The 69,794-nt window shown below is 57.5% G+C and overlaps 1 protein-coding gene across 6 annotated transcripts; it reads right to left on the bottom strand.

Moving 5' to 3' along the window:
• Positions 1-36,497: 36,497 nt before the first annotated feature.
• MINAR1 (membrane integral NOTCH2 associated receptor 1) lies at positions 36,498-63,181 on the bottom strand. Of its 6 annotated transcripts, none has more exons than XM_032341903.1 (6): positions 61,894-62,296; positions 47,711-47,968; positions 46,322-46,503; positions 42,271-44,630; positions 40,700-40,954; positions 36,498-36,979 (listed from the first exon to the last, which is right to left on the bottom strand). In XM_032341903.1, the coding sequence occupies exons 4-6, from the start codon at positions 44,581-44,583 to the stop codon at positions 36,782-36,784; spliced, it is 2,766 nt and encodes a 921-aa protein (XP_032197794.1). In that variant the 5' UTR covers positions 44,584-44,630; positions 46,322-46,503; positions 47,711-47,968; positions 61,894-62,296; the 3' UTR covers positions 36,498-36,781. The 6 variants fall into 6 exon arrangements, 5 of the variants coding, with proteins under 5 accessions (XP_032197794.1, XP_032197793.1, XP_032197795.1 ...); XR_004285527.1 differs by lacking the exon at positions 46,322-46,503 and adding an exon at positions 40,281-40,347 and having other exon boundaries at positions 36,879-36,979; XM_032341902.1 differs by lacking the exon at positions 46,322-46,503.
• Between the last annotated feature and the right edge of the window lie 6,613 nt (positions 63,182-69,794).

The raw sequence follows: 69,794 nt of genomic DNA, 5'->3' as shown, positions 1-69,794 counted from the left end.
CGGACCCGCTGTGGGCTGAAGGCTGGGGCGGGCAGGGCGAGAGTGCGGCGGGTGAGACCGTATCGCAGCCCTGGGTACACCCCGCTTAGCCTTCCGTGGACTGTCTCCCCGGGGCCAGTTACCCACGCTTTCCTGAGTTTCCTCTGGCTCCTCAATAATGTGGAGGGAGGGGTGGCAAGAGAAACCTTAGAGGGTCTCTGCAAAGAGTAAGTGAAATGCTGTGTAGAGCAGGTCTTTGCTCGATGTCTTCAGCGCGGCGTCCGTGAGGACACGACTTCCTCTTCCTCCCTCGTCCCGCTCCCTGTCTTCAGCCAGAGAAGGTCTGCAGAGCTCTCCCAGAAACACCGCTGACCACACACCTAATTCTACATTTATTTGAGAGAGAGACAGAGACAGAGATAGTGAGAGCATGACGGGGGAGACGAGGGAGAAGCCAGCTCCCCGCGGAGCAGGATCCCGGTGTGGGGCTCGGTTCCGGGACCCTGGGATCATGACCTGAGCTGAGAACAAGAGTCAGACCCTCAACCGACTGAGCCACAGGACGCCCCAATATCAGCCTCAGTGACAAGTTCCTTTACAGCGTGTCCCCGTCCCCAGGGTGCTGCACGCCCGTGTCGCTCTCCGCGCATCTCCCAGCACCCCGGCCACCTGTCCGGCCTCCGTCAGCCACGGGAGGCTGGCGCCGGGGTCCGCGGACGGCACATCTTCAGATGTCCTCGCGACTCCCCAGGAACTTCCCCCGTGCCAGCTTGTCCCCAGCCGCCTCCTGCTGGTCTCTGCCCCCTGCCGGCGCCAGAGCGGCTCAGCCCGCCCAAGGACGCTGGGAGAGACGGGAGCAGTCCGGGCATGGCAGTGAGGTCAGCCACTCTGTCCACACGCGCAGTCGGGCAGCCAGGCCTTGGGCACTCCCCGTCCCCTCCCCCGTCACGCCGCTGAGCAAGTGTTCCTGGCGGTGACGTCACTGTGAGCCCAGGGCTCCCATGACTTCTCACCCCACAGACAGGCTCAGGGTCTGTGTCCCCCGGGCCTTGCTCAGAGGCCCCCATCCTCCTACGGGGGGAGACCTGTGTTGGGACTCAGCTATGTCCCCTAACACGCTTGTTAGGGGTCCGAACCCTCCAAGACCGCAGAAGGCGATGCACCTGGAGATTGGGCTTCTCCAAGGGGATGGAGGTAACATGCAGTCCCAACGTGGCCTGGGAATGAGAGGAGGAGGCTGGGACACGCAGGGAGGGACTCACCACCGCACCCACGGGGACGTGCAGGGAGGGACTCACGGCCGCACCCGGGGGGAAAGGCCACGTGGGGACACAGGCAGACGGCAGCTGTCGGCAAGCCAGGGCGAGGCCTCAGGAGACACCCCACCTGCCTGTTTTCTGCCTCCAGGACTACGAGGAAACAAATCTGTGTCGGTGTCGTCTTACGTCAGCCCCGGTGCTCACCCCCTGCCCATGTTTCTCAAACCGGCCCTGGCCCTGTGCCCGCCCTCAGCACCCCGGGAGAGGACGCTGCCCTACCCCGCCCTGGGACCCACACTTAACTAGGCCTCACTGTGGCCCTGGCCGGCCCCACAGGGACAGGGGTACGCCCCCCACCCCCACGAGCCCCGTTCTCCATTCCTGCAACTGGAAAACGTCCTGACACTCAGAATCAGGGACTCCCTGTCTGGTCTGCCTGGATCTCTCCCCAAGGCCTGCTCTCTGACGTGTAAGTGCTCCTGGACCCAGGGGTGGCCTCGGGGCGGCTGCCTGGGGGAAAATTGGATGCACTGGACAGGGGGGCCGGCTCCCCACAGACGTGTCCTCTAGGACCCTCAGGGTTCCAGGTTGAAATCCTCCTGCCCCACATGATGGTTTTGGAGCTGGAGCCTTACGAAGGTCGTGAGTGGGGAGCCCTCATGAGTGCCACTGCACCCACAAGGAAAAGGCCCCCAGGGGACGGTGCCGGTCCCCTCACCCTGGGCTCCGGCTTCCAGAATGGGAGAAGTGAAGTCCTGCTGCCAGCGAGCCGGTGTGAGGCGTCTGTTGCAGCGTCCGGAAGGACAGGCTCGCATTTGTCCCGCGGCAGCCATCGGGCGCTGTCTGTGCCAGCGCGAGGCTGGACGTCTGTGCCCCATGGCCCGGCCAGGCCCTCCCACTGGGCCCTTCAGGACTCTGCCCACCCTCCGCTCCGGGCTTGGCTTCTGCTTACGTCCCAAACAGGGGTTTCCCTGGTTGCTAGAAACAGAAGCCTGGAGCCAGCTTACGCTGAAGGGCGGGGGGCTGGTGTGTGAAGAATGTAGGGGAACGGGGTGTACGCTCGGGGGCCGGGGTGCTCGGGGGCCGCTGAGTGGACACGGGCTCGGCTTTTCCTCGGCAGGTGCGGAGGGGACGGGAGGCCAGCGCCCTGCGCGTCCAGACGTGGGGGTAAAAGGGAAACATGTGTTTCAGCAGACCGAGACTTGGACACGAACAAGTAGACTTTCATTTACTTCCAAAATGGCCCATAATTTCTGTCTCTGATCTCCGAGCCCCGCTCCGGCCGATGTCCTCGTCCTGATGCTTCAGAACTCACAGCCCCTCCTGGGACCAGCGCATCCAGAGCCTCTTTCATCAGCCCCTCCGGCCCTTCTCTCTCTCTCTGTGGATCCCAGCACCGTGGAAGGCTTTTCTGGCCACGGCTGTCCACCTGTGGCAGGAACAGGTTGTGTGGCCCACGTTTTTGATCAGGTCGGCCGGTACCTGTGGCCTCAGGCACTGATGTTGGGGTGCGTGGCCTCCTGCCCGGCACCTGGTCAGGGGGTACCTGGAGGGACAGCGGTGCCTTCCCTCGGCCTCACCAGCCGTGTGCACCTGCTTCAGCACCTCCTACGCCCAGAGAAGACCTTCCCCCTTCCAGGGGACTGGATCTTGACGCTTCTACTCTAAAGGTAGGAAAATGTGGGGACACCGGAGACAGAGAGTTGGCAAATAGTCTCTCTGCCCTTCAGTGGCTGTTTGCCCCAGCTCAGCCCTTGGTTGGGGGGCACGCCCCGCCCGGCGTAGACGCCCGGCCTGGGAGTCTCCTGGACAGAGGGGCGGAGACAGCGGAGTCATCCAAAAATCCAGATTCTGGGCTGCGGCCTAGCTGGGGACTACTTCAAAGCTTCGGCGAGGGACGGGCTCTTGCCGGTGACAGAGCGTCGCGGCTGCAGAAATGACGGGTCCCCCGGGCGCTTCCTACAGACTCTCCCACCATGAGAGGCAGTTCTCAGGCTGGCTTGGTTTTTCAGAAGTCGCTCAAACCATGAAAGTCCAGATGAGTCTCTGTGCAGAGGGGACGCGTGAGCAGCGGAAGCGTGCTCTGGGGACAGAGACTTCTCATAGGAAGTATCTTCTTCCAGTCACCGCAGTGACCTTTTTTTTTTTTTTTTTTGATCTTTATGTTCCTTTACTGGAGCAAGATTCCTGACCGGTATACAGTAATGTATTACTAAACATGACCTGTGCAGAAATGACATACTATCCACCTAGACCGGTTTTCATTACACTTTGCCTATCGATGGAATAGTTCCATTTATAAAGTTTTATACATCAAAAAGCTTTGAATTTGACCAGGCTGTCCATTAATTCATCTCTGAAAAAGTTAAGTGGCATTTAATTTTAGCTACTATAATTTGCAGCATTAAAAGGCTTATGCATTAGGTAGCTTCCCCAAATGGTATTCTATGCACAACGGCATTTAGCAGACCCGGATTCACACAGACAGGCCTCGCTTGAGAGCTATATGCTAAATAGCTAGTACTTTGAGACAAAAGTACTCCTGAGTTTCTTACCACCAATACGGACTTCTTACTCTGAGAGTCTGTCTTCTCGGCCACACTTCATAGTACCAACGAAGACGCGCCAGTAACTGCCCTGCGTGTAACTTGGCATTAGAGCAGTGACCTTTTGAGAAGGCAGAGAGCTCGGCGGAGCTCTCGTCATGATCTCCGTTCACGCCCCCCCCCCCCCCCCCGGTTTTCCCTGGAGAGAAAGCAAATGCATTTAAAAGACTGAGGCGTCTTGGTTTCTAGAAAATTCTAAAGCAGATGCATACTGGAGGGGTCACAAAGAGGTGTTCCTGTGAGTGCTGGTGGGATTCTGGTGCACACGGGAGACGGTGACCAAGGGCCTCTCCAGGCAAGCCTTCCAGGAGGATCCCCCGCTCCCCGGCCACAGGCTCCCCTCTGCTAACTTCGGGGCTGTCCCTCAGGGCCCTGGGAGCTTCTGGAGTCATTTTCCGTGACTTCAAGTTCGCACAGAATATGTGTATGGGTGCTTGGCCCTCCCTTCCCTGCCCAGGTGTATGGCACTCCTGTGCCTTAAGGCCCTGACCACATGGGACTCCCCCCAAATGTTTTCCGTTTCAGAAATAATGAATAATGAAGGGATCACATCCGTGGCTTTTGTGATGAGCCACAGACTTGGATGGAAATTCTCCATGAGCCCCCACCCGTCCGTCAGAATCTCCTGGCAAGGTGAAGGGCTTCCCTTTGACCCTCGGAAACCCCCCACCTCCCACCCCAAGCTGGTTTCTGCCGCACGTGGGGGGAGGTGGGAGTGGAGTGCAGGGCGTGGTCCCTCGTGTGTGTGCGCATCCTGTGACGTCGTGACCTTGAAGTTAGAATCCCCAAGTGCCTGGGTGGCTCAGTCAGTTGGGCATCTGACTCCTGGTTTCGGCTCAGCTCATGACCTCCGCATCGGGCTCCACGCTCGGTGTGGGGTCAGGCTGTACGCTCTGCTCGGTGTGGGGTCTGTGTGAGCGTCTCTCTCTCCCTCTGCCCCTCTTCACCCTCTAAAAAAAGAATGAAAGAGAAAGTCATGCTGGTGATGTCTGCACCCAGAGGGTGACCCCTGGCTCCCCACTCCCCGCGAGCCCGCACACGACCTGAGCCAACGACCTGGGGGATGGTGGGAGGGCAGGAGTTAAGAGGCTCTGCTCCTTCACTTTCAGAACGGATGAACCATGAGGCAAGCTTAGCCTCCAGCATCCCCCCCCCCCAACGAGGACCCGGTTTTCCTCCCGACATGCGCATTCCCTGCGTCCCTCTGTGAGAAGCACCTGCGTGGTTTCTCCTGGGGATGGGCCGACCAGCGCCTCCCATGTCACCTGAGACTGTCCAAGTTCTGTAAAGTCCCACGTCCCTGTAGCTCGTCCCTCCCTCGGTCCAGGTCCCCTGGGCCAGTGCTTGCTCCGTCACAACAGGCACACCCGTCTCCGTCTCCGTGTCTTGGAGTCCGAGTCTCTGCTCCCGGTGGTAAATGCTTCCCAGCAATCCAGCACCGTCAGCCCAGGCGCGGTGCGGAGAGGAGGTCACGAGAGGCCTGGGAGGGAACAGCACACGGACACCCGAGGTGGCGCATCCAGGGGCCGGACGCCGGCGCTTTCTGGCCCGCGGGGAGAAACGTGAAGGTGGAAACCACGGGAGGAAAGGACAGTACGGCCAAAGGCAAGAAATGAGGCAGGGAGAGCTTCAGGGTGCCCAAGTGTCAGTAAATTGAGGCATTTGCTCAGGAGGCTGGAGACGGAAGGAACAGGGCATCCAGCGATGAGAAATCCAGCCATGAACGCTTGTTGGATGGATGGCCAGACAGACAACGTGACCAGGCTGTGAGACCCTCAGACAGGCTGGTGTAGGAAGGGTCTGCAGCCTCAGCCCTGGGCCAGAGGGGACGCAGACGGCTGGGTCTCAGAGGCCAACGCTGAGCTCCACGGAGGCCCAAAGGTTTCCACGCCAACGACGGCTGGCTTTCACAGTGTCGCTCAAGCCAAGTCTAGTTGATTCGCTGCTGCGGTAAAGAAGCAGGCAGCGTGCCGGGGTCGGGCGTGGGTCTGGGCGGGGCTGACCGGCGTGGCTCTGCGCAGGGTTCTGGAGGCTTAAATGGAGGGTCTTTCCACCTAGAAGCCTGGCGGGACAGAGAGCTTGGGACTATGGACACCGTGAGGGCAAGCGAGTCTTGACAAGTAAACAGCCGTCTGGAAAGAGGGTTGTTTTGTCTGTTTGGCGAGACCAGGTCTAGAGGAGGAGCCAGTTTCTTGTTGCTCCAGTGAATGAGTTTGTAGGCAGTTCCTGAAAAACCCAACAAAGGCATTTGCAACGTTCTCTCCCCGGCTAAGAATTTTCTGAAATAATAAAATTGTGCCAATCTCATTAGTTTCTGATCCTGTGAAATTGTGTGGCTGGGGGGGAAGCTCTTCCTCAAACTCTCCCCCACCCCCACCGTTGAGCATGGGGACTCCCCGGGACCAGCACTGGTGACCTCAGGCGTCGCCCTGGTGCTCCTCTCACGTGAACTTGGCCCCAAGACAGTGACAAGTGGGGAACAGAAGCAAGGACGACATGTGCTTACCTGAAAACTAATTCAGGAACAGGAAGAAGCCTTGGCCCAGAGAACAAGCCCTCCGGACCAGGCTGTCCAGCGCCGGTAAGGGGATCGTGGCCGTCAAATGCCGCAGCTCACCAGGGGAGAGCGGAGACCGCGCGGGCCCGAGGCGAGGTCCCAGTCCTTGCTATGCGACCCCTCGGCCCTGCTGTGTGGTGGGGATGGCCACGGCAGGGCAGGGCCAAGGACTAAAACAGAGAATATGGGCTTGGGGCTCGCTACCCTCCCGGCCTGGGGGGAGGGTACTCTCCGGTCAAATGTCTGGCTGGTGGTCTCTCTCCTCTATCACGTCACACGGGGACGCTGGGGGTGTTCGCCCAGCGAGGAGGGGTTCTGGCCAGCGTGGGCTGCCCCCCTTCCCACCCTGTGGACGCAGACCAGGGGCAGGGGGCGAGAAGATGTGGTCTAGCTGAGCACCCTGCCCCAGGATGGGCTCCAGAGCGTACGGAATTCCAAGGGCACGAGGAATGTAATGGAAGGTGCCTCGGGGAGAGGCAGCCGGGCAGGTGAGCAGCACAGCAGCGTGGACGGCGTCCGAGGAGGGGAGGCGTGCAGGGGAGAGGCGTGCAGGGGAGGCTGGGAGGATCAGCAGGTCAGTCCCATGAACTCCTGGGTCAGGTGAGGTGGGGGCTGGGCAGGAGGGGGCCGGGGGCAGCCCCATGGTCCCGAAGCCCGTCTCCCAGGCTCCGAAGACGGCGATGCAGCCGCCCCAGTGGGACCCAGAGCCGCGGGCCTGGCCCGGGGAGTCAGCTGCGGCCACGGCTGCTTTTCCACCCACGCCCCCACCGCCGCTGGGCCGAGAGCGCCCCCGGGATCCCAACATATGGCTGCTTATTACCCATAATGTCCCCGCTGTTGTGAATTTTCTCCTTTTCATCTTTTTTATGAGTATTTTAATGGGAAGGTAGGGGGAGGGTGCATCAGGCTGAAGCCGGAGACGGTGATTTGAAGGAGTTTCCTTCCCGGTGCTGAGTCATCATGGGGGCAGGGCCTTCCAGCGTCTACAAGGGAGGGAGATGGGGGGGGGGCTCCTGGCTTGTGGACCGGGACACCGAGTTGGAGGGGCGAGCGCTGGTGGGGGGCAGGTGGAGGTCACAGAGTCAAGGCTGTCCCGCTCAGGGTGCTCCTGCAGTAGGAGCGGGAGCCGACCCTGAGACCCACGTGCCCCGAATGACTCAGAGCCCAGATGTATGGCCCGGCTGGCCTCGAGGGCGCTGACTGGCTTGGGGCACAGGAGGACCCCACGGAACGCTCCGGGGCCCCAAATTCTCAGCTCCGTGTGACCCACACAGAGCACTTCGAGGCTGACTCTCGGGTCCCCGAAGGTGGAGGGTTTCCCCCACCGAGCAACTCTGCGGCACCAGCCGGCCGGCCTACAGTGTCACCCACCTCTGTCCTCCAATGGGGGACAGCGTCACATCCCGCAGCACAAGGGCCCGGTCTCACCAGGCTGTCCCCGCGTCCCACACAGTCACGACCCCAGGCTGTCCTGGCTGCTTCCGACCCAGCTAGAGATCGGAGGCCCCCACGACCCCCTTCTCCGGTTCCACTGGTTCACTGGAGCGGCTCCTGGAGCTGGTGAGCAGCCAGATGGGAGAGGCGTGGGGCGGGGCCTGGGAGGGGTGCAGAGCGCTCATGCCCTCCCCGGAGGCACCCCCCTGGTGCCCCTCCGTGTTAACCAGCCTGGAACCTCCCTGAACCCTGTGCCGTCGGGATCTTCATGGAGGCTCCACCACGTAGGCTTGGCCCGTCCTCGGAGTGACCCTCTTCTAGCCCGCAGTCCTCTCCCTGGAGAACGGGAGCGGGGGGGGGGGGGTGCTGAAAGTCCCAAACTTCTGAGCACAGCAGGGTCTTTCCCGCAATCAGACCCCACCTAGGAGCTCCCCAGAGTCACCTCGTTAGAACAAAGGACACTCGTGTCACCCAGGAAATGACAAGAGATCTAGGAGTGTCGGGAGCCAAGGTCAAGACCAAGTGTTAGATACAGGGGAGCTCCTAATGCCCTTCCTCCTTGGGAATTTACGGGTTTTAGGAGCTCTGTGCTGGGAACAGGGACGCAGACCAAATAGATATTTCATATTATAAATCACAACCTCACAACCAGAAAATGTTTACCTTTGATTAATATTTTATTGAACACGTCCACACGCCTGTCTGCCAAGGCTTTTGTTCACATAGTTGGTCTCCTTGGCCATTCTGCCATAAAAGTTACATTTTGTAAACATATCAATTATTTTAAAACCTGCTATCGCATAAATATTAAAGGACTGCGTAATAAAGAATTCAGCCCCTGGAAAGCAACCAGTAATTGCTTGCCTTCTTGTTTGCTTTCTACTCCGGATCCGGATGCATAAATAAAATGTACATACTTGTAAGCAGAGCGTGGGAACAATACTATATGCCTTCTGTTTCTTTCTTTCCCTGGGCCCTTAACATAAGCTTCTCCCACACTGTAATACTGCATTCCGAGGACGACATCCTCTCACACTGAAATGATCTTGCATGATTGAGGTAAAAAATTATCCTTTTGTGGCCGTGCGTCTTCATTCATGATTTTAACAAACTCTGGAATGCCAGCTCTGTGTTGTGCCCCGTAGAGACTGCGTTGGGGACACAGTGATAAATAAGACAGACCCTGGCCCTCAAAATTCTCCAGGAGGAATTAGCTGGGGTGAGCATCCGTATTTTGCCTTATTTTGTTGTATTTCTCGAGGAGAAATCCCGGGGAGGGATTGCTGGGTCAGAGAAGCCAAGCGTTTTAATGGCTGTGAGGGCCTCACGTCAAGTTGCTTCCCCGTCTGTAGTCCCTCGGGCATTCCGCAAACGCGCCTGCTTCGCTGGCACCCGGCCGAGATCGGGTATCATCGTGAAGAAGTGTCCTCCAATTTAATAGGTGTAAAATGACAGAGAACCGCGTTAGCTTACATGCGGCCCCCAGGTCCCGGGAATGGAATATTTCTGCCTCGACACTTGGTCTACATGGCAGAGCTCCTTCCCCCTCCTTTGTGGAGTTAAAAGACGTCCTTCCCCTCGTGCCTTCCTTAGAAAATAGTGTGTGACCTAGTGAGGCTTTTACAGCCTCTGAAACCGTTTCCTTACAGAGGAATCCTTCTGCTTCCCTAAAAAGCACCTGTGCCCCAAACACTAGCTCCTTCTCACCCTGCCACAAGGTGGGAGCCATTCTGAGCAGAAGCTTCTTTTACCAACACCCGCCACTCCGAGACCCACCTTTGAGGAGTGGCTCCTGCACACCTGAGTCCAGACCACCGGGGACCCACCGGGCTGCAGAGTCTGCCGCAGAGGCAACCGTCCCCCTCCCCCGGCCCCGCCCCCGCCCCGTGGGCTGCGGCACTTCCCGCGGTCGCAGAACCTCGCCCACCCCGTCAAGCTGAGCCAATCCGATCTCCCGCTCCTTGGATGGATGGTCCAATGGGCAGGCGAGCGGTTCAAGGCCGGCCAATCACAGTCGTGCTCTGAGATTTTCTCCAGCCCAGCTGGGAGGAAGGCAGCCCCAGTCTCCTGCGTCCTGGAGCACAGAAACGTTTGCCCCAACGGCCGCGCCCGCCTGCGGCTGCCCCTTCCCCCTTCGCCCGCTCCAGCCCCAGTAGCGGAGCGAGCCGGCTGGGGGCCCAGAGACGGCGAGGAGGGCGCTGCTGCCGCCCCGCACCCCGCCCCTGCACCCCGCACCCGCAACCCGCACCCCGCCCCGCACCCTCCCTGCATTTCAGCCACAGGGTCTCAACCAGCCGCAACAGACGCCACTCTGTGTCTGTCCGCGCGTCCTCGTTACGGTACTTCGTCTGCGGTGAGACCTGCTGTCGCTCAAGTCACGCAGACGTTCCGCGCGGCTGGTGGGGTCCGCGGATCCCGGACGGGGGAGACACCCCGGAGCCCCGAGGACTCGCGTCGAGGGTCAGACTCGCGTGATGCCGTCGTTGGGCACGAGTTCCGGGGCTGCTACGAGCCAGACGGATCCCGGGCCCTGGAAGCCGACGCTTCACGCGCCCGTCCGAGCCGCCGAGGGTCCGAGCGGCTCTCAGGTCCGTGCAGCGCGGAAGCGGGGCCGCCACGGGACGCCGCCCCCACTCCGTCGCTCTCCGGCTGCCCCGGCCAGGAGGAGGCCGCCCGGGAGCGCTGAGGCGGGGCGCGAACCGCTGTTGCGCTGAAACCGGCCTCTGGAGAGCGGCGATGCGAGCCGAGAGGGGCAGCCAGGTGGGCCGCGCGCCCGGCGGGACACCAACGGGGATCAGCTTTCGTGTCCGCGGGGCTCGTCTCGGGAGGAGCGCGTGGAGCCGGCGCGTGTTTGTGGCAGAGGCCGCGGGTCTTCCGGACCGACGCACCGTTGCCGGAGCCTCCATCTCCTTGCTCTGCTGAGTCTTCTGTACCGCCCTCCCGCGTGCCCCCGAGGGAGAATAACCACGGCCAGGCGGGGACGGCTTCCTTCCGCCTGCAGGCTGTGGGAGCAGGTGCCTGGCCACCCCCAGGGCCCTTTCGCAGCAGCGGCCGCAGCCCCGCCCACGCCCGGCTGTGCACCTGCTCCCGGCCTCGCTCCGGCAGCGCCCCGGCGCCCAGGCCTCCGGGTAGAACAAGCGAGCAAGGGGACCAAAACACTCTTCCCATCAGCCGCCCTTGAGCCCGGGCGCCGCTCCCTTCTCTGCGGCTGGGCCTTCTCCTGCTCTGAAGGTCAGGCTCTGCCGGCCGGGGCATGTGAAATGGGTCTGGGAGGTAAGGAAGGGCATGAGAATAAGAGGGGGTGCGTGGACGCCCGCGAGGATCCAGCGAGCCAGGGGCAGGGACCGGAGGATCTCGTGCTGACCTGGGACCTTTGGTTTCCTCACAGGAGGCTCTCTGCCCGCCTCCTTGTTGGTCCCCAGTGAGATGCTTGAAGTGAGCGGCTCCTGCGCTGTTCTGGAGGACGACAGAGAAGCGTTTGGGGACACCCCATCCAATCTCACAGCAGGGGTAGTTAAGAAGGTGGCATACCTGCCTGTGACCCCCCCCCCCCCGGGCCACAAAGAAAGGAAAGATGGTCCATGCTTGTATTTGTGTAGGAACCCAATTGTTCATTCATTTCTCTTTGTTTTATTCTGTGTTTTCTAAACTGTCCTCTTTTCCGTTTAGCGTCTCTGACAAGGCCCCTTAACGTGTTCGTCTCAAAGCCCAAAGACGCCTTCCCCGCGATGGGCCGTGGGGCCAACTCCCGACACCTCAGCTCCCACAGCCTTTCTGACTCCTAACCGATGACTGACCCTGCAGCCCTGCACCCCTGTTCCAGTGGGGGCACCTTTCGCAAACACACAAGCACGAAACACCCCAGAAATTCTGACTCAGATTAACCTTAACGTAGGAGATCGGGGAGGGAGAGCCGTCCTCTAGCTGGAGCCCGGGCCCAGCACACGGCAGAGAAATGCAGGGGGGAGTCTGGGCCTCCGTCCTGCCTCTTCTTTCAGCCGGCGTGGGGTGGGGGGGACTCTCACGGCAGCAGGTGTCAGCCTCAAAATAACGTTTTGAGATTCTATAACTTAATGGAATTTACCGTTTCCCAGATGAGTTACTAAGTCTCACGGTTTCATAATCTGCCTTTGGTCCGGACAGTTTTATTTACCTGTGTCGTTCTGGGAAACAGGAATGGGCCTCGCGGTCCAGATGCCAAAGCCAAGATGGGTGGAGAGGACGCGCTGAACACAGGCTCGTTCGTTCGTCAGTAACGACCGAGAGTTTCTTCCTGAGGAAATCGCGTGGATCCGAGGCCCAATCTGTTGTTCTGAAAGCCGGCAAGGCAGGAAGTCTGCTGGGAGCCCGGACGGACACCAGCGCAACAGAGAAAGCCTTTGTCCTTGGGGCCAGCAGGGTGCAAAGGCACTAGGGGTGTCTGGCCGAGGTGGGTCAGTCTGGTAGAGGCCGGAGTCGGTGGGTCTTCGTCCCAGGTGTCCTGGAAGCGGAGGTCGCTCGCTGTGCCAATGAGAAAGACACGTGCAAAGTCAGTCAAGACTAACAAGTGTGGGTGATGGTGATCTGCTGAGCTCCATCCGGAGTGTCTGCAGATGGGGACCCGGGGCGCCCCCGCGAGGCTGGCACCTCGTCTCCCCTTATTGCGTCTGCGCATGGAGGACCCGTGAGTTCCTTCTCTTGGTGGGCCTGCGCAGCAGCCGGCGGTTTGCAGCCCCCCCTACCCGCCCACTCGCCTGCCGTTCTCCCGGAGGCTTGTGTCCTCCCAAGGAAGGAGAGCAGGAATCCGACAGGAACTGGGCACTTACCAGATGCAGGGACTGGGATGGGCACGGGTGCGTCGTGGGTGAGCCCAGCCCCTGCCCCCGGGGAGCTCCTTGTCCAGTGCGGGAGACAGTCCAGTTCAACTCAGTGTGGCGAGTGGCCGGGGCAGCCGACGGGGACTGGCATAGGACCTCGCAGGGGGCGGCGGGCGCTGGGCTTCGGGGGCAAGGAGACTTTCCTAAAGAGGAGGTCATGTGAACTGGGCTCTGAAGGTCAGGTGGAATCTGGGGGTGGGCAGAGGAGCCCGGGAAAGGGACCAGCATTTGCAGAGCCCCGGAATGAGGGAAGATGCGTGTGCGCAGGGCTTGGACGTGGCTCCTGTGGCCGGAGCAGGACAGACAAGGAGAGAAGGGGGAGATGAGGCCGGAGACGTGGGCAAGAGCCAGCCTGGGCAGGGACATGAGACCAGGTCGCGATGGGGAAGGGCTGGAGGGGGAGAGGCTGGGCTATAAACCACGGGGTCCGTGGGCATGGGACCCGGGTCCGCGGTGGTGGCTGCTGGCATGCTGGGCGTGGCGTTACCCGTGGGGATGTAAACATGAGTAAATAAACAAATAAAAGCATCCGGGTCCGGGGCAGGGGTGCAGGGTGGAGCCCTCCCTCGGGGGACGGAGCGTTCTTCATCGGAATGAGGAAGGGGGAGGCTGCGGTTGAGTGGGGAGAGACGGGGTGTTCAGGCAGCCCGCGGTGCCTGACGGGTGGCTCCTTTCTGCGGAAGCAAAGTTATAAATCACTTCTTATGCATTAGGCACGCTCAGAGAGAAATGTTGCACTCCTGTGAGCCCTGATTTTAAAACTGACAGGGAGCATTCCAGCTACACGTGTAGCCGCGCTAGTTTTGAGAAAGAACCAGGAGGGAGACGACTCGGCTCTCCAGGCCCCAAAACGTATCCCAAGTCTGCGGTCACACGGGGTGGGGCTCGCGCTCCGCTAGAGAAACAGACTCACGGCACAAAAACGGGCTCGTGCTCACATGGGTCCTCGAGCGCCAAGTAAGTCGGCTCCTGACTCGGGCTGCCGGCCTTCTAGAAGAGAGAGAGAATCGTGCCCACACCGGGACGTCTGGAAGGACAGGAGCAAACACGGAGGGACAACGCAGTCCCCACGCACGCAGATCCGAGAGCGCGCACAGCAGGGTGAGGAGGGACGGGGAGCTCTTGACGGTGAGAAGTGAGCAGAGGACATCACCCCCAAAAAGAAACGCTGGGCCCAGCCCCCCAGCACTGAGAACAGACGTCCCAGCTCACGGCGTCGGCTGAACCAAAGGGACGCCCACGGCTGAGGGACAGGGTCAGCCCTACAGAGAAGGAGCGATGCCTACGCCCCCAAGGGATGTGGCAGTGAAGGGGAAAGAGGGAGTCGGGGTGGACCCACCAAAGACCCTGCAGGAAGGGAAGAAAAACCACCTCGGCACCTCCACATCACAGATTACAGCTGCGTTTCCCTGAACGGACGGAAGAAAGTTCTGTTGAACCAGGGCCCTCGTCACTGAACGTCTAGCATACGCAGAAACCAAACCAACTCTAGACCCAGCTACGATAAAAAGGAAAATTAAAAATGTGAATCATAACCGTTTAGCCGATGACCGTTCTTCTCACAAAGCCGGGAAGTCGGGTCGAAGGGCAGCGTGACACGGTTTAGACGACGTCTGACCTCCTCGAACTAGCTTTTGGAGTCATTAAAAAACACGCAGAAATAGGAACTCAAAGATGAAAAAGAGAAACGTCAGAAAGAGGAGGAGAGAGAAGCAAAGAAGTGAAGGCAAGAGAGAGAGAGGGAACCACAAGGCAAAACCATCTCAGAATAAAACATAAATCATAAGATGGCTAAGGGGAAAAAGTCGAATTAAGTCTTAATCAGCGGCATGAAGACAAGACAGAAAAGTCGCCGTCAGAATGAAACGGAGTTAAAGCGGGACGTGAAAGTGGGGAGGAGAGAAAGTGGCCGACACGGGGTCCGCTGGGTCCCAGAAGAAGGAAAACAACAGAACCGTGTTCGTACTCAAGTCTGCAGTTCAGGGTCTCGGGGAGAGCTCACGCCGGCACATGGGAAGGCACCATCGCGTGCTCTGGAAATTTTACCTGGAACGGTCACGTCCAAGGCCCGCGTCAGTAAGACAGGCTTTAACGACAAATATCCCCGCGATCTCCGCGTGCGGAGCGTTCATGGCGTAACAAGACAGGCAGGCAAGACCCTTCTCAAGAAGAGCCCACAAAGGAAGGCAAGAGGGGGGATGCGTTTCCGGGAAACCCAAGGAAAGGGCAGGGCAGGGGACCGTGTGCGCATACGTGCTGTCTGCCAGCTCTCTCCGCTGTCAGGAGCCGGGAATGAGGACCTCCCACAACAGCCCAGATCGTGGTTTGCAAATGTCCTTCCCACGACACGGAACGAGGCCCGTGGAGGGTTGACTGATTCAAGGGCGGGAAGAAGAATGTGCGAGATGAGCCAGAAACATCTTGTGCGGGGAAGTAACGCTGCGCGCAAGGGAATAACTGCTCGGAGTGGTGGGGCTCGTCACAAGGACGAAGGGACCAGCTTGAAGGGGACCCCCGCGGGCCAACGCTTGCGGTAATGTGAGCACCAGACTTTGACCACAAGAGACGTGGGATCCGCAGCCTCCGAAGATAAGAGGCTCCTAATCCCTGCCCGTTGTGAACGTCACTTGAGATGGCTCAGGGGACCCGGCGGGTGCCATCGAGGTGACGATCTTGAGACGGAGAGATTCTCCAGGGTCATCCAGGGAGCCCTAAAGGAACCACGAGTGTCCTTACCAGCGCGAGGCAGAGAGAGACGAGAACACGGGGCAGAACGGGACCGTGAGTGGGGGCCGCCCCGCCAGCTTTGAAGGTGGAGGGCAGGACAGAAGCCAGGGCATGCTACGAAGGGGGGCTCCGGAAGCTGGATCCGGGAGGGAGGGGTCTCCCCGGGCTCCAGAGGGGGCGTGGCCCGGCCGGGACCTGGACTTGGGCTCCGTGGAAGCGCTTCTGCACTTCTGACTCCAGTAGGAGGGTAAATGTGGTTTTTAGAAGCCACCAAGTACCAAGTTCATGGTGATTGCTCCAGACGCCCGAGGGAGCTGATGGAGTCCAAAGCGGGCGCAAGTCACAGTGACACAGGAATCCAGGAGTGCGTCCTTGTAGGTGGAGGGGGCGCAGGAGAGGGCGGGGTGCGAGCGCGTGGGCGAGTCCGTGGAGGGAGGGGCTCGACCTTGCAGGAGAAGGCCGGCTGGTGAGTGCGGGGAGTCACCGCTCTGTAGCCGTCGTGGTGAGGACGGGTCCAGGCAAGAATCGGGGACGAATCGCTGTGTCTGGGGGACATTCCAATGAAGGTCAGGGGAAACGGCGACGGGCTGACCGTCACACTCGGGGCCGGCAGTCACGATCGCCGTTACGGAAACAGCTGGTGTTCACCGTGGGCCTCCAGGTAGGAGACCCTGAGAGAAACAGACGCCGCATTTGCAGCAAGACTTGCATCTGGGTGGGAGAAAACATCGGACAAAATGCAGTTGAGGGAATAACCGGCGAGTGCGGAGAACGGACTCGTGGCCCAGAATTATCCGTGTCGTGGCAGAAGGAAGGCTGTGGAACGGACAGTTCTAGATCGGCCGGGACCAAGGCCAGTGAGTCAACGCTGCGTCGAGAAAGGGCGTCCGCTGCCTCCATTCTGACCTCAGATTTCGCAGCTGGGTTCTTCTTTCCAGCGGGGCCTTGGCTCAGGCCGGAGACCCTGATGGCTGAGCATCCCACGGTGGGAACAGAAACCGCCCCCTCGAGCAGCCAGGACGGCCCTGGGCCCTTGAGACCCCATGGCTGACCCCGGGACAGTGACGGACCTGACCTTCACCGCCCACCTGCCCACGTCCTCCTCCTGTAGGCCTGGAGCTGTTTTCCACCCTTGGGGGACGGTCTTTGAGGCGCTGGTCCGCAGGCTTCCTGGGGCCTGACTCTGTGAAACGAACGCCTGTCCTGTCTCACCCCCGCCGCCTCCCTGCCTTTGATGCTGCCAGCGGCGCGTGGCTGACCTGGTCCGTCGGGGAGCCCCGGAGCCAGGGGCTCGTGCACCCCAATGCCCCATGCCCTGGAGGGAAAGATTGACGTTAAGAACAGTACTGGGACAAGGAAATGACTGGAACATGGACGGTGGGTTTGGTAAAGTGATATCCTCGGCGTGAAAGGTTTTGATTTCAACATCAGCACTCGGTTACATAAAAGAATAACTTTATTCTTGGGCACCTGGGGGGCTCAGTGGGTTAAGCCTCTGCCTTTGGCTCATGATCTCAGGGTCCTGGGATCGAGCCCTACATCGGGCTCTCTGCTCAGCGGGGAGCCTGCTTCCCCACCCGCCTCCCTCTCTGCCTACTTGTGATCTCTCTGTGTCAAATAAATAAAGAAAATCTTTAAAAAAAAGAATACCCATATTCTTAGGAAACACACACTAAAATGTTAAGGGGCAAATGGATACAATGTCTGCCCCTGGGAGAATATGTTTGCAACAAATAGTAGGGGAAAAAATTAGCATTCCTAAAAATAATTGAAAAAAAATTAAAAACCTCCACAAAGAACACAATGTAAAAATGATCATATAATAAGAAATAACAGAAAACATACATGGAAAGGTGCTGAGTCTCTCATCACTAATGCCATGTAATTTAAAACAAGGAGGTTCCAGAAGAGTTTGGGAACATAAAGGGTTGGCACTAAACCCACAAATCGTGGGGGTGCCTCACAGGGCAGCCGCTCCCGGGGCAGCGCACCCCCACGGGCGAAGACGGTCTCTGCCGTGATCACGCTCAGAGCGGAACGTGGGTAGTGACGATGTGTCGGGATAGGGACGGAGACCGGTCCCTTCCTCCAGCGGGACTCAAGGAGTGGGATGGAACGTCACGTGCAGTCAACAAGTCCGTCCCGGCAGCGGTCCTGCTACCCAGCGCGGCGTCAAGGGTGGGCGAGGACGCTGGTGGTCCCAAGTGGACGTCCGCCTCCCTCGGGGCCGTGTTTCCTGTCTCAGAAGGGGAAACGTATTACTGTGTTGCTTGTGTAATTAAGGATTTCATAGGTAATTAAACATTAATTCCAAAATGCAGGCAGCAGTCTTTACCTCCCCAAGATCATTTATAAATCAGTGTCCCTTGTGTCTGTGATTAAAGCAGTGACCACGTGCTGAATGACGGCTCCCTCCTGCCATTCTGGCTTCTGTTTTCCCCTCTCCCCCGGCCCCTCAGGACGCACCATGTAAATCTGTAATGTGGCGACCTGGAAATCAGACCGAGGCGAGGACAAAGGCAAGCGCGTCTGGATCCCAGCAGCGGGGGGTATCTGCCTCCCCCCGTCCCGGTGCATGTGGGAACGTCTTCCGTCTCCGGGCTGCGGGGACTGGGGGGCGGCGGGGAGGGTGTGGCGCTGGGTCTAGGCAGTTGCACATTTTAGCAGCTCTGTTCTTCGGGGACGATGTAAAATCATGGTATTTCCCTCCCCAAGCCCGACGGCTTAGAAAATATAGGTCTTGCGCGACCTCAGGGTCTCAGGGACGAGTGTCCAGCCTCGTGCGATTCCCGGCGGACTCCAAGTCTCCCCAGAGATCCTCTTGACAACCACAGGCTCTCATGTTAGAGACCGGTTTGTTGTTGCTGTTGGTTGGCCTGTTTGTTTTGGTAGAGAAACCGCGGTCCAGAGGAGGGAGGTGACTTCTCTGGGCCACGGGGTTGAGGGCCAACCCCGGCGCTGACCGTCCCTCCAACATCACAGTGAGCCCATGTGTTTCTCACGGGCTCTCCTTGGGCAAACCGGAGTGAGCGCAGCAGGGGAACGTCCCGGTCTTCTGTGGGTTTACCTGCCCACATGGGCGCTGACGGGAGCCCAGCCCCAGGACGCTGTCTGCCTTGGAGCCGGGGTCCGGGAGAGGGTCTGCACCTCCAGTACTGACGAGGGGCGACGGGGTGAGCCGTTGCAGGGGGCGCGGGGGCTTCTGGAACACTGCGAGGGTAGAGCATCATCTCCATCGTCAGGTGTGAAAGTAGACTTTGTGAGGGTCTGGTCATGGGTTACACGCCCGGTTTCCCCCAGTGGTGAGGGAGCCGGTTCTCTGCCTCCCCAAGGGGCAGAGGAGCCCTGGGGGGAAGGAACCAGTATTCCCAACTCCCCGGGGCTACTTCTGAATCTGGTCGAAGCCTGACCTGGTTCACCTCGCCATATTACACGCCCATGCGGTTCGACAGCCCGTCCAGGAGGCAAGCTGCCCGGCGCCGCGTGGGGAATGCACCAGCGAGGCGGGGGCCGTGGCCACATGTGGGGAGCAAGTGTGGGGGCGGGTCTGGGGATGCCCACAGGGAGCGACGGTGCAGTGTGGGGTCCGGGAGCGGACGGGCCAGCCTCCGACATCTGTGCACACGGTCTGACAATCAGTCACGAGGACCCCTGGTTTTCCCACCCGCAGGACCATGGTGACGCCAGTGGCGGCCAGTCCCCTGTCGGTTGCAGGGAAGTGAGGGGGGTGAGGAGACGACCACCAGCCACCCTGCGGGGCTCCTGTCGCCGTCGGGGGGGACAACCTACTCAAAGGACCTAGTGTTTCAGGTTTTCCTTCTGTGGTTAGAACCAGTTACGGTGTGCAATCCAGCGGGGACCCAGGCTAGAAGCCCTGTTTCTCTCCACAGACATTTGGGTCGCCAGCTGTGTCATTGGCTTTGTTGTGTGGCCTTGGGCCCAGTCCTGCCCCTCTCCGAGCGTCCTGGGAGAAAATGGGGGTCAGAGGTCGATCCCACTGTGACCGCTTAGAGAGACACGGGTCACAGTGACAGAGGCGGGCGTGGACGCCCCCGGCCGGGATCAGAGCTCCTGGGGCCACGTCAGGCGAGCAGGACACGCCCTTTGTATCAGCCGCTGGCGAGCGTGCAGGGAAGCAACAAGGGTGGGAAGCCAAGGGCGCGTGTCAGGGTTCTTCGGAGGAACGGAGCCTGCAGGATCCATACGTTTACGCCGTATGCACCGTGCGGGCGACCGTGGGGGCGGAGAGTTCTAAGGGACGAGCTCCGGGGCCCACGCCCCTGGGTGCACAGCCCGCTGTGCAAAGACCCGAGAGCGGCAGCCTCTGGAGTCGGAAGGCGGAGACCGTGTCCCGTCCGGCAGGAGGACAGAGCCTTGACTCAGTCTGCCGGATTGCATGTTCGTCCCCTCCAAAACCCCTTCCCGGACGCACCCAGGGCCCGGCTGGTGGCACGTACAATCCACCCCTGCGGGAACCAGAAGCCGACTTCCCGAGGGACAGCTGGGGACGTCTCCTTTGTCAGCTACAGGGCTTTTCTGGGGGACGGTTCCGTGCACCCTGTCGGGCCACGGAGTCTAAGTCGGCATAAGAGAGGACGTTCCGGCACTCAGGGAGGTCTGTTCCCGCAGACAGCGGCAGGAACACCAATGCTGGGGGCAGGCACGGGACGGCGTCCGGGGCCTCAGGTATCTTCCAAGCACGGGGGTCTTTGGAAAGGCTTCCAAACGCGGGTGGTGTCGCCACCAGGATCCACACGGGACCGAGCTCATCGGCACCTAGTCCAGGCCAGACTGTCCCCGTCCTTCTTCAGTCCACCCACCACAGCGCTTGTGTGAGGACACTCTCCCTCAATAACCATCAGGGGCTCCCATCACCCAGCAAACAACGCTCAGACTCACTGGGCCAGTCTACAGGGCCTTCCTCCCCCGCTGACCACACCACAGCTTGTCTCCCCACGGCTTTCCCACCAACCTCCCATGCCCCAGGTCTCTGCGTCCTGTCCCTCCTGGAAGGACAAGCTCCCAGTCCTTCAGGAGAGGGCTCTCGGACCCTCCATGAGTCGCCTGGGCCCCGGGTCTGATGCTTACACCAGCACTGGCCACACGACCCCGCTCTGTCTGCATCCTGCATCTGTCACCCCCGTGAATGGGGCGCACGCTTGCTCCTGTGCCCAAGCCGCACTCGGTGCCGGCCAAGGCGACGGTCTCAGATCCCGCTCACGGAGGTGGACGGATCCTGTCTGCCGCCGGCTCCCTTCCGCCTGCAGTCCTTCCTGCTGAAACCCGAACCCCTTCTGAACCGTTTATCTGCCCAGCTGATGTGTGCGAGTGGTTTCCGGGCGCCAAGCCCCCCCCCCCAGGTTTGGGGACAGACCTGGTGAGAGGTACGAGACACAATCTTGGCTTTCAGGAGGTGTGCGCTCCAGCAGGTGATGTAGGAACAGAGCTGATGAGCAGACGCCCCCCCACAGACCCCCCAGCAAGCCGTTGCCCTGGACTGACAGCTCCCAGCCAGCAGGGACGCTCCGGGTGTTTTATCTCCGTCCTTCACTGCCCAGCGGGGGACACGGCGCATTGTCCCGGCGGTGGTCCACACTTGGGCCAACAACGGGTCCACCTCTTCCCACATGTCCGAACCACGGGCATCTCAGACGCACCCAGAACCCCGAGCTGGAAAGAGCATCAGAGCTGGAGAAGCCCCGTCTCCGGGCGTCATTTCAGTTCCCTCGACAGCATTCCTTGTCCCGTGAAGACGAGCACGGGTCCCTGCACACAGAGCTGTCCCGTGGGAGCGAGGGGTGCCGTGTGGTGCGGTTTCAGAGGCGGCAGAGGGGGCGTGAGAGGCCTGGGCTCCGGGGGAGCCTGCGGGGGGAGGCGGTTGTCCAGAGCCGGCACCTGCTGTCCGTGGCTCCTGTTCCTCCTGGCGCAGAGACGCGGACGGGCGGCTCACACCCTCATCCCGGCGAGCACACAGAACTGCTGCCCGTGTAGCGTGGTCAAGCTTCCGCCCAGAGCCGGCTAGTTCCACGCACCAGGCATCCCGGCAAAGCCGATCTTCTGGAAATTCACCGCGACCCTCTCTGCCTCAGAACTGACGCCGTATTAGTGGTGGGGGGGGGGGGGTTTGACAATTCACTCGGGCTCCTTGGCTTTGCCTCGATGAGCAAAAACGTCTTGGATACAAGGCAAGTGTTTAACCTGGTTGAACGAGACACATCTCCATGGGAACTCCAGCTCTGGCCGCTGTGCTGCTGGGGACAGGGAGTGACCGTGCGACACACAGATAGATCATCTCATCGATTTCCTTCAGAGCACGTGCTGGTCTCCATCGCATGGGGCCGTCCACTGTCCCCAGCAGCAGCAGCACTAAATGAACCGGTGTCGTAGGTTCGATTTCTTCAAGCTGTGGCCATCGTCTTGATGCCTCCTGTTTGGGGACGCGTGGGGCTCCGCGGTGAGAGGCTCGGGGGAGCTCGGGAAGGGTCTCTGGGACCACAGAATCTGATGGAAACGCCTGCGGACATGAACGGTCTCAGTCCCCTCCGGAAGGACAAAGAGGATTTGGGGGCGTCAGAGAACTGCCTCGCATATCTGGGAAGGACGTGGATGGATATTTCGGGGACGCAGAAGCTTGATGTGGGAGGTGATTGGGGAGGCTCCTGTCATGGCCTGCTCCCCGCGCGCTCTGTGCAGTGAGACAGCCACAGAGGGGACAAGGCGCGTCCCCCAGGTTGAGGGAGCGGGCGAGGCAGGGCAGGTGGCTCAGAGCTCGGCGAGCATCCTCCCCCACCCGCCCCGGGAGCACAGGGTTTACACACGTGCACACACAGACTGCACACGCGTGCACACAGCAGGCTCCAGCGCCCGGCTCGGGGCCCTCTGCCGACCAGGCCCCGCAAGGCCAGTCATGGGAGTGATGGATGAACTCTGCCCGCTACAGTTCATCCTGGAGGCCGGGACGGACCGTGTGCCTGTGACAAATCGTGCGGCTCCTTTTCTGTCTTTACATGAACACACTTGCCAGCATAAGAGAAGGAGAGAGAAAACCACAGAGAAGCCGGGCGGGTGTCAGGGCAGGCCTCTTACCGACGCGGTGACTTGCTTCTGTGACTTCTCGTTCGGAGTGGGACGCGGGGGCCTCTGCCTGAGGGTGAGGACAGCCCAGGGGCAGGACAGGGACCCCAGGGTTCCGCCCACCCCCACCCCTGTCCAGCGGGGGAGGGGGAGCAGGAGGAAAAGATCAAAGAGGGCCCCAGCAGAGGTCTCTTCCCTTTGACCACGGCCCGCGCGGCACAGTTCCGAACGTCGGCTTCAGAGTCAGAGCGGGATTTAACCAAAATGAGGTCCAAGTTCAAAACCCTGCTAGCTGGGTGACTTCAGCGTCCTTAGTAACATCTCTGGCCTCGGCTTCTGCATCTGTAACGGAGTCGAGAGGAGTGGGAGCCCGGGGAGGAGCCGCTGTGTCCGTCTCTTGCAGGCACGGTCCGGCTTGGGGCCGTGGGGCCCCCCACTAAATGGTGCGTTTTGTCCGCTGCTGTGCCCTCACCCCCAGAACCCCGTCCAGGGCGGAGCAAGCACTTGGTACCAACCGTTTCAGGGAGCAGCCGTGCAAACACAGAGGTCAGCCCGGCGTCCTCACAGCTCGGTCCAGGGGAGGGACAGTTTTGGGCATCGGTGACTTCTCGCTGCCAACTGGACACGATTTCCACATTTGGCTTCCTCACTTGAAACTACAGGGTTAAACCTCGGAGTGGAGCCCGAGCACGAGGAGTTACTATAATAGTTTTGAAATATTATTTTAATAACTGAAAAGGTGACTGTGGAGATGAAACTCGCTTTCGCCACCACACTGAGAAGAAAGAATTAAACTGACACGGAGCAGCGCGGCGGCCTGCGAACCGCGGGTTCCCGAAACCCCGCGCTGTGGTCCCCGTTCCTGGGTCTCTGCGTTCAGGTCAGACCCTCTCTGGGTCACAAATCGCTAGTGGCCAGCACACGTCACACAAGAAGGATGCTCTCCCGGCCGCGGAGACCCGGAAACAAAGCCGTCCTGCGTTAGCTGTGCCTCCCGGACCCGAGAGGGGACCCCACATGCTCCCCCAGCGATCTGCTCTGTGCTTGTTTACACCGCAGGAACCCGTCTACACATAGTCGTACTTCTTCTTCTGGGTCTCTTGCTTCTCTGTGTTGGACGCGAGGAACGCCCTTCCTTGCTGGTCCCTCCCCGTTTGCTCTGCTACAGCCCGACTCTCCGTCAGGCAGAGGCACCGGGGCAACGTGAGGCTCACGTCGGCCCCGGGAAGAGACCCCCCCAATTCTCACGTGGCTCCCTGCAGGGTGAGGGGCCAGGCAGGTCCTTGAGGTGACCAGAGCCCCTCTCCTGAGGGCCCAGCTCAGTGCTCTCCAAGCGGCGTGCGGACGGGGCCCTGGTGCCGTTGGAGGCTGTGCTGATCCCCAGAGCCAGCCGGGATGGGGGCTGGGGGTCTGGGTGGGCACTGTGCTGGGCTGCCCGGGGCCCCTCTCCCACCCTGGACGGCCGACCCCTCCACCTGCCAGCGTCAGCGGCCCCAGCATCAGGGGAGCGGCTCGCACCATTGCCTTCAGCTGAAGCAAGCTCCCCTCCCCCCATGAAGCCAGCTGCCCCGACACTGTTCCAGGCAGAAGCAGGAGCTGGAAGACCCACACTCTTGCTTCCAGGGGCGACAGCAGCTCCAGAGCCCCGGGGGGGACGGTCCGCCTCCGCTGCTCCGGGACGGCTCTACCCTCCAGGCCGCAGACGCACGTGCTCTCGTGTGGGGTCCCCGGCCAACCGGTGTCTGTCCCATCGTCTGCCCCCGCAGAAACTCACCCGAGCCACCTTCTCGGCTCCAGAATCCTAGTCTCACAAATGCAGAGATGGCCAAACAGTCGTGCGAACGCTCGCATTTCGTGGATTTTGTGCTCTGTTCAAGGAAAAGCTTATGACGGTCCTTACATGTGTCATGTCTAAATGTCCTGTTTTACGCTATTTTTCGTTGCTGCGGGAGAACGGGGCAGCTAATCTACAGGAGTTTATCCACCGGCGTTTTTCACTGTGTGGAGCGTCCCAAACCCACATTAATAATGTTTTTCCTCTCGTAGGCGACACGTCCTTTGCACGGCTCCGTATGTGTTCTCGCCTTTAATGCCAGTCTCGGGAAATGCTCCGTCCTTTCCACAAATGCTCCCCGAAGGCCGCGGGGCTCAGCCCTGGGGTGGGCGCCAGAGAAGCAGCGCTCGGTGGTTTCCACGTGGTGTACAAGTAAGTGAGTCAGGACAGGTGCCTGGACACCTGGTAACGTGAATGGCAGGGACCGGTGGTCGTGAGGAGGCTGGGGGACCCCTCCGGCTCGGTGACGTGGGGACAAGGGAGGACATTTCTGCCAAGCGAATGCCCCGAGTGGGGACGGGCGTGAGGTGCTTGGGCAGCACGGGGATCCGGGGCTCGGTGGGAGGTGAGCGCGCCGGGGGGACCACAGACCCTGTTTGGTCCACATGCTGCGGGAGCCAGCGAAGGTGACGCAACCCGGTTTCGACCGGTTGGTTGGATCCCTTCGGCTCCTTACGGAGGATGAGCTCCGGGGCAAGGGGAGGGCAGCAGCGCCCGAGCGAAGGGCGTGGAGTTGGTCGGGCGTGAGGGGCGGCGAGGCACAGGCAGGCGGGTGGGATGTGCGAATGAACCGGGGCCCACAGGCGAACGCGGGGCGGAAGGACTCCCCGATGCGGCTCCGTTCTCGGCTGCAGGGACCGCTGGGGACGCCGCGGGAGCCCCGGGAGGGGCCTGGCGAGAGCATGACCTAGCGGGCCGCCGTGAAGGGTGCGGTGCCGTCACACACCCACGGAGGCGTCAGCGGACATCTGTCTCTCCGCGCTGGAGCTCGGGGGAAGGACCGGCAGCCAGGACGTGAACGGGCCCGTCCGCCCTCGGGTGGCGTTTGAAGCCGGGGCCGCGGGGCCCAGCCCGGGACCCCAGAGCCGGAAGGAGGAGGGGCACGGAAGGGAGGCAGAGACGGGAGCAGGGGCGTGGAGGCCAGTAAGGAGGGGAGAGGCCGGGGGCGGGCCTGAAGGAGCTGCTGCGGGGCCGGTGACACGGACACGGAGCGAGGACCCAGCGGGACGGAAGGCTCCGGCACCTTCGGGGGCAGTGCTGGAATAGTCCCGGGTGAGAGGTGGGGCGGGGGGGCCGAGGCTGCTCCCCACGGCCCCGAACATCCCTCCAGGCAGAAACTGGGGGTGCCCTGCTTGCCGACCTCACCCTCCTGGACGCCCCGCGTCTGACGCCTGGAAACAATTTCGTCTCCTTCCCACTCCGTCCGGTTCTCGACCGGCTGACGGCAGAAGGGCAAGCTTGGGGCTGGTTTCTCCGTCTCGACCGCGGGCTCGTGTCTACGCCCCGCTGACGGGACGGGGTCCTGCTCAGCGAAGTTGACCCCAGCGTGATGCCCGATGGAGAAAAACCCTTTCTGTTCACGTGTGTTTCCTGCCAGGCCCTTCGGGGTCTCATGGTTTTTAACACCGAGCCCTCCAGCCCCCACGCAGACTGACTACGGCAAAGGACATAACAGAGTCTGGTTCCGACTTTCTGCTACTAAATCCCTGGAGGTGTGACATGCCTCCTCTGTACACCGAGACCTTCACACGCCCGCACCTGTGTCTTGACTCTTTCTTCTGTTCAAAGAACACAAAAGTTCTGTGTCGGGAAATCACTCCGAGCTCCCGACACCGACCTGCAGACAGGCCGCCGCAGGAAGACTGTTCCAGAACTCCCGGAACACGGGAGCGGGGAGCCGAGCGCCCAGGCTTACGTCTCCGTTCCGCGTTCACTCCCTGCTCGGCCCCGAGCGAGCACTTGACCCATGGGCTCGGCTTCCTCGATGTGAAATGTGGCCAGCGGCGCTCTCCTATCCCTGCCCCCCAAGCCCCGCACTCCCGCAGGAAGGGGCTGGCCCTGGAGCACGCCCCGCGCGTTTGCGTGTCCATGTGCCGCCCCACGCCGCTCCCTCTGCTCCCACAGCCGTGTCACACCCTCTTCGGGAGGGACTTTCATCATCACTCACAAAGTAGACGCCAGAGCTACCACTCCTTGAGACCATCCCCGTCCCCCGGCTGTCTAGGCACCACCTCGGGCTCCCCCGGCCGCCTGCGCGTGCGTCTCCCAGGGATGTATGTATCCCGTGTCCGGCCCCAGCAGTGGACCCTTATCCCGGGGGGTGGAAGCTGGGCTAATTATCCCCTGATGAGCAGAACCAGCACGGAGCAGGGGCTCCACGGGTCAAGCGGACAGGTGGGCAAGCAGGTGCTGACGCAAGGCAAAGTGAGGGTCCAGCCGGCCACCCATGCCCCTCGTTGGCTCAGTGGCCACATCCTTAGTTCTCTCCTGCTCCCTGATGACAGCATCTTGATGAACCCCTCTCTCTTTGGGACTGTCGACCCCAGCTAGGTGCCTGAAGGTCTCTTCACAGCTCCTCGAACAGCTGTCCCCTTCTTTCCCTAGGGACGTCCCTGCTCCCTCTGTGGGCCCTGAGCTCCTGCTACAGGCTTTGGTGGCCTCAGGACATTGGCATGAGCCCACCAGGCAGGTCCCTCACTGGCCTGCAAACCTGTGGGACGGCAGGGCTGTCCGGTGGTTCTGACCCTGGCTTCCCACCTGTCCAGGGCTGCGCAGCAGGGCCGAGACTCTACGTGTGCCCACCCTCGCCCCTCAGGCTGCAGGAAGGCAACTAACATTCGTTGAGCAATTGTCATGAGCCTGATGCTTTGTATGGGGTTTGCTTTTCACTCTCTCAAACCCTGAAGACCGGGGTGATCGCTTCCGTCTCCAGCAACCCCGAGCAGCTGAAAGTTTCCAGCAGAAATGGAACATGTAGGATTTAGTCGCCGAGCGTGAAGACCCGTCCTTCTTCCGCATCTTCCTCTGACGCCCTGGCCCTGCTTTCCCGGGGTCACCACGGACCTGGGGCGCGCTGCATCCGGCCCATGGAATTAGACCCCCAGGGAACCCACTGAGCAGCTCTGTTGAGGCACCAGCTCCGCAGGTCTCCCCCCAGTTCAAAGTCCATGCTGCCTCGGGTTTGGAGTCAGAACCCCCGGTCCCTCCAAGATTTGCGTTTAGGTCCTGCCCATGTTGCTTACGGATCCTCAGTGTCTCTCGCCAGAGCAACGCTCCGTCTTCTTCCCTCCCAGAGCAGCCGGTTCCTGGAGGGGGTCGGGGACTCACCCTCGAGAGCACACTTCTAGACGCGAACCGACCATCCCAGAGCCCACCCTCCTGCGTCTTAATTGAGCGGTTTGCCCTCCCGGCTCCTCTCCACCTGCCGCAGCCGGGGCCCGCGTTCTCGGGCCGGTGCCTGGAGTTAAGAGTCCTGGAGTGGGAGCTCGGGGTTGAGCTGTTGGACCTACTGGTCCAAGCCGACCTATCGGAGCACACACCTGGGCGCGGAGACCAAGTCCGCCCTGTGAGTGTTGCAAGAAGCAGACTCGAGCCGGCCGGCGGGGCGAGGACTGGTGTAGACGGACGGTCCAGACCGCGGAGGGTGACCTCCCGGAATCCGGGTTCTCCTTGACCCTGCACAGAATGCCAGTCCCAAGAGCATGACGGACCGGGGACCCCCGCAGCCGGGCGAGGGTGGCGAGTGCCACACGGTTCCATCAGCATTTATTATGCACCTACTATGTGGCAGTCTTGCTAGCGAGAAGGCTGGGTCTGCCGAATACGGTGGTGATGGAAGTGGGGGTGTGCCGGGGAGCAGCCCCCTTGACCTTGTCAGTAGCAGAGTCAGAGAAGGTGCACGAGGTCTGTGGGTCTCAAACCTGAGCATGCACTGGAACCACCGGGAGGGCCGGCAAATCACGCCCCTGCACCTGCGTCCTGCCCCCACCTCCAGGATTTTCTGCTTCAGTAGGTCGGGGGTGGGGTGGGGGGTGCTGAGAATCTGCCCTTCGAACACACTCCTACGTAACCAGTCCTATGTCACGTGAGGTTGAACCTGACCTCAGCCCGTCCCTGCCGGGCTCCTCCCTGCTTAGCCGCTCCCTGGACGGGGATCTGTTTCCCACTGGCCGACCCCGGGAGGGGCCACGTGACTCACGTGCGCACATGGGGCTTCCCTGTGACTCTGGGGCAGGAACCCCCGCCGTCATTCTTTCTCTCCGTCAGCAGACAGCTGTGTCCCAGACACGGGGCTGCCCACACGGCCGGGGCCCCGCGACAATGAAGACGTGAAATCCAGCTGCAGGGACACAGGGTGACCATGCCCCGAGGGAAACGCAGCTCTGTTGTCGTGAGCTGTGGGGACGGCTTGTTGGTGCAGCATGTCATGGCCTGAGCCGACAGATATGGGGACTGTCTGGAGAGAACGGCCCTGAGCGGAGGCCCATGGAGAAGCGTCCAGGCAGGGAAGGGGTAGGGGTTTGCAACAACACACAGTGGGGTATCTAGGGCACAAGACAGTCTAGTAGCAGATGCGGGGGGTGGCAGGCAGCAGCCAAGCCGGTGGGGACCAGAGGCAAAAGACCTCGAAGGCAGGGTGTCCACGGCAGGGCCCGAGATGCTGGTGCCCGTCCTGAAATGGTTCTGCCCAAACTCTCCAATAACACACTCTGTTCTTCAAGCCCCAAGACCTCCCGCATCAGCCTGCCCCCCTCTCTCTCACCAGAAGGGCCAGTTGGCTCTGCCCACAAATAAAGGTCAGTAACGTTCAACTAACGGCCTTGCCCCGGCCCGGCTCAGCCATCTCTCTGCTACTGATACCAGCCCCTCTGGGCCCGCCACCCTGCTGCCGCCACCTGCCTCCCTTCGGCCCACTCTCCACACTGCGGCCAGAGCAATCTCTTAAAAATACGAAGTGGATCATAGTTGATGGGTGGATCTCTCTGTCTACTGCCTTCCGGCGGCTTCACGTTATACTGAGAATAAAACCCAACCTCTTTCCTGTGCCTGAGGGCCTCACCTAACCCAGCCCTGCTTGCTTCCCTGATCTCCCTCCTCCTGTGGTAATTCGAGCCACGCGGCGAGCTTGCTTCATTCCCACCGCAGGACCTTTGCACAACCGGCTCCTTCTGCCAGATGCGCTCATCCTGAGATGTTGCACACCATATTCTCCCAGGAGCCTCCAGCGGCTGCCCTACCACAGAGCCTCCAGTCCCCTCTGAAGGGGAAATCGTCCTTCGTTATGCCTCTTGCTGTTTGAAACCACGTCTTTGCTCACTTGGTGCTACGTGTACTTTCATTGGAACGGAAGTTCTAAGACGTCAGCTCTCAGGCGTCGTGCGTTCATTTCATCACTCGTCATTCGACGAGTCTTTTTTATTAAGTATCTAGTATGTTCAAGACATTGTTGCTTCTGGGGACAATATTTCAGTCCCAAGCCACGGCCTTGCCCACTCAAGTTGCTTAATAAATATCGTTCGATAAGTAAGTGAGTGGAGCGAAGGGTAGGAAAGAGGCTGGGTCGGAAAGACCTGCGTCACGTCTACCTCGCTAACGGTAGAGCTGAGCTTTGATCCTAAAGCTGATCGGTCATAAAACGCTAACTTGGGCTGGCGGAGACGTCCACCTCCAGCAGCACTGGTCCCAGAGAGAATGAGCAGGGAGAGCCTTCCTCGCTGGGACTCCTGGCGTCACGCGGGGATCACTACGACTGGGACAGGACTGTGAACAGCCAGCACGAAAACACCGTGCGCGTCTCCTCCCTTCGCAGGGGACTGTCTGGTGACGTGTCAGGCATAGTTTATTAGCTGCTTTCCTTGACGAATGAAAGGAAACTGTTAGCAATTAACCGCACGCACACCGTCGATTTCCAACAACAATTTAATGTTGGGATTTAACGAATCTTTCAGGAATCTCCAGAAACTGCTGTGAGTTGCAGTCAGACTGGAGAGGGCGGAGAAACGGCGCGTTCGCGGCTTGGCCGGCTGTGCCGGGCTCCAGCCGGACACGCGGACGTTCCGCTCCCGTTTTCAGAGACGGGTGTATCTGAATACGTGGTATCTCTTCCGTCTAAAGTCAGGCTGCCTCCTCCCCCCCTTCCCATTATGAGGACGAGTCCCCGTATCATCCGCAACGGGCCAGTGCATCTGGCTCACCACGGACGAAGCCCAGAATCTAGATGACTGGGGGCCGTGCGTGTGTTTAGAAGTACCTTCGACGGCAGAAAGAAAAGTAACCAAGAATCGACTTTTGCTGGTACTTGGAGGGAAAAGTCTAAGTTAATGACGGGTAAGATGCCTTATGACAGCCCAGTGCACACTGGCTCGTCCCCACGGGGAGATCAACGTTCTCCCTACACGATTACTCACGCACTGTTGCTCAGAGCACTCTGGCAAAATGCAGTCCAGGTCCAGTTACTCTGTATGCAAATCTAGGATTTAGGTCCGAATCGGTGTCTTATTGGGGAACTGAGAAGCGTTCCTTAGCCCACGGAGGTGTGGCCGCCCTCACCTTGTCCAAGCTCGCATCAGAGACCTCTCTCCGTGCGCCGGTGTCGAGACATTAATTGCTTTTTGCAGTGTGCTCTGACTTGTGTCCAATCACTTTTCTTTAATGACTCGGGCGGGGAACTCGGTGACATTGTGAGTGGCACAATGAGATGAAGGAACCGGAGGAACGGTCTTCTCCTCGGCGTCCTCCGCGATCCGGTTTCACAGGCGAGAGGTGTGCTGGGGCCTCTGCCCAGGTCGGCGATGACGCATTTACTCCAGCGTGAGGGATGTCCTCACGTCGCTGGCATGGAAAAAGTCATGCTGAGGCTGTGCTCACACACACACAGACGGACAGACCTGCAGCAGGATAGCAAGTCCAGAAAAGCCATACCTTCAACCGACGTGTGTCAAGCGGGGAAAGATGGTCTTTCTCATAAAGATAGCCCCGTGGGGAAACACACACCGTACTCGTCCATCTCACACCAAGTGTAAATACGAGTTCGGGAAGACGGACAGACCTAACCATGAAAGGTAAGACAATAGGGGTTCAAGAAGAAAACACGGCAACTTCATGACCTCGGAGTCTAAAAATTGCTTAAATGGACTCAAATTGTCGGTCATAACGAAGAGAATGATACCTTTCTCTATCAAAACAGAGGACCTCCGTGGTCAGAAAGACACCACTGGGAGAATAAAGATGCAGCGCCCAGAAGAGAAAATAGTATCTGTGACGTAACTCGTATCCGGAATGTATACAGATGTCCGACGAATCATGAAGAAAAAGACAACATGCCGAACAGAAAACTGGGAAAAAAACGTGAACAGGCACTTCACAAACGAGGACACCCAAAGGGCCAGTGAGCGTGCAAAAGGAAGTGAGTGTCGTCCATCCTCGGGAAAATGTAAACTGAAGACACAGCGAGGTCCCACGACACACCTGCATGACGGAGAGCACCGGGGGCTCACAGGCCTGCTGCCGCGGGGAGGGTCAGCTGGAGGGAGCACGGAGACAGTGTTGGGGCCTGAACCTTACAGCAAAGCATGCGCCTACCTTGCGGTTCAGCATTTTTACTCTTAGACATGCCCGCCCCAGAAATGCACACAGGCATCTGCCAAAAGCACAGACAAGAGTCTTCGTGGCCCTGGGACACCTGGGTGGCTCCGTCTGTTAAGTGTCTGTGTTCAGCTCAAGTCATGATCCTCGGGTCCTGGGATCGAGTCCCACATTGGGGGGGGTCCCTGCTCAGTGGGGAGTCTGCTTCTCCCTCTCCCACTGCTACTCCCCCTCTCTTGCTCACTCGCTTGCTCTCATTCTCACTCTATCTCTGGCAAATAAATAAATAAAATAATTTTTAAAAAGAGTGTTCATAGCCCGAAACCAGAAGCTACCCAAATGCCCATCCACTGTAGAATGGATAGATAAATTGTGCCAGGTTCTCCATCGGTGATGCAACAAAGTGGGAAGGCTACCTCCCCCCCTCCCACACACACAGCAACACGACGTTTCCCACAGCAGCGCGCTGGGTGAGGAAGAGAGACGCAGAAGAACACAAAGTATGTGTTCACTTGTTTTTTTAGATCCCACCTATGCACGAAATCCTATGGCATTTCTCTTTCTCTGACTGACTTCTCTCACTCTGACTTACTTTGCTTGGCACACAAAGAGGAAGCAGGGACAGACCCGTGAATACAGAGAACACACTGGTGGTTGCCAGAGGGGCAGGCAGGGGACGGGTGGGCAGGTGGGTGACGGGGAGCGGGCGGTCCAGGCTCCCAGGAATAGGATGAAGACTCCACGGGATGGAAAAGGTGCGGCTCCCACGGGAGTCACCCTTCCTGTAACAGCGTCGTGGTGACGGACGGCGGTTACACTCCTGAGCTCAGCCTCCCAGGAAACGGCCCACGTTGTACAGATCCTTGGAAGTGAGGACGCTCGTTTAACAGGAAAGGGGCATGAGGGAGGCTTCTGGGGTGTCTGGATGTCCTGCCTTCTCACCTGTGCTCGTTATATGCCTGGTGTTTCCATTTGCGCAAAATCACCAAGTCGGACGCCCACAACGTGTGTGTCAAACTCAACGCTTAACCGTTCCTGCCTAGAACAAAATCTCACGGCAAGAGATCGTATAATTTTTCAGTTTATTTTTGATTATATTTGGAGAGGCAGACTTTACACAAAGAGCTTCCAACCAACCATGGTACGTTGCCCAAATTTTACACAAGCCATTGGAAAAAGGATCTAAAAATGTGCTTAGTTATTGGTATTATATAACATTGATCAAGCACCAAGAGTGTGCTGACAGCTGTACAGAGCCAACGTAGAAAAGACGACCCCTGCCCTCGAAAATACCATTCCTTGAGGCTCGCACGTAAACCTTTACCTCATGCTCCACACCCTTTTACTCATAAGGCATAAATAAGGAAGTTGGTTGCATTTCTCGTTGAGTCCATAAATATCTAATACCCTTTCCCCCAACTGTACCAGCAATCAGTAGGGTCTCTGCCTTTCGACACAAATGTCCGTAGTACGGTATACAGTACGTACTGGTGTGGTGTTCACACAACTGACCACAGCATTCTTGTAGGTTGGCTATGACACGGAGCAGGTTGAACTTCAACCTTCACAGATTCTTATACCACTGGACAGCATCATTGACTGTCGGCAGAACTGATTTCTTGTTTAAAACAAAGAAAAGGAGGTGCATTGCTCTTACATTGATCCAGTGTAAACAGAAGCAGCCCTGCCTGGATCCCGAGAAGGGTCTGGGGACTGGGGGCGGTGAGTTCACACACCTACTAATAAGTCCCCTTGTGGGGGCCGGTCACACAACCGCGGACGCGACCGCCCTAACGGTTCATGATCCGCTAGTCACGGGCCGTCGGAATCTGATTTGTTTACCGTGTTTGCAGTTTGCAGAAGGGGCTCGTGGCGTGACATCAGAAAACCGAGCTGGGAACCTTTTTTCTTCTCTGCGAGGCTGCGATCAAAGCGGACCAGACTAGCGAAGAGAAATGGAGCGATTCTGAACTGAACCATGGGCTGAGGGGACCCGAGTTCGACGTCGTCCCTGAAGCAACCTCCTCTGATGGTTCCTCTTTTAAAAGCAAGAGAAATGAAGTGGATTTTAGGCGCGGGCATAAGAAATTGTACTTCGTGGGAAAATGCCAGAGAGCACTGTAGAAGGTGGTGCCCAGCTCGGGAGGCCGGCCAGTCCACCTGTCCGTCACCCACCAGGAGATCACAGCAGCAGGAAAGGAGAGGCAATGTTAGCGGGAGGGGAGGGGTCTCCTTCCCAGCCTGTCTCTGGCCTTGCCCTGTTCTGCAAATACAGGGATGGAGGAGTCTGGGGTCCAGGGAGAGAAGACTGGCACGGGCTTGGGGTCAGTGAAGAGGCAAGACCCAACCATGAGCTACGCCTTCCCTTCCCCAGTCCCCAGGACCCCAAGCATGCACCAGCTTCAAGCCGTGGCAAGGATCCTTAACTTGATCGCGTGTTCCCTCCTATCAGGCTGCGGATAACCCATCCGCATAGGAAACAACTTGCCGTTGGGGCCGTCTGGGTTCCCAGTGCACTGGCAGGTCTGGGTGTTGTCCATTATGTGGCAATGGCGTCAGCTTGAACTCTAAGGCTACACTGGACTAAGAGCAAGACGAAATTTCTCGCCACCTGCTCAGATAGGAGAAGGGTAGAAGAAAAATCTAGAGAGTTCAGTCTCCTCCACACATGCGGTGGGGCTCATGGTCACGCGCCCCCCGCCGTGGTAGCCAGACACTGGCTCAAGCAGGGCCCATTAGGAACAGGTTCACCCAAAAGTAGTGACAACAGGGGTCTGGTCCAGCCCCTGTGGTCCTACCTGGCAGGGAGAGCTGGGGGGCAGGGGGATATGATCAAGTTTCTCTGATCTCGGGACATTATCTTATCTCCACTTCTCTGTAGATCCCAGCGAGACCTTGGGAACTCCCTGTCTCTGGGGCTCTCCTGGTTTAATCTATGATAACAGGGACCACCTGTCCCGGAACCACCACCACCACCACCACCACCCCCCCCCGCCGCCGCCCTGTGCATGGGAGAGCTGTTCCGGGGACGCCCGAATCTTGTGGGTGCAAATTGTGCATTCCCTTCCGGAAGAAAGAAACAACCTTATTTAGTGTGCCCAACCAGGAACGGCACCAGGAGACTAACATTCTGACAACAGACAGTAACACAGAGAGAGATAGAGATCTATTTTTTAAATTTTCAATTATAAATCCTCAGTTCTTCATACTAAGGCTTCATTCCAGTCACCTAGAAGAAAGCCCATCCACCAGAGACTAGAAACGGGTTGCGTGGAGACCCCTAACGACGAACGCTTGCTCCCGACGGAAGCACCCTGGCTTTACTCGCCGACGGCGGGAGACGTTCCGACGCCCCGTGCGGGGCACTACAGGGTCAGACAGAGCAAGAGAAGCATTACGCGTAGGTTTCTGGGATGGATGCCGGAATCCTATTGCTTTAAAATCTGAGACGCGCCCCTAACCTCTCCTTCAGGAGCTTCCTCTGCGGCCCAAGAGAACTCTCTCGCTCCCACCTTGTTCTTAGAAGGGTTAAGCTGGCGAGTATCTGTCGATCACCTTTCTCCGACCTGTAATCAGACATTAGGATCAGCTGCTGGAAAGGATTCTTTCTGTCCGGTTGGGTCAAAGCACCATTCGACAGGTGGGAGCAGAGACCAAAATCCAATCGAGTCACAGCCGCTTCCTTCACGCTGGAGAAACTGTGCTCTCACGCTGTTTAACAGACGACACCGTAACCCCAGACTAGGTATTTAGATAGACATATAGACATATAGATAGATAGATAAATAGATAAACGGTTAAATAGAGATTTTTCTTTTTTTTTTCTTTTTTCTTTTTTTTTTTTTTTTTTTTTTGCGCTGCTGACAAGAACACGAGTTGGGGTCGTGGTGGGTGAGAACACCCGGGTACCTTTGTCGTATGATTGGCGAACCTGCCAGATCCTGTGAAAGCCCCCGAAAATGGCTGGGATTGGGGCACACGGAAGCCACGGCTTACAGTTAGAATGGACGAGTTCAGCCAGCGTCTCTGCTCTTCAAGGCACAAAGAAACGTTCCAAGCTCTTCCAGGAGACAGAACACCAGGGAGCAGAGCCCCCGACCAAAGCAGGCGTGGGAGGCCCTTCTGGGGGTGGGGGGTGGCCTGGGACTCTCAAAGCCTGGCCTTACGCCGGGGGCAAGTGGCTCCCCCAGGCCTCGGGCGGGGACAGGAAGGTCTCCCGGCCTGAGCACCGCAGCCTCTCAGGCAGAGGCAGCGCACTCCGGGCCATGCCTGGTCAGGCAGTCCAGCTCCTCCCTGCACTGAGCACAAGGAGGACGGTCCGGAATGTTCCGTGAAGATCGTAACGACGACCGAAGGGCGAGAATGGAAAGTCAGTAGCCCTTGATGAAAGTCAGCAGAGAAGAAACCTCCTCCGCGGCCACGACCCCCGTGACTGCACCTGCCGTGGACCGGACACGATGGAAAACAGAACTGTCTTCCTTCTCGACTCGCGATCTCCCGTAGCCTCCCCCGCGGGCAGGTATTACATAGCTTCGTGTAACCCACCCCCCGCCGTGGAGCTTCATCAAGATGGGAAGACTCCAACTATCATCTGTTTTTTGTTTTATTTTTTGCTTGGAATTCAGTTTGTGTCCACCGGTGGCGCAGAGCGTTCTTTCGGTAGGAGAAGACATCGCACGGCTCCCAAAAGCATCCGCGCGTCACCGAGTCAAAGCCAACGGGAGGCAGGTGTCTCTAGAGAACGCACCCGTCCCAGACCCTGCTCGCCCTGGCAGAGACCGGCAAGCCGTGGCCGCACCGGGCCCCGAGCCCTCCCGCCGCCGGGGGTGCCGCCGGCCGTCGCGGGCTGTGCGCCGCCAGCGGCCCCGCGCTCAGGACTTCATGGTGCAGATGGGCACGACGATGACGAGGATGACGGTGCAGGCGGCGGCCGCGACCAGGGCGGCGATCTTGCAGACCTTGGCCCGTCTGAACTCGGCCTCCTTGCGCTTGAGCAGGGAGTCGTAGCCGGGCGTGTAAATGTCTTCCATCCAGTACTCCAGGTTGTTTGGGTTTAAAGATTCTTGCGTCTGGAAGTGAAGAGAAGCGGTTAGAGACACCGCCAACACCGGTTCCCGAAGGTCCCCCGTGCGGCCCGCCGCTGGCAGTCCGGGCTGACCGTGACATCCGCTGCCGTCACCGGGCCGGGCTGGGACGGGCTGCTGAGGCCCCAGGCCCCTTGGCACGGCGGCAGGCGCCTGCCCCACCCTTGCTGCCTGTGTGCCGACGGCCCCGACGTGGGGAAACCACGGGTCTCCTCCGCAGCAGCCAATACACAGGGCTGCAGCCTCGGGCAGGCTATCCCCGCGGCTGGAGGAGCGGAGACCACCCCTGACCAGGGGTCTCCCCAGCAGCCCCCCGGGAGCAGGGCCCTTTGCGGCACGGCTGTCCTCTCGCTCTGATTCCGTTCCCAGCTCCTCCCTGAAGCCTCCACTGAAAACTCAAAGTGCCTCCCGATAAGCAGCTCAAACCAAATAGAAACTCGTTCCGTGTCAAACATTTGTCGGAGCAGGTCAGGCCCCTGTGCAGGGTCAGGGTCTACAGACGTGCGCAGGCCATCCCCGGGCCTGGGGCTGAGTCCCCACGGGCAGAAGCCGTGTGGAACCTGTCTCCTGGCTCCCCGAGATGGGGGCATCGTCCACAGGAAAAACACCAGAACGAGCCTGTCCTGCCGAGGGCCCCACTCCCGGGGACGGTTACGACCCCCCGTTACAAAAGGCAGCATTCTCGTTTGGCAGCAAGTATTTGATAACACAGTGTCACATGAAAGCAAACACGTTAAAATTCCAAGTGCGGGCCCCTCGCTCTCTGAAACACAAACAAAACATCCGTTTTGAAGATGGCCTCGGCTTGCTTCATACTCGAAACTCGGGCACACAAGAGTCTGTCTCACGCACACGAGATCACAAAACAAACCCCTCCAAACAGCTCTAAACCTGAGTCGGACTGTGGCTTTGGGAGAGCGCTGGTGATTCGAACCCGTTTCACTCATCGTCACCTGACCTTGCAGAGGAGCCCTGTTCTTTCCCGCCATGCTCTTTGCCCCAGGAGCCTGGCTCCCGGGACCACCCGGGGGCGCCCGGTCAGGGGATGAGGGCCTCTTGGTCTCTACCAGGCACCAGCTCCCGAGCCGTGGGTCTCGGTGGATTGCAGAGCAGCTCCCTTGCCTCAGCTTCAGACCCCCGGGTGACGACGTCCTGTCACTGGCGCCGGCTCCCCAGAGGCTGCCCGGCCTCTGCTCCTGCTCTCCGCACCTGCAGACCACCCCCCTGCAGGCGGGCCAGCCGGGTGGACAGCTGCGGCCCCACGTCCAGCCCCCGCCACCTGCCCGTGGACAACCCCCAGGCTGAGAACAGTCCCTACACATTCCAGTGGTTGACAAAAGTCAAGAGGACTATTTCACACTATGTGAACATTATATGAAAATCAGATCTCTCAGCCCACAATAACGCTTCGTGGAGTCCCAGCCATGCCCGGCCGTTCGCAGGGGGTGGGCAGCCACTTTCAGGGGGCAGGGGCGGAGTCTGGCAGCTGTGACAGACACCAGAGTCCTCAAGGCCCAGACTGGTCACCAGCCTCCTTTGCAACCCTGTTCTAGTGCATTCTGTACAACACTGCATCATGGCAAGGACAGGGCTGAAGGGTCCTTAGAACTCCCCAGACTCCCTTCCCCACTAAGACAGAACATCCACGGGCTCCTGTCCCCTGCGGGGTGGGAAGCAGCGCTTGCCACTCAATGTCCATCCTGGGCAAGAGGACCCTCTCCTTGAGCTCAGGGTGCTCTATCTTGGCAAGAGCCCCCGACAGCGTCCTCCACCAGGGTCCCCGGGACGGCAGCCTCTCCGAGCTGCCCACTCCCATTGTTTGGACACACGCCCATCTGCACGCTTCAGCCAGAGCTCCTTCCCCACCAAGCTCTGCCCTCCGTGGGCCCTTGGGCTGCGTGGCTACGGCCACCAACCACCTCAGCCATCACACAGACAGCAGATGGGACAGACGGATCCAGGGTGGGCGCATCTGGCTGGGAGACTGGTCTGCAGTGGCGGGGGGCTACCCGCGAGGGCTGGTGCACCTGTTCCTGCCGTGCACCTTGAGGACGAGCTCCGGCCACGTGAGCCACACCAGTCCCCCTCCTTCCCGAGCCTGCCAAGGAGGGAAGCCGGGAACACACCCCACTTCCGGTATCTTCTTCCCTCCGGCTCAAACACAAGGATATCAGCTTCTTTTCTTGTACGTGCGTTTGATGGGCTGGGGGGACAGCCTATGAAATAAACTATTTTTCACGAGTTTTTCTAGCAAGCGGAAACTCTAGTGACAACAGATGAAACGGTGACACTGAGGTTTCCAGGGATGCAGGCGAGGAACCTTGTTGTGACCAGACTCCGGCAGGGAAAACCAGGAAAACCCAGCCCACACCCTTTCTCTGCCCTCGCGTGGGCCTCACCGACAGGGATTCTCATGTGCCCACGAGGGGACCCCGTGAAGACCATCCCCACGCTAATGCTATTTGCACACGACCCGAGCTCCGGGAGCGTCCCCTAACTGCTGTCCCTTAGGGCCCAGTATGAACAAATGTCACTGCACAGCAGTCACGACAGGGGCCGGAGGCTCCCGGGCACCCCCACCAACAGGAAAGGACATGCGGGAGAAAGGGCCCAGGCCTCTGTTGGGCTGAGTTTCTCCACTCCTCATTGGGGAGCTGGAGGTGACCACAGTTGTCCCTGTGCCTTGAGCTTGCAGCTTGCCGTGAAAAGCCCCTGTGAGGGGGACTGACGGGTCTCAGCATCACGGACTGGCCCCAAAATCCGTTTCAGTGCCCACTTAATGGCGGTGCTTTAAGTACCTTCTTTCCAAAATCCTCACCATGACTCTGCAAGGGAGACAGCGCCGTGTGCCCAGCGGACAGCCGAGGGGACGGACGCTCAAGCAGAGGCGTGAATGTCCTGGGTCTCATGGTAAAGGAGCCCTGGACCGGAGCCCCACACTGCCGTGGACCCGTGGAGTCCATTCTGGCCACACCGTGCCCCCCCCCGCCCCCTGCCTCGGGCCCGGGCCAGCCCCTCCTGGGGTCTCTCCCACTGCCCCTCAGTGACACGGTCATCCTGGGACCCAGAGGTCCGGCCCCACCACCCACAGAGCTAATACACAGGTGGGGACACGCACCTCCGGGTCCCGCAGTGACGCGGACACAGGCAGATGCGGGGCCAGTGGGAGCGGGTGGAGCTGCCCACCCACGTGCGAGGGGCCCGGGGCCCCAGCCCCGCGTGTGGGGACCAGACACATGCCTGCCGGCCACGACGGCCTTCACAGAGCTCGCGGGGCGCTCCTTACCTGGGGACGGCTCCGTATGGAAACAGAGTCCATAGCTCGGCTCCCACAAATGTGCTTATCCCACGAGCTACGTGTGGAAGGAGAGATCAGCGTGCATCTCACTAAACAGTTCGGCTCAGGTCTCGTGTGCAAAGACGAGGAGCTTCACTGGGTGCAAAGCCTTAAACGTGCGGTGAGCAATGGTGCGGCCCGAGCGAGGGCGTCAGTCACGCCGCGTCACGCTCCCCTGGTTACCATCTCCGCTCTGCGGCCCGGTAAAGCTCCGAATTCCGTGGCGGCGGCCCGGGGAGCTGAAGGGTGCCGGGACGGGCTGGCCCTGGCCATCCCGGGTCCTTCCTGCGCAGGCCGGGCGGGGACGGGCTCCTCCCCCGCCGCCCCTCCCCCGCCCGCACGCCCGGTGGGGACAGCGCGAGGCTCACCTGCAGGTCCAGGGCGGTCAGCTTGCCCTTGTCGCCCGCGTTCCTCGTGTACTCCTCAATGGTCCAGGAGGGCTGGCCCCGCTTCACCTCGGCCAGCTGGGTCAGCCGCATGTCCGTGTACAGGGGGTTGCTCTTCAGGTGGGCTTTGAGGGAGGCGGGGTGGGGACGCGGGCTGAACACCTGCGCCACCAGGAAGCTGTCTTTGGGCTGCTTGGGCAGTCGGTGCTGGGGGGGGATGTCGTACTGCCTGTCCGCCTGCGGGGGGGCACAGAGAGGTCCAGACAGACGGCACGGGGGCTGCAGGGTTTCCCTCCTGCTAGACCTCCCCGGGCCCCGAGGCCAGCCGCGGGCGGAACCACTTCCCACGCAGACGCCACTCCCCGCGAGCAGCCGCGATGCGGCCGGCCTGGCCCGAGGCCCACACTCGACCAACCCCCACACCCTCACGACCCCCGACCACGGGCAGCCGCGCTCCTGGTGCAGAAAAGGGGAGAATCGGACCGTGAGGGGAGGTGGGGCAGGGAGGGCCTGCAGGTGCCGAGGGGACAGGCGGCGTGAGCGCGTGTGCGCCCCTGCCCGGGACCGGGCCAGCGAGCCTCCGCCAGCCCCTCTCCAGCCCCGCCAGCAGTCCGCAGCTGCGGACGGACAGAGCAGCCACCAGCACGGACATCGATGATTCTCTGGGATCAGAAAAAAAAAAAAAAACTGCTTTTATTTACTCTTTTCCCCTGACTTCGGACACTGAAAACCCGCCGAGAGCCTGTCTTCGGAGCTTCTCCTTCTTGGCACCATGGGAGGGTCCCGGCCTCCCACCGGGCTCTGTGTGTTGGCAACCCACGCCGCCGTCACTTCCTCTTGGACCCCGGGCCCTCGGGTGTGTCCCCGACCTTCAGAATCAGGGGAGGGGTCTGAGAAGGCAGCACGCAGTCCCTGGAGCCGGGGCGGGGGTGGGGAATGACGGGGGCCACCGACACCTGTCACCCCACTGCAGGGGACGCGAGCACCTGCACGTGAGCTCCCTCCGGCCCACGCAGAGGAAAGGGCCGAATGGGGAGCTGCTGTCCTCGGGGACCGACGCTGGTGCCGGGAACAATTTCCTTATTTGTCTGGCTTTTCCTACTCACCCTCTACCGATCTTACCATGGAGAGACTCAAACTTTCCAAGAGGAGCACCGTGAATCCACGAGGCCCGGGGAAGGGACCCGGGACCCCGCACGCTGGGAAGGCAACCCCGTTCCCTCTGCCTGCACCCCGCTATCCCAGAAGGAACAGGGTGTACCCTGGGCAACGCCCGTCTCTGCACCACGTCCCCCATCACGAGGACTTGGCCTCGGCCGCCCATCCTGCATCCAGACCCCACTTTCGCCCACGGGCAGCCTGGCAGCCCGCGCTCCTCGAGCCGGCGGGACAGACAACCCTCCCGAGCCGTCCCACCCGTGCCAACGCGGAAAGCCCACGAATCTGGAAGGAGAGCCAGCGCACGGAGGGAAGCCCTCCTTCCTGACCAGCGCTCTGCGCACGGGGACGGGGAAGGTGTGCGGGCCCGGCCTCATGGGCGCGGGTAAGATTACCTCTTTGGCCTTGCGGTGCCAGTCCTTACTCTCCCCGGGGCCTCCGGGGCCTCTGTCCTTGCCGCCCTCCTCCCCGAGGCCCCCGCGACTGGTGTGGGTGATGGTGCGCCAGTCTCTGGGTGAGTTGGAGGTGCTGGCGATTTTGGATTCCGTAGCGCTGTTCTCCTCCGTCAGGGACCTGGAGGACGGCCGGGTGAAGAGGTTCTTCTTTAAGGCCTTGACCCGAAGGCTCTCGCTGTTGCTGCCGCTGGCATCCGAGCAGTACCAGTCAGCCGCGTTCTCCAGCTTGGGTCCCCGGGGGCCGCCGGTCGCGCGGAACATGCGCGGAGAGGCACTGTCGTCCGACGGAGCCTCGCTTGTCAAGGAATTCAGGTCGATCTGCACGCTCACCTTCTCGGGCTGTTGCATTTTCTGATCCAGCTTGTTTAGCTTGCCCAGGACCTGAGAGATTTCCTCGCGGACCCCCGACAGTGACTCGAGCTTCCGCTCAATCTCACCGATGCGGAGCACCAGTCTGCACACGCTGGTTTTCAGCTCCTCGTCCGAGGGGTGGCTGTTGTCAGGCCGGTTGCCCTTTTCTCCTTTGCTGCCGGGAAGCCCGTTGGCAGTTTTGGTTAGGTTGTGCTCAGGGGAACTGTCGCCGTCGGACTTGTGAAGCTGAGACAGGGACCCCGTGCTGTTGTAGCAGGAAGACGGCATCACGCCCGTGGAGCCGCTGACGCTCATGTCATCCAGAAACCGAAAGATGTCGCTGATGTCATCGCTGACGATTTCCGAGTCGTCGTCGGACTGCTTGGTGGCGTGCCTGTCGCCGTATGTGGTCTGCCCCGAGGCGCACAGGTCTTTGCGTTTCTTGGCCTCCAGCACGTGCTGCTCCGTCTGGGTGCCCACGCTGCTGGTGTCAGAGCTGAGCTGCCCGCTGGTGCAGCCGGTGCTCTTGTCTTTGAATTTCTTGACCGGCTCGTGCTTCTCCAGCTCAACCGGGGACGAGAGCTCTTTAGACCTGAGCGCGTTTGGTTTCGCCATGTAGGCAACGGGCAGGATGGGCTGTTGGTCCTTCGGCACCAGGTAAGTGGGGCGCCTGTCTGGGGTAGGGAAACCGGGGCTCTGGCTGCTGGGATTAGGGTAGCGCAGCTTCTCCTCAGAGGGGTTTCTGTTAAAAAAGGACCGTTCAAAGTCAGGGACTTCCTCTGTGTTCAGGCTCCAGCTTTTGGCCGGCCAGGGAATCTGCTTGCCCGGCCTCCCGGCACAGCGCCTGGCGTCCTGCGTCCCCATCACCGGCGTGGGTCCGAAGTACGTGGAGGCTTGAAGGTCGTCCAAGCTCTCGTGCTTTGCGCGCCTTTTGTCGGGCACAGGGGAGTACATGGGATTCAGGTACTGGCTGCTGTAGGGCACCTCGAAGCTGTGGTTGAAGAAGGCAGTCTTGTGGGGCTCCTTCCGGCCCTGGGGCTCCCCGTGCTCGGCCTCTGCCTTGTTAGCGGGGCCAACCAACGTGGGGGACACGGTCATCAGATTATGGAAATCCTCTTTAAAGATGTTCCTTTTCTGGACACAAGACGGCACCATGAACGGCTCTTCGCTGGAAATGAAGGTTTCCTTGATGCCCTGGCTGATGGGCAGGGAGTCCTGGTCCGAAATGGACTCATTCTCGATGTTCATGGGGAAGTAGGTTCTCTGCATCTCGCAGGGCTGGGGGCTGGCCACGGAGTAGGGGGGGGCGAGGGTCTGCAGCCGGTCTAGAGAGGCCGCCCGGCCCTTCAGCTCTCTGCTCACGCCCAGCAGGAAGTTGGGCTCAGAGGTGGGCACGAACTGCGGGCAGTCCTTGCGGTCAGCCTTCCGGCCCTGGGAGGACTGCCGGGCAGGGTAGCCCCGGTGGAAGGGCCTCTCGCTCAGCTCACAGCTGACCGGCTCGCATGCGGCGGCAGTGCAGACCTCCGTGTCAGAGCGGCACGACTCGAAGGACGCCTCCTTCTTGCGCACCTTCTGCCGGCCGGTGGGCAGCTTCTCCTTGGCGGCGCCCCCGTTCATTTGGATCAGGTTGAATATGGTCACGATGTCCGCGGCCACCATGATCTTCTTGGACTGCTGGTTGTTCACGGTACATTTCATCTTGTCTTTGAACAGCGTGGCCGGGAAGTTGGGGTCGAGGCAAGCCGTATAGAAGAGCACGCTTCTCAGCTTGGCGAGCTGGGAGAGGTCAAAGCGGGCGCACAGGGACTTGCACAGATCCTGGTAGGAAACGGTGTTTTGCTTGCTGTCCAGCTCCTCCAAAATCTTCATCAGGAAGAGGGAGGTGTCCTGGTTGGTCTCCATGACTTCGGACGTCACAGGCTCCTGCCGTCACGGCCTTCCAGTCCGTTCTACAGGGACAACATCAAAAAGCGGAGGGAGGTCACAAACACGGTGCGGCTGGGAGCCAAGCTTGTTACGAACCACACAGAGACATGCAGGGAGAGCCCTCTTAATTGAAAAATGTATTATCAGCTTTGAAAATATTTAGAACACACGACTTTGTAATTCCCTTCCCGGGAATCGATGACAATGATTTATGGATAAAGATGTTCGCTGCGATGGCGTTTATAACAGTGAAAAAAATAAACCATCTTGAATAAGCGAGGGATGCGTGAACAAAACTATCGTACAGGACGACTTTCCACAGGCATTACGACGATAGCCACGCACGTCCTTACGACGGAATGTGACCCGTCCATAAAAAGGAACTCATTGGGGCATCTGGGCGACTCAGTCCGTGAAGCCAACGACTCCGGGTTTCTGCTCAGGTCACGGTCTGAGGGTCATGAAATCGAGTCCCATGTGGGGCTCCGTGCTCAGCGGGGAGTCTGCTTGGGGGTCTCTCCCTCTGCCTGCCCCACCCCCGCTCTCTCGCTGTCTCTCTTTCAAATAAATGAATCTTAAAAAGAAAAAAAGGCATGAACTAGTGTACAGACGAGGATGTGGACGGCGCCCAGAGGTGTGACGCTCGAGCTGAAGAAGCCAGAGTCGCCGGCTGTGTCCGTAGGACTCAACTCTGATCACATTCTAGAAAACACACCCACGGCCTCGGGGCTGGCTATGAGCGGTGCAGGGGGCTTCCCCGACTGACTCAGGAGACCACGCGCTCACACGTGTGAGTTTTCTTGCACGTCCATTACACATTCCTTGAAAGATGACACATTGAGGACTTTTGGGGACACACACCAAAAAACCATGCTGCAGTACTGAGAGGGGGGAAAAAAAGGAAAATAAATGTTTTAAGCCAGAAGCTCTTAATTACAGGAAGTTATATATTCTTAGAGATGAAAATGAAAGAAAACAATGTACACTGAAATATTACCAGTGGTTATGTTTGGGTGATAAATATGGATTTTTCCTGAAGAAGAATCTTTGTTCTTCAGTATTTTATGATGCAAATTTTCAAATGTAGAGCGAAGCTGGAAGAATTTTTCTAGCAAATACCCGTGTACTCGCCCTCTGGATTGCACCGCTAACATTTCACGATATTCTGTCCCTCTCAGACCGATCTATCTACCCTTCATCGAGCCTTCTTGTTTCTTCTACTGCACTTTGAAGTAGAGTGTGGGCATCTGAACATTCCGTCACGCGCATCGTTAACCCGGGGTCAATCATCGCTCACGGTGTTCCTTTGAGGATCAGATCCTCATGCACGAACCCTGAGTGTGCATTTGCTGAAGCTCTGATGAATGTGCCTGCTCGTGCAGTAACCCTAACCCCCGGAAGACCCGGAGCATTCCCAGCCCCCCTCCCACCCACCGTGTTCTCGTGTGGCCTGGGTACCGTCATGTGCTCCTTGAGACTTCCCGTCCTTTCTAAAATTCTGACATGTGCTACTTGTCATCTGCACACCGTAATAGCGATAGTAAGCCTTACTTCGAAATGGAGGGAAAGCTACGTTAACCCATCCTGATGGACAAGTTAAACACACAAAACCCAGAGTTCCACGAAACATCACAAGAGCAGTAGAGCACATCGATACACACGGACCAGGTCTGTCCACGGCACCGCCACACACACACACCGCCCCTCGGCACACCCGCTTAGAAAGGCGCTCGGATGGGCCGACTTCCTGACTGAGGTTGGCTCAGCCCGTTTCCCCGGGGAATGGTGTCTTTTCTCCGGGTTAGAGTTTGGTGCTCCTGGCAATGGGTTCTCCGTCCCTCCCGAGGGAGCCTCCCTAGGGGCTCCTGGCTCAGGCTCGAGCTCCCCGACACGTGTCTGCAAGGACATGTAGGGCCCACGGTTTGGATTTTCCCATGCAGAAGAGACAACAGCTCCGAGGGGTCCTGTTCCTGCCCAGGCCTGCCTGGCCACTAAGCCCGCCCCGTGGAAGCATCGGTGAGAGGCGGGGACAGCCTGTTGCACTGGGGCGTCAAGTAAATGAAGGGACACTGGAATCCGGGCGGCGTCGAATGAACACACGGAGGGAAGGGCGAGCGGGGCACACGGTACTGGGCTGTTTGCTGCTGGATTCTTCTAACAAGCACTTCTGCGGTTGCCCTGACCCACAGGAAGCACGCATGGGGGACACAGGGCGGCCACAGGGAACCCCATGCCGCAGCGAGCCGACCCCTGCGGCTCCCGGGACCACAGGATGCTGCCCCCCTGGGAGAACCTCGCCACGCCCTATACCACTTCCCTGGCTGAAAATCTCCAACCCAGCCCAAAAGCGGCATTGGGAAAGGCGCGGCCCCGTGTATCCTGGGGAGAGTGGGATCTGGTTCACCTGACTCCACTTTTATTGACAATGAGATCTGGGGGCTTACGAATGGCCAGAGAGGGGACAGCGCAGGGGTTCCAGGCAGAGGGCGGGAGGATCGAAGGGGTGGTGGGGCAGAGTCCGCTTGGGGAGACGGAGAGAGGGAGGAGGAGCTGCACAAGCAGGGATTCGGAGCAGGTGGGTGCTGGGCTGCTGGGGGGGCATCTGGACTTGATTCTGGAGCTAGTGGGAGCGGAGAACACCAGGCGTGCAGCTTGGGGTGAGCTCTTAGCCCACGGGATGCGCAGGCAGATCCACACCATCTGCCCCTTGAACGCCTCCCGATCTGCACAGCCTGCTCTAGGCTCTCCCGACTCCCATCCAAGGCGGCCTCCAGTCTGTGGCTCTGGGAAGCGCAGGCCCCAGACGTCTGATGTTTTCCCCGCCCCCTCACGCATCCCCCTCTGGCCGTGATGGATGTTGCTACCCTCTGGTCCTTGCGGCTGGAGTGAAGGTTCACCCCTCACAGCCTCACGCATTTGTCAGAGCTCCCAGTGCTGACCTCTGCTGCTGACCGAAACAGAGCAGAAGAGCCGGGGTGCGCTGGGGGCTCGCGGGGTTGCCGCTGGAAGCTCTGGGCGGACTCAGCTGTCCTCACCTGCCTTACAGACTCCGTCTCCTTTCTACCAACGACCCTCAGATCTGGTGGGAACGAATGACACAAACCTTCACTCGGATCAGCAAAACTGTTACGAAGGGTTCTCATTCAGGCTTTCCCACGGGCCGTCATATCCTGATTGTTCAGAAGCCAATATGATGGCAGCGATGAAATGTGGCCGCGGCAGTCCGGCTCACGCGCTGCCGCACAGTTCCTCGGCAGCCCCCGTGTGGCTCCCTCCCGAGTGCTGGCCGGCTTGTGGTTTGGATGTTGTCTGCTTCCAGGACAGTGTTTGCTGCCGTGACTTCAGTACGGATTGAGGGAAACTGTAAAAGGGAGGCAGCAAGTGAGCATTCTGAGATGTGTGATCTGGAAAGTCTGCATTTCCTTGCGTCGCCTACAACACAACGTCCCGCTGGATGGAGACCCCTTTCCCTCTCGCAGGCAGCTCTCCTCCACACCGTCTGCTGAAGACGGCGACCAGCACTGGGAGGAGCTACCCTTCTGTTTGCCCAGATGAGTCCCCCACCCCAAGCTCAACCGTGGTGCAAAGCCCTTGCCTAAGAAACCAGGACATTATGAAGCAATTTCCAGATCTGGTGAGAAGGCAAGCTTAGAAAATGTGAGAAATCTTCCATTATGAACACCTACAAATGCTGGATAAAATACATTTTTTTTAAACGTGTGGAGCTAAGTTTGGGAGAGAGCCAGGTGAATGTCCAGGTGCCAGAAACAGAGAAAGGATTGAAGATCATGGGGTGAGCGGGAACGTTGGTGATGTGGCTGCTGTGGGGAAGGTGGGCAGGTGGTTCCCACTGAGTTAGGAGACAAGAGGCCTCCACCAGATGGCGAGTGGGAACACGGATGTCTGCCTGGGGCTGGGACCCCTGAAGGACTATTCTCTAACTCTGCGTGAAAATACAAAATACAGAAAAATCTGTTCATGAGCTCAGGAAACAAGGAAGCTTGTTGGCCTCTGAGTTAAATAGAGGAAAAGATTACTCCTTGAATTGTAAAGCAGGGCAACGCCTTAAATGTTTTGGGGCCAAAATTTATGCTACCACAGGGTTCAAGAACTCTCGAGCTGAGAAATTAATATGATATCAGTTCCACACTGGTGATACCCCCGGATGCAAGCAAGGCAAATGCGAAACTGCTCTGGTCAATCCACGGCGCCCTGCGGAGGTAAGAAGCCACATGCGCTGACCCTGAGTAATAGTTCAAAAAATTACAATGCACAAGAGAAAATATTCAACAGGGAGTGAGAGTCATCAGACAGAAAATAATCAGGACCATTAGGACTTTAAGAATGTCACAAAATGGAATGGCAATCTTAAAAAAGCTGTAAATATATTTTAAACAAGGAAAGATATTTTAAAATATTTGGAAATCCAAATGAAAGAGGACGTTGTGAAAAAAGAACATAGAAACCTGGAAAAGAACCAAACGGTACCCCTAGAAATATAAAAATAGTCACTGAAATAAAAATCACAATATCACAAATCACAAATCAAATAACATATAGCATAAGTAACGAGAAAAACAGTGAACTGGAAGACAAATCTAAGGAAATCTATCAGTATGCAGCATAGAGAAATACAAAGATTTTAAAAATATGAAATCAGGGTTAAAAGACATAGAGCACAGGAGAACTTTTAACAAATGCCTAACAAGAATTCCAGGAAAGATAAGAGAGGATGGTGTAAAGTCAATGATCAAAATAACGATGTCTAGAAATGTTCGCAAATTGGAAACACGAGTCCTCAAATTCAAATAGAAACTGCAAATAAGACCTATAAAAATAAATGTACCCTTACAGAGCAAAGCACACCATATTGAAACTGAAGAATACCAGAAGCAGAGAGAAAGCCTGAAAGTGGGTGAGGCCGTCAGGAGAGGGAATGAATTACCGAGAAAAGAATAAAACAAAAAACGGGTGTTTCAGAAATAATTAAAAAAAAAAAAAGGAGAGGGGACAGGGGCACCTGGATGACACAGTCAGTTAAGTGTCCAACTCTTGGTTTCAGGTAAGGTCATGATCTCAGGGTCATGAGATCAAGGCCCCTATCCAGCTCTGTGCTTAGAACAGAGTTTACTTGGGATTCTCTCTCCCTTTCCCTCTACCATTCCCACTCATGTTCTTGCTTTCCCTCTCTCTGAAATAAATAAATCTTTAAAAAAAAAACCTAAAAGGGACAATTCTGTTTTATAAAGATGAGATTGTAATTTGGGGCATTTTTTTAGATAAACTGAGGTCTATGTATAAAATCCACATTTTGTGTATATTCTATGAAAAGATGTCCAGAATTCTTGGTCCTTTTAGAGTTAAAAAAAGAAAAGAAAAACTAAAAGACATGGACACAAAATTCTTAAAGTGTTAAGGAAAAGTGACTTACAGTTCATAATTCTATCACCTGAAAAAAAAAACCCCACTATTCATAAATTAAAATTAAAACTGAAGACACATTTCTTACTGTGAAAGTAAGGGAAAAGAAGCTCCTTTGGGGAAAAAAAAGCAAATTTAGAAAAAAGAAAGTAATAAACATATAATTAATTCTAAACATGTAGCAATTGTATAAAACCATATTAATGACTGTTTTTTAGCTACAATGAATGGGGGAAGATAATCAGGGTTAAAACTTCTTGAGCATTACCAGGTATTCTCAGGAGTAGGAAAAGGATGTTAAATAAATTTAGATGTTAACTCAAAAAAATGTATATTAGAAAACAGTTTATGGATAACCACCAATAGAACAGGAAGAAATTATAGAACTTAATGTAGAACTTCTAAACTAGTATAGAGAAAACCGAATAAATAAAATCTCAATCAATTAATAGAAAATCAGGAATAAGAGAAATAAAGAAGAAATGAAAAACTAAGATAAGCAAAAATCACAAGATGACAGAAACATTTCCAAATACATCAAATCACAATAAATGTAAATGGGCTACAGTTAACAGTTCAAAAGACTGTGACTCTCATATTGGGTTTTAAAAAAATATTGCAGTCAAATGCCACCTATGAGAAATATACCTAAACATGCTGTCACAGAAAGGTTGAAAGTATAAAGATAAAACAAGGCATAGTCATCAAAACCAAATCAGAATACAGCTAACATTTGTTATAGGCAGAATGGTACACGAGTTAAAGACCATAGACTCTGGAGCCAAATTGCCCAAATTTAAATCCAAGCTCTTCCACTTACTAGCTGGGTGACTTGAGCACTAGGAGTCTCTGCACCTCAGTTTCCTCAGCTGAAAATGGGGATGATACTAGTACCAACGTCACATGACTGAGTTATATGCACGAGTACCTGGCAAAGAGTAAGAAATCTGGCAATACAGATATAGCTCGAGATTGGCAAATCCTATTGCCCTCCAAATCTACCTCTGGTTATCTAGCAAGATAAACATTCACATGGGTTTACAAGGTGGCAAAACTGCTTATTTTTTTTAAGATTTTATTTATGTGTTTGACAGAGATCACAAGTAGGCAGAGAGGCAGGCAGAGGGAGAGGAAGAAGCAGGCTCCCCGCGGAGCAGAGAGCCCAATGCAGGGCTCGATCCCAGGACCCTGAGATCATGACCTGAGCCGAAGGCAGAGGCTTTAACTCACTGAGCCACCCAGCTGCCCCGGCAAAACTGCTTATTAAAAACATTTTTTAATAGTAAAGAAATAAAGTGGGAAAAAGATAAATATGGGTTTATCATATCACCAATATTATACAGCAGCTAATGTGAATGAATTTATTTATAATAAATTTAAGGATAAATTTAAAAAAACACAAAAATGCATGGAAAGGAAAGTTGCAAATGGATGTATCCTATCATTGATGTCACTTGAAAAAAAATATAGAGATTGTTTTGGTATGTTTATATAAAAAAGATAGTATGAAAACATATATGGAAATGAAACATGCCAGGTTTGGAATGACGGCTTCCTTTGGAGAAAGAGAGGGGAGGAAGGAAGATGTGGTCAAAGACCTAAAATGAAGGCCCGGCATTCTGTGCTGCCTTGACATCTGGTCAAACCAGGAGGGCCTCCACACTCTGCTCCTGCAGAGAAGACCCATTAGCCAATCAGCTGTCCTTATCAAGGGGATCAGGCACAGCTCCTACCTGTTCCTGAGTAGTAGGAACAATCACAACACAAACCAATCACAAACAAGTCAATCACAACATCCCACAGGATCCAGGGGTCCCTTCACCCTCTTGTCCCATAATGCCTGCCTCACATGGAGCCAAGTTCAAACCCTGTGTGCCCCGTGTCCTCCTCCTCTGGGCTATGAATACATGATATATAAACTGCCGTCGATTTCATCTGCCCAACTTCAGGTGTTCAGGGCATGGCCATCCCCATAACCCTAGGGAGGGAGTCCTCCCTCTAGCGGGGTGAGGCGCAGGTGAGGGAAACACAAGGAGCAGCAGGTAGAACATGAACTTTCACATACTCTTCCCTTAAAAAAAAAAAAAAAAAAAAGCAGGGAAGCAAAAATGATCAAATGTGAACTCCCAAGTTGGGTTATGTTCAGTGCTTTTATTTGACAGACAGAAAGAGAGAGCGAGTGAGCACAGCAGGGGGAGCACATCAGGCAGAGGAAGAGGTAGAAGCAGGTTCCCCGCTGAGCAGGGAGTCAGATGTGGGGCTCGATCCCAGGACTTCGGGATCATGACCTGAGCTGAAGGCAGCCGCTCAACCGACTGAGCCACCCAGGCGCCCCCTTTCATTCACTTTTAAAAAGATGTACTAATTAAAAGGTAAAGTACATTTTAAAAACTGGGAAAACGAGTTTCCACTTAGGCCTGTCAAAAGGGAGGCAAAAGAATAGAACACAAATTTAAGTAGGCTCCACACCTAGTGTAGCGCCCAGTGTGGGTCCTGAACTCAAGACCCTGAGATCAAGACCTGAGCTGAGATCAAGAGTCAAGAGACTCAACCGACTGAGCCTCCCAGGCACCCCCCCACCAAAGAAAATTCTTATAAATGTGGCTGTCAAGGTGAGTAACTAAGAAAATTGAGAAGATAGTGTTTTGCTTGTTGTCCATGCTTCATTGCCTTTGCCTTTCTGTAGTGAGAGGTCCTGTGTGCTGGAGGGAACCCTGTCAAGGTATTTGCTTTGAGATACTTAGTGAAGTGTTCTGGTCAAATGTCAATCTATTTGGATAGCCAAATATTAAAACTTGCTACAAAGCTCCTGCATTTACAGTGTGATGGCTAACTCACCGGAGACAAGACAGACAAGCAGCGGACTGGAAAGGTAAGGACTGCACATAGGATGAAGGTAGCCTTTCGAGTCGATGAGAAAACAACAGTTTATTCTGCAGAATGCAAATGCATCAATAGTTAAGTATTATGGGAATGATTGGTTAACTAATTGGTGAAAAATTAAGTTCGCTCTCAGTCTTCGCCATGCCAAAAGGAAATTACCAATGAAATAAAAAGAAGGAAATTTGAGTCAGGATTCAGATAATGTGAGGTCATGTAAGCATTGTACATACAAGATTCCAGAAATTGCAGAAATAGAAATCCTGGATAAGGGGTGCCTGGGTGGCTCGGTGGGTTAAGCCTCTGCCTTCAGCTCAGGTCATGATCTCAGGGTCCTGGGATTGAGTCCCACTTCAGGCTCTCTGCTCAGCCGGGAGCCTGCTTCCTCCTCTCTCTGCCTGCCTCTCTATCCCTACTTGTGATGTCTCTCTCTGTCAAATAAATAAAATCTTTAAAAAAAAAAAAGAAGAAGAAGAAGAAGAAATCATGGAGAAAAAGACTGATCAGCTGGGATAAATGGAAATTACTTTCTTACAACACTAATAAAGGTCACAAAAATTGGGGGAAAAAACTGGAATGCAGAACCTTTTAGCTTCTTACTGAAATCTCTGAATACTAATAGGAAAGAAGGAACATCCCCCAAAATATTGAATTTACAAAAAAAAAAAAAGGCAAAGAAAATAGTGCACATCATAATCAGTAAAGCAAACTAAAACAGCAATTTGACTAACTTATAATTCATAAATCTAAAGAAAGTATCTAAAATGATATTCTCTTTATGAGGTGCGGAAGCGGTATTAGGCATGGGATTTTTGCTTGCTGGATTGGTAATGGTTAGGAAGGCTCGTACTGCTATCAAGGGAGGGGTCGACAGTGGAAAAGAAGGCACCCCATGTATCTGTCGTTGGGGAGGTACACACCCGTGTGACTGCTATAGGAAGTAATCAGCAGTAAAGTTTAAAATAAAAATTAACACCTAAAATGAAAATATACCTAATTTTATTTTATTTTTTTAAAGATTTTATTTACTTATTTGACAGACAGAGATCACAAGTAGGCAGAAAGGCAGGCAGAGAGAGGAAGGGAAGCAGGCTCCATGTTGAGCAGAGAGCCCAATGCGGGGCTCGATCCCAGGACCCTGGGACCATGGCCTGAGTTGAAGGCAGCAGCTTTAACCCACTGAGCCACCCAGGCGCCCCTATACCTAATTTTAAATTTAAAAATCCATACCCCTAAGTACATCTCCAAAGGAAACACTGGATAAGTATAAAAAGAAAAAAAGAATGCTACAAATATTTTCTCTTCAATGTTGCTTCTAAGAAGAAACTTTCACCAATAAACTCTGTATCCAACTGGTCATGTAAGATTAGGCACATCAGTATGCTGAAATACCATGCAGCCATGAATAAATCATGTTGCAAATATTTGTTATTGACACATTTAATGTTAATGGCATATTTGTAAGTTAAAAAGCATGCTACTAAATGACATAATGCGTTATAAAATCGTCTATATAGAGTATCTTCTACATACCAAAACTAGTAATAATCGTCCCTGGGTGTTTTTTTCCTCCTTGTTTCAAGTCTGTGTTTCTTAAATGTTCTGAATATCTCATTTTCTAATGAAAAATGAAGAGGAAAAGATATACAGGCAGATCCCAGAAATGTAAATTGGGGAGTAAATCATCACCTCTGATCTTTGGCCTTCTCGTCTAGAAAGGGAAGGTATCACTCCCTCCTCCTGGGATCACTAAGAGGCTCAAATGAGACATTCATTTTCTTCATTCAAAAGATACTCATTTTGTAACTGGCACATGCCAGGCCCTAGTTTAACAGGTGGAAATACAGCAGGATATAGAGCAGATTAAAACAAAATGAGAATACCCTAGTAAGCTTATATCCTAGGTGGGGAGATAGATAATAAGCAAAATAAATGTACAATGTGTAGGAGAGTAGAGGTAGAAAGCATTATGGAGGGAAAGACAGGAGGACAGAGAGAACAGGGCAGATGGAGGTCGCAATTTTAAAAAGACGGTCAGAGAAGTCCTCAGAGGAAAGACTGCGTCTGAACGAAGTCCCCAGGTATGTCTGAAACAAATCATGTGCCTCCTTTCTTTCCATGAGGTGGAAAGGTGGAGGAAACAGCCCGTGCAAAGGCCCTGGGGCAGAAGCATGAGTGGCATGTTTGGCTGGCTATGGAGGCATTCTATAAAATATGGTGTGCAAAGAAATATGTATTACTGTATGATCTCTGATATAATAGTTTGCTCCAAAATGATTATTTTCTTTATCAAAATGTCTCCAAAAGATAGCTTCCTAACGCTCAGGCATCATTCATGTCTCATTTTAGGGCAAAATATTAATAATGAGTAGGAAGTCCCTTATCTTCCTCTCTTTTCTCCTGAAATCATCCCCAAACCAGCCTCCTCCCTTTGACCATCCAGGGAGAGGTGAAGCCCTGGACCAGATAGATGACTTCTGTGTTTTGTTTTAATTTGAGTTAACTATTTGTTTCCAGCCCAGCAATAAGTCTAAACGCACATCCCAGATCTCGTGTGTGGCCTCCTGACAGCCGGGTCGAGCTCTGCATTTCCCGAGCCTGAGTGCTTTGGCGATGATGTTGAACTTTTGTTGCCGTGTTTCCCAAACCTGGCTCCATGGGTTCAGCCATTACAAGAGGGCAGAACTCTAGGATTTGAGAAACGCCGACCAACGTGACGATCGGTGCAGACCCTTCAGAAGTCAGATCAAGCTCTGCCTCCGGGTCAGCCTCCCTGCACTTCCGTGGCAGACACAGATCATCTCGGACGTCCGTCTGTATCCGCTTCCCCTGCAGCTGTGACATCACCCCAAGCACAGAGGCTCGCCGCCGCCCTGATCTGCTATCTGAGAGAGGAGACAAGCCCCCAGCGGGCCACACGGGGCTGAAACCCAGGTATCGGCGGGGCGGCGTTCCTCCCTGGCGCTCTAGGGACGAATCCCTTTCCTTGCCCTCTTCCTGGTTCCTGCACGCGGCTTTCCTTGACCCTCAGCCCCTTCCTCCATCTCCAAAGCCACCAGTTACGAGGCTCCCAGCCCGGCTCCAGTGGCTACGGCTCCCTCTGCGAGTCGTCTGCCTTCTCCCCATTTACAGGCTGTCGTGATGATCCCTGGCCACCCAGATGGCCGGGATGACCCCCTTCCCGAGGTCCTCAACTGCCTCACGTCTGCAAAGCCCCCTCTGCCATGGGACATAATGTGGTCAGGGGTCTGGGGGGCTGGTGGGCAGCGTTAGGGGTTCTTCCTTACGGGACCTCCCACTGGGACCTGGAGCAGCGGGCCTGAAACCCCGGCCCCCCCAGCACCAGGAGGGAGGGAAGGCTCACCCCCTCCACTCGCTCACACGTGCGGCAGACGTCCCTGGAAGCCTGCCATCCTCTCCAAAGGCGAATGCTTTGCCCCAGTTGATAAAATCCAACCTAAAATAGAGAGGGAACCTCTACCGACAGGCACGCGAGGGGAATGAGACTACTGCTGGTGCAGGACTAAGCGCTCCCCGGGGCCATAATCCAGAACACATCCTAAAATCCCGGAACCATGGCCGGCCACACGGCCTCATCCCTCTCCCCGTTCCTGGAGCTCACGGCACCCCTGCCCCAAGCCAGTGGGCATGGTGGCCCCCCAGAGAGAAGGCAGCCTCTCCCCCTTCCCTAGGGGCCCAGGGGCCAGGCAGAAGTCAGGGCCCCGGGGAAGGCAGGGGGAAAGGCAGCCCTCCAGGGATATGCGGGTGGCTCCTCCCACCCCCCCACCCCCCCACCCCTGGCTCCAAGGCCACCGCAGCCACCGCAGCCACCGCAGCCACCGCACCTTCCCTGTTGATGGGATGTGGCTGCAGGAAACATTCTGTGACTCGCAGTGTTGGCTCAATTCTCTGTGCCCCTTCCTCCCGTGACTGGCCATGGCACTTGTAAATGTGGGGTAAACCCAGGCTTGGTTCTCAGCCCAGACGTTCCAACAGGGCAAAGCCGGGAAGTCCATATTCATGAAGATCCCAGGAGGCTCTGGGATGGTTGGCAGCTGCTTGCGAATTCTGGACAGGTCGCACCTCAGTGCCGCGGACCCGTGGTTCTTCTTTAAATAATTCCCGACTGGCACATGTGCTTCTCGAGGAGCTTTTTTATCCTGGCATGCAGAACACGGGTCTCTCCCTCAGCCTGGACCTGACGATCTTTCCAGTGGCCGCGCCATGCAGTGGACTCAGACCAAGCTTGTGGGGGTACCGAATCGCGATGCTTTTCTTCCTGTGGCCCCTGGAGAATCAGGCCTTCCGCATCCCCACAGAGAACCTTGTGAGTCACACGCCGGGCCGATCAGTCCCTCCCTCACCGACAGTGCGCGCCGATCTACCCAGACTGTGCCAGACGCCGTGCCAGTCCCAGGGCAACATGGTGACGGGGGCTGTCCCGCCCCCCCCCCAGGGTCTCCCAACCCAGGGGGAGAAGCAGACCAGCAGAAGGGCCATAGCGATGGGGACAGAGGGGAACAGCTCACAGCCCGCTGCCCACACCCGTTCTTCGTGCCCACCCGGCCCACTGCCCACCCCACTCATCGCCCGCCCCCTGTCCCCTCACTGTCCCCCCACCCACCCCCTGCCCCTGCCCCTCACACTGAGGAATGACTTCCCACTTCCCTCAGCTCCACACACCGCCCGCACCCCGCGTCTCCTGGTCGCTTCTCAGCGCTGCTGAGGCCCCGCAGGCTTCCATGAGGGCTGCAGCCCCTCGTCCTCACAGGACCCCCCCCCCGTCCCTACTGCCCTGCTGACCTTCTCAGCTTGTTTTCTCAGCTGTTTGCTGAAGTCTCTGCAAGTCACCAGAACCCTTGCATGTGTAGCTTCCTCCAAAAACCCTTCTTTTCTCGAAATCCCAATGTTCACAGAGGCTCCATGGGGCCGTCCCTGCCCGTCAGCCACGGGGTGTCACGAGGGCCCCCAGCACAGAACGGGAGCAGCAGGAGGGGAGGACGCAGCAGACGGGACACACACAGAGGCGAAGTGGACGTGGTTGGGCTCAGTGCGGTCCCCACTGTCCCACCAGGGGAGAAGGCTGTCGGGAAAGCTCTCGTTGGAGGGCGTGCACGAACGAACCCCAGAGCCCCAGAAACATCCCACAGTGAGCACGGCCGGCAGCGCACGCCCTCAGGCTGGCCTTCAGTGAGGCACGAGCACACGCGCGTAGCCCAGCTGGAGGGCAGCCTCCCACCCCGGATGAGGAAGGACACATCAGCAGGCCACAGCCACCTGTCACTGGTCTTTCAGCTCATCCCACAGAGCCCTTTGCTCTAATTCCAATGTCACAAAAGAGCTTCCCTTATTACCTGGCCTCTAGCCTCCCTGATCGGTGAACACATTAATCAGACTCACTTTCTTCCCCTGAACCATTAAACCAGCACGTTATGGCTCAAGCCCTGGGCTTTTGGTCATCGTGGTCCTTCTCTAGAAGAACAACGAGGGTATGCCACCAAGTGCACTCTCCAACCAGCTCACGGTGACCATGTCCTCAGCCCGGTGTCTACACCCCAGGGCAGTTCCCCATAAAACGCCATCTCAGCAACCACCCGCCCCCTGATGGGTCCTGATCCAAAGGCAGCGTCAACCCAAGGCCATCACCTGCCAGGATAGGTCAGGTTCTGCTGCAGCGACAAACAGTCCCCAGACTGCAGTGGCTCAAAACCCCAACGGCTGACTTCTCCAGGCCACGAGTCCACCGTGAGTAAGCTGGGGTCTGCGCTCCTGGTCATCTCTGATCGGGGACTCAGACTGAGGGGGCAGCCACCTCCCAGAGCTCTCCCTGTCACTGGAGTGGAGGGAAAGGGGGAAACGGGTGAACTCCCTTCCACACCTTAAAGGGGGCCCAACCACGTAATTAGAGGGTTGGCACTTTTGGTCTCAGCCCCCGTCTCCAGGGAGGGGACAGGGACTGGAGCTTGAGCCAATGGCCCACGACTTAGCCAATCATGACTCTGTAATGAAGACTCCATACAACCCCAAGAGCAGAGCTCCCTGGCCCTTTTTCAAAGAGCTTTCAAGTTTGAGGAACCAGGACGTGAGCCCTATGGCTCCTCCAGCAGCTGCCATCAGAAGGAACCACGCGTGTGCGTGTGCAGGACCCCACCCCCGATGCTGGAACTCGAAAAAGCCTCCATAGCAGCTCCGACTACAGGAAAGGGTTTTCTTACAACGCGCCATGCGGTGTCCTAGACACCAGAGAGAGCAACGGGTAAATCCAAGTCCCCCTCACGATTCATGCGGCCCCGGAGCCCAGCCATCCATCAGTCACGGTTCCATCAAAATAGCTCCTTATCTGCTCACCATCCAGCAAGGACCCACAAGCGGCCGCTCGCCCGCTGGGCACAGGGTAGACCTGGGAAATTTAGGGCTTGCAACAGTTAGGGTCCTCTGGGACTCACGTGCTGGGGACATGGCCAGCCATCTGGAAGGAGCCGGAGCCAGGGAAACACTTACAACACGGACGGAATCACCACAGTGTCTGCTTCCAACACTCGGGAGAAGACGTGCCATGTTCTAGAGAGAAGCCTTTCGGGACCCTCCAAGTGTGTTCTGGGGAGCCGCTAGCAGTTCCAGAAGGGCCCTCTGGAGTCAGGCTGGGAGGGAGCCGCCGTCGGGTGGCTTCCTACTCTTTAATCTGTTCCGTATACGTAACAGTCATATAAAGTTCAATTTTAAAAGAGAAACAGAGGGGGGACATCCATGATCTGATCTGGTGCGCTCTCCTTTCCAACACAGGAGAACAGGCGAGCAGGGGAGTGAAGGAGCTCCCCAAGGTCATTCGAAGAGTGAGAGGCGGCGGGAGTAGGTCTGGCCCTAGCTGCCTTGGCGCATCTCTAAACTCCGTAATGCTGTTCCTCTTCTTTCCCTTTTTTTCTCTTTCATGTCAGTGGACACTGAGTCTGCAGGTAAGCTCCCAGAACTGCGATCCAAATGTCAGTGGGAAGAGCTAATCCGTGGGGCTTTAGCCACAGATTTGCAGAGGAATCTGGAAGGTTCCCCCAGCTAGTCTGAGAATGCCCATCAGCCCCTGGCTGGAGTGGGGAGCAGGGCCCTCCCCTTCTCCCAGCCCTGCCACCCTGCAGACGCCTGCCCTGCAGGCGCAGAGCCCTTGTTGCCAACACTGGTCTCTGCTTCACATTTGTCAAGACTCGAGACAGGGCTGATGTGGGGACCCCTGAACCCCCAGACCCGTTCTGTGTGCTGTGGATCGAGACAGGACAGGCGGCCTGGCCTCGACGGGGCCTTGCCCTCGGAGGGAGTATCAGGGAGTTAATAAATCCAAAGGCTTTTAGAAGCCGCAAAGTCTCATCAGTGTTGCCTCTAGTGCCAGCCAGGGAAAGAAGACATTATGTATGTTAAACTCAGAAAGAACATACCACCAACAAAGAACGCTTTGTCTGTCCTCCAAGTATTAAGTGCTCTACAACACTTCCTCACCAAATCATCAGAAATGCAAAGAAACTGTTTGATCTCATCTTTCCCTGGCAACTGATGTGTGTTTTCATAAAGTCCCTGATCTATACAAACCTCAGACACACACGGTGAAAATCAGACTATTTACCAGACAGCTACGGCTTTCCCTCCAGGCTCCAGGAAGCTACGAACAATCTGTAAGTTTGCTCCTGCCTCTGCTCTCCTCTGCTACACAAGAAGGAAGCCCATTAACGGGGTCGTGCAAGTCCCTCTACAGTGCCAGGAGCCCGAGGCTCTCTTACTGTCTTCTCGCGCTTCGGCTGCAGCCAGGCTCGCAAGGAGCCAGGGGCCCAGAGCTCATTCCAAAAGCCATCTGTGGCCACAGCCCTTGGCTGGCTCCCACCCGCAGGGCAGGCCCAGTGGATTCCAGAAAGGGGGGATGGGCAGGGGCTTTTACTGACCCTCTCCATCCAGAGAGGGGATAGCAGCGGCTTGTTTGCAGGAGGAAGGGGAGCCTAAGGGCCCCAGGAGCTGCTGCCGGGCTCGTGGCAAGTCTTCACATGACACCTAAAATCACAGCAGAGCCCTGCCCGGAAGCTCCAGGTCACAGCCCCGGGGGCGGGGGCACTCGGTCCCCTCCTGATGAAATCACCCCCTCCGCAAGGGAAATGGGCTGAAAGCTCTTTAAGACAGACCTCTATTGTTTACAGCCGAGACTCTGGCTTTCTCCCTCGGCTTCGGTCTGCACCGAACGTGTGCACAGCAGTTGAACAGCTACACTCTTCCCCGCAAGCAGTGCTGACAGAGCGCGGTCACAGTCAAGCTTCCCGGATGCCACGGGAAGCTCCGGGCACCCCGGGGGAACAGACAGATGATTACTCCGGCTGGATCGGATCCCGCGGGGGACACTCGTGTCCTCGCTCTGCATACGCACGGATCAGACGGTATGTGAGGGCGCACTGCCCGCCACCCAGGCCTGGCTCCTGTGCTTTCTGGCAGGTGAAGTTGAACCCCTCATCTCCCCGGGAGGAACCACGATCGCTTTCTACCTCTACGTGACTGGAAACGTCAATGTAAGGGTCGGGCGCCCGGGCTGGTCCACCTGGGTCTTGTCCGGCTTTCTGTCTTACTTTGCGCCTCTGATGTGTCAGGCTTTTTGCACACCCAGCTCACATATTTAACCCTCCAAATATCGTTTTCCAGAAGAGAATTTTCAGCCGCGAAAACTTGCCCCAAACTGCACGGTCCCTTCCCGGATCCCTGACCTCACCGCCAGGTTTGGTGAAGCCCGGCAGTCCCCACCCCCACCCCAACACCTTTTCCACCAAGCCCAGGGCGCCGCGCCAAGCGCCCCGCGGCCCGCAGAGCTGGGAGCCCCGCGGAAGAAGGGGGGCGCGCCCGCCGGCCCCATCTACCCCCCGCGCGCGGTGGCCCCACCGCAGGCACTCGCGGACCCACGTCGCCCGGACACACACCCGCTCGCGTGCGCCCCCGCCCCGCTCGTCCCGGGCTCTCCGAAGTTACCTCCGAGGCCCCCGAGGGGCTTCCTCTGCTCTCCCGCGGCGCTGCGCTCGGCCTCCAACGCCGCGCCTCGGGAAGGTTCCGAGCCCCCGGCCGGGCTCCTGGGGCAGTAAGGGGTCCGCGCCTGGGGGCGGGGCGGCTGCAGCTCCCGCCACTCAGCCCGGGGGTCCGCCCTCAGCCTCGCAGCGCCCACCGGGCTGCGGGCAGGGCCGGGGCGGGCGCGCGGCGGCCGGGGCGGGTGCGCGGGCTGCACCGGGGCAGGGGGCGGCCGGCTCGGGCTCGCATGGCCCCGGGCGGCCCCGGCCGCGGTCTTTTGTCTCGGCCGGCGCGCCGCGTCACGGGGCTGGGGGCAGAGAGCCGCGCGGGCCGGGCAGCCGGCGGCAGAGAGCCGGGCTCGCGGCTCGCGGTCGCCCGCCCGGGGCGCGCAGCAGGCGGGGCGCACGGGCGGGGACTGCGCGCACCCCGGGGACGGAGGGGCGGGCCCGGGCAGGGGCGCGGCTGGAGGCTGCGGCGAGCTAGAGCGGGCGTGGGGGCGCAGCCAGAGCTCGGGGACGGCGACGTCGCTGGGTCCTGGATCGCGGCCGCGGCGCCGGGGGAGAGCGAGCCGAGGCTGCGCGCTGGAGGCGGCCCGGCGGCGGGAGCCGCCAGCGGGGTTCGCGTCTCCCGGCTCCCCGGAGCTGAAGGTGACTGCGGCCCCCAGTGGCCGAGCCGGGGCGAACAGTGTCCTCGCTTCTCCTCCGGGTGCACTGGGCTCGCCCTTTCCGGGCCTCCGGCTCCGCAGTCTTTGGCAAGGCCCCGGCAAAGTGGTCCCTTGGCTCATCAATTTTCCCTCTTGGCGGGTCTCGGCTTAATTGGTACCCAGATTGGAGACTGGAGGTCATGTGACTACCCCCTCCCCAAACACGCACAAACACACACACTCACAGTTACACACACCCCAAGCCCAACGAAACCCGCGCGGGTTTGCAACAGTCAGACTGGGCACATCGATCAGCGCTGGCGGCCTTTGGCAAGTCACCGTGCGCGCTGCAGTCAGCGGGGCTGAGACGTGGCGGCTGCCTCTCGTGCCACCGTCTACACAGACCTGTGTCTGCCCCCGGGCGGGCTCCCATCTTACAGCGTTCTGGGCCCCCCTTGGCCAGAACAGCACAAGAAAGTCTTCCTTTCGACCTATGGAATCCCTTTTCAAAAGGAATGCAAGTCCCCCCCACCCCCACCGGGTCTGGGTACCTCCGCGGGGCGGGGCCCTCTCCCTGGGCTGCAGTCGGTGGCTCTCCCGGGAGCACAGCCAAGATGCCCTCACCGCGTTTGCTACCTGTGGTCTGAGCCACAGCGGGGCGGGCGGGGGGGGGGGGGGGCTTGGTGGGGGGTGTGCATGCGGAGGGAAGTGGGGGTCGCAGAGCTCCAGCGCAGACACCCTCCCTGCGCGGCCTGGAAAGTGAGCCCGCTAAGAACCAGATACTTTAAATCCTGCCTGACCCCAGTGCTGTGTGCGGACAGCTTGATTCTTCCCAGAGCTCCTCTCTGCTTGAGCTGTTAAATGCATTTGCCTTCAGTATCTTTTCACCAGGCAGGTGCAAACCGGACTGCAGAGGACAGGAAAGGACTAGACCGCGGCGTTGGGAGTCAAGTGCGCCCCCTTCCTCCCCCCCTCGCTCAGGGACTCAGTTCCTGAATGGCACGGCCTCTGTCTTTTGTCTGGATGTGGTTTGTGACAAACAAAGGCATAACCCCAAAGAATAAAGGGGTCAAGGTGAGGAGTCTGGTTGTAGCTGGAGAGCCCTGAAGCCCCCCCCCAAGACCCCCGACCCTTTGCCCTCAGAGCACAGGTTGAGAGTTCGGCAACAGCAGATGAATTTCTCCCCAAAATGAGCACGGTGGCCCCCTGCAGAGCAGTCAGACTGAAGTCTTGAGGCGTCTGCATTCCCCGGCTCTAAGTTCTACTTCCTCACTCTCACTATGGTTTCTCCACCAAGGGCCAGCACAGAGGTCCTGGACGGAAAACCTGAGCTTCCCAAAGCTCGGAACGACCCCAGATCCGCTCTTTCCCTCTTCGTTCAGCTGAGGCCGTCAGAGGGTTATTTAATTTTTTTCTTCTGAGAAACCATTTTGGAAAACAATGTTTTAAATTTAAAACCGCCTAAAACAAACATGCAGAGTATAGGCCTCGGATGCTAAAATCACTGGGTTCTAACCAGAAGTTTCCTCTTGCTGGTCAAAGTCCCAGAGAACTCAACGTATGTGTCTCCCAGGTCCTGACTCTGGGTTTCCCTCAGCCTCTCCCAGAAGCCTTCCTCGAAGCCTTGGGACAAATTCCGCCCACTTTCTGTGTGGCTACTCCCCGTCCCCAGGAGAGACACGGGTGCCGGTGTCCTTCTCTGGGAAGTGGCAGTCCTTCTGGGACTCTCTTGACTTTTCTGCACTCATAGAGGATGTCATTGGAGCCGCCCCGTCCCGGCCCCTCGGGACAGAGCCTGCACCCTCCAGAGTCATTTCTGTCCACCACCCCTGCGCCCAAAGTGCCATCAGATCATGCCCACTGATCTATGCACCCAACACAGAAAGACTGGGGGGAAAGGATGGAAATTCATGGATTACACTCCCGGGATAAGCTAAGTTTTTTGTTGGTGGTGGTTTTTTGTCTTTGTTTTTGTTTTTTGGTCTGGAGAACAGGAGGCAGAGGTTGAGGCGGAAGACGAGCACCAGACCAGGGAGGCAAGAACAGAAGCAGCCCCCAGCCCCCGTTCGACGGCATCCTTCCCAGACCCCCCCGCATCCCACCTCGTAATACCGTTCATAAACGGGACAGAACCCAGTGCAGAGTGGGCAGAAGGGCATGAATTTGGAACCGGAAGATCCGATGGCAGACATCTGCGAAACGGCACGCACCAGCGAGCGAACACAGACAAAGCACCCAGCTTCTCTTCGGTCCTTTAACACTTGAAACGCTGGGTTTTGCTTAAGTCTAATATCCGGGCTGAAACACACCGCTGGTTTCCATCATGTAGAATCCGAGTGCGAAACGCTAGCAGACCTCTGGGGAGCCTCTGGGGCGCCATGGGACCCAGTCTCGGCAACATGTCCCCTTCGATGAAATGTGGTGCAGCAGCCCAAAGAGATGCGTCCGTCATCAGGTCCTTTGTCCGAGTCTCTCAGGGACAGCATCGTCCTCTGCCCTTAGTCATCCCTTCTGACCTCAACTGCTTCCGACCCTGTCTCCCCCAGAGCTGCCCCCCACATCTCTGTTTCTCTCCCTTCCCGTCTACTTTATCAGGTCCCTGCGTTTGCTATCCTGGCTCCACGGGGGCAGGGGGCACACCGGTGGGGACCGGAACGCCCCGCAGTGACAGGCGCAGGCAGAAGGCCGTGAACGCCCACGGAGGGCACTTTCGGGTCCATCCTAACTCGGGCCCCTCGGGTGCGTCTGGGCCTCCGGAAGCGTTAGGAAGGACACGGCGGGTAGCGCGGCAGCCGGAGGCTCTGGTCTCCCGGCCCCCTGCCGGCTGTCCGCGTGCACTTCACACCGCGTTATAACCTCGGCTGCCCTCAGTCTCGCCGTCTGGAACTGGGGTGGGAACCTGCGCGGGGCCGCTGGGAACACAGCAAGCGCACAGTGTGAGCATCGTGACAGGCATTCGGCGGGTGCTTGTGGCTTTCGAAGATGACAGGAGGGAGGGAAAAAAAAAGAAAGAAAGAAAGAGAGGAAGACAGGGAGGAAGGATGGAGGGTGGGGGGTGGGAAGAAACAGAGGGAGGGAGGGAGGAGTGAGCATGTCCTCTTGGGCGGCCAAAGCTTTACTGCATCCACGAACAAGGACGGGAAGCGCGGGGACCTGTTCCCTCCTCTGCGCTGCAAGCCCGGGCTCAGTCTCCTTTCCGGAGGCGTCCTTTTGCTGACTTGACAAACGGTGAGCGGCGGGAAGGGACAGCGCCACGGCCCAGAAGGGGCGCTGTCCCTCACTCTCCTGGAGCGGTCCAAGACTCTGCACCGCGCTGCTTCCGTGCGCCCCCGGCGGTCCCCTGCCAGGGAGCACTTACAAGTCTCAGCCCGCGCTGGGGCTTTCTGGATCCCAAGCCACACAACCTCGCCCGTCCGGGCTCTCATCCCGGACTCATCCAGACGTCTCTACCAAGCGGAAGCAAATGTCAGAGACCACCGGACTCTGGTCTTCAAACTGTAGGAGAACAGCGGCCTCTACCCTCGACCTCCCAAGGGAAGCCTTTGTGACACGCTGCCTCTTCTGGAGGAATTTCCTCAGTGTGGGGACTTCAGGCACAGTAATAGGTTCCGGGGGGCAAATTCAGGGTGAGGTGGGGTCCACACCTCTCCACATCCATAACCCCTCGGCTGTGGATGCATTCCGAGGGCGCAGGCTGCCCTCGCAGGCTGCCCAGTGTGAACGTGCGCCCTGGGAGGGACTGTAGACTTGTCTGGCTCTGATTTTAGGACCCGGATCGGAACCGGACCAAGCTCTTGGGAGTCCCTCACTTGGTGTCCGCGGAGGGCTACGGCCCCTGTCGCAGAAATGCTGTGTGTTGGGGGAGTGGTCTCTGGGCGAGGCTGGAAACTAGGAGTCTCTTGGGGCGGAGATGAGCCCCAGCAGCCCCGTGGTCCCCTCCGGAAAGCCGGGCCCGGGCGGAACCCTTCCCCGGTGCATGTGAACCCGCGACCTCTGCTCCTCCACTGTGCGCCGTGGCCGTCTCCAGGCAGACGCCACCAGGGATGCGGGACCTATGCTCAGCAGGTTGCAGAGGACATTGTTATTCTGCGGCTGCCCAGATTCTAAACGCTCCGCTTATTTTGGAGGAAAGCTGCCATTTTGAAACGTCACCTGTCCCCTCTCCTCCCAAACCCTGGCAGAGCCTGAAGCCGAAGACTACGGTGACAGTTGGGAAAGTGTCTCATCACGCGTGGTGGTGGCATCCAGGCCCCGTGTAGGAACACTGGGGCTCTCACGGAGCCCTTCCTCTGGCATGACCTTGACGGGGATGCCAGGCCCTCCCCACCAGCTTCTGCCCATGCACTTTCCAAGCCTGGCTCTCTGGCCTCCCCACAGACTCAGTCAGCTCCTGGGATGCTTCCAGCAAATTCCCTTGGCCTCTCTGTAGACCAGAGTCAGGCTCTGGTGCTGGCAACCCAGGTCCTGACCGGCAGTGAGAGGCTGGTTTTTGCGCGTGGATATCCCCGTGGCCTGGACATCCTGGACAGGAGATGAGGATGAGACCCAGCTCCGAGTGTCCAGTGTCACCAAAGCTGAGCTCACTAGGCAAGGCCACATCCTGCAACCCCCTCTCCTTTCTCGGCAGGTACAGGCCATGGTGGACGACTGGGGAGCTGCGGGTGACGGCGTGGGGGGGGGGCGGTGTCTCATCCTGCCGCCCTCCCCCCGGCTCGGGCACCTGGCCACGGTGCTGCACCCTCCAGGTCTGGCTTCCTCCTCCTCATGTAGAAGGAGTTCGCATCAGGTTGTCCCTGGAGAACTTTGTCGCCCTGGCCTGGCGGTCAGGACCCTGGGATGCATACAGGAGAGTCTGCAAACCAAGGGACACCCCAGCACTCGCCTCTCAATGACGGGGGCTCTGGAATGCGCTGCTGGAGGAGATCCAGGGGGAGAAAGCCAGGAGTAGGAGCTTTGTCGTGCTCTGAGTTCTTCAGTTTCATCGCGAGGGGTGTGAGAGGCATGAGGGGTGCCACCGGGACCAGGTGATGGGGAGTCCGTAAGTCCTGGGCACTGCCGTTGGGGAGACACGTTCATCCGAATTTCTTGTTGTTCTGCACTTTATTGCAGAAAAACACCATTCCTCTTCAGACCATAACTACGCAACAGTGCCTGTAGGATCCCCAGGGGGCATTGCTGACCTTAGAAGATGACGCGTGAGCCCCCAGCAGAAGGAACTAGACCTTCCCAGTTCTCTCAACGGCACGCAAGGGACTCGGGAAGCAAATGGAGAAGATCCTGTGGAGCCCAATGCCTGACACAGCCCAGAACATGGTAGGGGCTCAGGAAACACCCAACAACTTGGGTGTCCTTGCAAACATGGCATAACACGAACCTTTTCTAAGCGAGGGCTGGCACACAGTAGGTTCTCTCCATGCGTTTGCAGAGTCATCTCTGTCTCCCGGCAGTTCACCCTGGGAAGCTCCAGCCCAAGCTCGACGCTAACTTCCCAACACCCACAAGGTGCCCTGGAGTGGGGGTGTGGTTTCTGCGTGTGTCTTCCCGCCATCACTGGACAATTTAAACTGGACAGACCAGAGAACCAAGCCTCAACCCTGAGAGGGCAATGACCTCGCCAAGGCCATTCAGGAAGTGGCCATTCCCTCACGCTGATCTAACACATTCCCGTCGAGACGGGATTCCGACAGGAGGCGGATCTCCGTTCAGTGTGCCCGCGGGATACTGCCGGACAAGGAAGAGTTCGCGGAGGCTCGGGAGAAGAGTGCCCACCAATGCGCACGGAGGCTGCCTGGTGATTGCATGTGCCGTCGCGGGCGCTTTGGCAACCAGAGAAGCCTGGCCTCTCGTTCTGAGCTCCCAGGATTCTGGACCCCTAAGATAAACAAAAATATTCAGCGTTGGCGAACGGGCACGCCTGCAGGTTTCTGCGGAAATAACCCTCTCCTTTATTATATCAGCATGTCAGGCTGTGGGACCCCCTGAATCACCCGGAACCATCTACCAGCTAAGCAGAAGGCAGACAGTCTTGCTAGCACCGGATGACGGGGAAGGACGCCTCTGCTTGTTCTGTGGGGACACCGAGCGCCACGATGGCCAGGTCCTGGGAGCCGCGCCCAAAAGCAGAGACATCACCAAGCGTAAAGAACTCCTGCCACGCCAGGCGTGTGTTCTGAGGCTTAGCTTGCTTAAGCTTTACAGAAATCCTACAGGGCCGCTGCTGCTGTTCCGTTGTATGAACGGGAAATCGGAGAGCCGAGAGGATCAGTCACTTCTCTGCGATCACACAGCTGGTAAGGACCGGAGCCGGAGTTGCCCGGGGCCGTCTGGCTCTTGAGCCTGGGGGAGCGTCTTTATGCCACAGAGGCGAGTGGGGCTTGGCTTCCGAGTCTCACTGTCCATGGGAAGGACGAGGGCCCAGAAAGCCCTTCTAGCTCAGGCGGTCAGTGAGGACAGGACAGCCTGGGGACGCTCGGGAGGCCAGACCAGCCCAGGTCACAGGAGTGCCACTCTGTTCATGGTTCAATCAATTGCTCATTGTGTTGTTTTGAGTTAGTAGCATATACAATGTAGAAAATGTAACAGTAGCTTAAAGAGGTCAACCAGTTACCCGATCTAGAGACACCTGCCGTCCTGGTTCCTCCAGAAACAGACTATAAAAGCAAAAGTGTATCAGGATTTCTTCTGCAAAACAGCAACATTCTACCCACATTACCCTATGCATTTTTTTCACCATCAACAAGATATTTTGGAGATCACTCTTATCAGTGTTTGTAAGACTGCTTATTTTTTATTTCAGGTAAAATTTATTTTTGAGATATATGTAGATTTGCATGCGGTCGGACTGTTCTTTTTTGTGGTTGCATAATATTCCACTCCACAAATTACCATGATATGTTTAATGAGTAACCACGAATGGATATGTAGGTCATTGACAAAGTTTTGCTATTATAAAAATAATGCAATCGCTATAGCTCGTACGTGTTATTACACACACTTAAGAGTAAACACCTGTAAGAACAATCCTGAAAAGTAGAACTGATGAGTCAAAATGTATATGTAACTCAAATTTATTGATATTAAAAATTTACTCTCCAGTGAGGTTATAACAATGCACACTCCCAACAGATCAGAAAAAGTTATTTGCATGTTTTCCATTTTTTGGACAATTTGACAATTAGCAAAAATGCAATCCCCATTCATTTATATGAGAAAAGTTTCAAGCATT

This window comes from Mustela erminea, chromosome 5, assembly GCF_009829155.1.
Source record: "Mustela erminea isolate mMusErm1 chromosome 5, mMusErm1.Pri, whole genome shotgun sequence".
Classification (NCBI taxonomy): Eukaryota; Metazoa; Chordata; class Mammalia; order Carnivora; family Mustelidae; genus Mustela; species Mustela erminea.
This window is presented reverse-complemented; position numbering and strand designations above follow the sequence as displayed.

Coding starts and splice junctions, on each gene's coding strand:
- MINAR1 (XM_032341906.1), bottom strand. CDS start 44,583: ATGGAGACCAACCAGGACACCTCCCTCTTCCTGATGAAGATTTTGGAG. Junction 40,955..42,270: donor GGCACCGCAAGGCCAAAGAG/GTAATCTTACCC, acceptor GCCCCCCCGCAG/GCGGACAGGCAGTACGACAT. Junction 36,980..40,699: donor TGACCGCCCTGGACCTGCAG/GTGAGCCTCGCG, acceptor CTTCACTTCCAG/ACGCAAGAATCTTTAAACCC.